The sequence below is a fragment of the Amia ocellicauda genome, chromosome 10 (assembly GCF_036373705.1).
Source record: "Amia ocellicauda isolate fAmiCal2 chromosome 10, fAmiCal2.hap1, whole genome shotgun sequence".
NCBI lineage: Eukaryota > Metazoa > Chordata > Actinopteri > Amiiformes > Amiidae > Amia > Amia ocellicauda.
The window spans coordinates 17,614,641-17,682,099 of record NC_089859.1 but is presented as its reverse complement, the minus strand read 5'-3'; the positions used below and the strand labels follow the sequence as shown (position 1 = coordinate 17,682,099).

The 67,459-nt window shown below is 43.2% G+C and overlaps 5 protein-coding genes, 1 long non-coding RNA gene and 1 pseudogene across 9 annotated transcripts; 2 read left to right on the top strand and 5 right to left on the bottom strand.

Moving 5' to 3' along the window:
- Positions 1–1,411: 1,411 nt before the first annotated feature.
- Positions 1,412–10,566, bottom strand: glod5 (glyoxalase domain containing 5). Of its 2 annotated transcripts, none has more exons than XM_066715336.1 (4): positions 10,422–10,566; positions 7,691–7,852; positions 3,219–3,374; positions 1,412–2,152 (listed from the first exon to the last, which is right to left on the bottom strand). In XM_066715336.1, exons 1-4 carry the CDS (start codon positions 10,476–10,478, stop codon positions 2,006–2,008), a joined length of 522 nt encoding a protein of 173 aa, XP_066571433.1. In that variant the 5' UTR covers positions 10,479–10,566; the 3' UTR covers positions 1,412–2,005. The 2 variants fall into 2 exon arrangements, with proteins under 2 accessions (XP_066571433.1, XP_066571434.1); XM_066715337.1 differs by having other exon boundaries at positions 7,691–7,849.
- Positions 10,567–23,816: 13,250 nt separating this feature from the next.
- LOC136760086 (uncharacterized) lies at positions 23,817–34,603 on the bottom strand. Of its 2 annotated transcripts, none has more exons than XM_066715335.1 (7): positions 34,368–34,603; positions 31,442–31,605; positions 30,974–31,118; positions 30,388–30,758; positions 27,462–27,625; positions 26,957–27,101; positions 23,817–26,741 (listed from the first exon to the last, which is right to left on the bottom strand). In XM_066715335.1, exons 1-4 carry the CDS (start codon positions 34,600–34,602, stop codon positions 30,661–30,663), a joined length of 642 nt encoding a protein of 213 aa, XP_066571432.1. In that variant the 5' UTR covers position 34,603; the 3' UTR covers positions 23,817–26,741; positions 26,957–27,101; positions 27,462–27,625; positions 30,388–30,660. The 2 variants fall into 2 exon arrangements, with proteins under 2 accessions (XP_066571432.1, XP_066571431.1); XM_066715334.1 differs by having other exon boundaries at positions 34,368–34,458.
- LOC136760085 (uncharacterized) lies at positions 33,668–35,961 on the bottom strand. The gene is made up of 3 exons (XM_066715333.1): positions 35,451–35,961; positions 34,946–35,090; positions 33,668–34,730 (listed from the first exon to the last, which is right to left on the bottom strand). Exons 1-3 carry the CDS (start codon positions 35,895–35,897, stop codon positions 34,612–34,614), a joined length of 711 nt encoding a protein of 236 aa, XP_066571430.1. The 5' UTR covers positions 35,898–35,961; the 3' UTR covers positions 33,668–34,611.
- Positions 35,962–36,439: 478 nt separating this feature from the next.
- Positions 36,440–40,263, bottom strand: LOC136760084 (uncharacterized). Its single transcript, XM_066715332.1, has 5 exons — positions 40,145–40,263; positions 39,479–39,548; positions 37,959–39,286; positions 37,491–37,635; positions 36,440–37,275 (listed from the first exon to the last, which is right to left on the bottom strand). Exons 1-5 carry the CDS (start codon positions 40,169–40,171, stop codon positions 37,157–37,159), a joined length of 1,689 nt encoding a protein of 562 aa, XP_066571429.1. The 5' UTR covers positions 40,172–40,263; the 3' UTR covers positions 36,440–37,156.
- A 1,974-nt stretch (positions 40,264–42,237) lies between these two features.
- On the top strand, positions 42,238–48,785 carry LOC136759611 (uncharacterized). Its single transcript, XR_010820069.1, has 4 exons — positions 42,238–42,324; positions 46,248–46,473; positions 46,584–46,656; positions 47,975–48,785. It is a non-coding gene; the product is annotated as an uncharacterized LOC136759611 (long non-coding RNA).
- Positions 48,786–49,456: 671 nt separating this feature from the next.
- LOC136759678 (tRNA-dihydrouridine(47) synthase [NAD(P)(+)]-like) lies at positions 49,457–55,513 on the top strand (annotated as a pseudogene).
- Positions 55,514–55,885: 372 nt separating this feature from the next.
- On the bottom strand, positions 55,886–65,473 carry apool (apolipoprotein O-like). Of its 2 annotated transcripts, none has more exons than XM_066715331.1 (9): positions 65,375–65,473; positions 63,999–64,100; positions 63,453–63,572; positions 62,940–62,994; positions 61,040–61,138; positions 58,686–58,777; positions 58,144–58,239; positions 57,330–57,576; positions 55,886–56,152 (listed from the first exon to the last, which is right to left on the bottom strand). In XM_066715331.1, the coding sequence occupies exons 1-9, from the start codon at positions 65,384–65,386 to the stop codon at positions 56,055–56,057; spliced, it is 921 nt and encodes a 306-aa protein (XP_066571428.1). In that variant the 5' UTR covers positions 65,387–65,473; the 3' UTR covers positions 55,886–56,054. The 2 variants fall into 2 exon arrangements, with proteins under 2 accessions (XP_066571428.1, XP_066571427.1); XM_066715330.1 differs by having other exon boundaries at positions 57,330–57,579; positions 65,375–65,472.
- Positions 65,474–67,459: the final 1,986 nt, after the last annotated feature.

The following is a 67,459-nucleotide window of genomic DNA, read 5'->3' as shown; positions in this document are numbered from 1 at the left end:
TTACTCTGTCCAAAGCTCTTCCTATGCACCGCTCTGGGAGCTGTTTTGAGGTAAGCTGCCGACCCTCCGCCCCCATTTTAGGTCAAGAGTTCCCTCAACTTCCAAATTTCAATTTAACCCCTGGTCACACATATGTCAGAAATTATATAGCCTACCAATAAATCATGCAAAATATAATCTCTATACAGGCAAACGTGTTAGACTGCATTAGTGTACACTGACTGTAGTTTGTTTCGAGTTATTTTATTTTAAGACAGTAATGTGTCAAACTTTAAAAAAAAATACAAAAAAATTTGAACACACAGACTTGTAGACATACATATACACACAATGTAATGTAATGCTTCTTTTCTAATTTATTGTAGTTGATTTAACTTTGCTGTAGTATATGTCAAGACCCCACACAATGCTTTTCGTTACACGACCATGAACCAAGAGCTGAGTCTCCTACTGAGTTCACTTATTCAAATGAGCTGCGACCACTGGGTCCAGTGACCAAAGCAAAAACACACAACCATACAGCCTGATGACCTGGTCATAGCATGAAAACACATCCTAGATTGATGTATCGTTTGCTTTTCTCTGTTTTTGGTAGTAAGTCCGAACCAAACCGGCACCCTGGTCAGATCCAAAAGCCCAGTAAACACAATGAAAGGAATCTAGCAGAACAGGGAAATTATTGAACGTTTACAAACACGTCCAGAATAATGGTCTTTTGTCTCCTCACCCAAATCCATGGGCTTCTGTAGCGTCTCATTCCCAAGGCTAATGCCTGTATTCCATTTTCTGTGTGAATGGGTACATGCTTGCAATTTGCTGGCATTCAAAGCTAGTGTGAATGGGGGTGCAATAGGAACGTCCATGCATTTTGCTGGCATTTCAGTGTGAATGGGGCTTATTTAAAAACTGTCAAAGTGAAGGTTATGTGTGTGCTACTCTAAAGAATGGTGGAGGTAAAGATACGTTACAAAAGCTTGTGTTTCTTAAAAGTGACAGGGTGACATATAAAGCAATACAGGGGAAAAGTAGTGTTTTTGAGTCATTTAAGTGGATATTTGTGGATGCAAAGCCGTAGTTGCAAAACTGTGCTTAAATTTTAAATTGATATAGGGACAAGTTGCCATAACAGGCAAAAAATACTGTACCGCCTCATTCTGTGGAGTTTGGACAAGAAAGGTGCTCCCCAGCAAACCAAATAATGGGCCATAGCCAACTCAGTTCTCAAAATGTGTGCCTGATGTCTTTGGCAGTTTAATGTTGTGGAAGGGGAAGGGTTCCGAAGCTTGGAGAAGGATTTAATTGACATTGGGCCCAAGTGTTGTAGAGTTTCTATTAGTGACATTCTACCTTGCTCCAGGACAGTCTCTTGACATGCAGGTCAAGTGCATAAAGACATCAAGGGCACCATCAATGAGGAACTATAAAAGCTAATTTATTGAAGTATTATAGCATGAATGATTGATAACATTTTAGAAATATATAGCTAAACTGTAATAATCATGTTGCAGGATCTGCCGGGGAAATGGCAGGTCAATAACAGGTGTAGGTCAAATACTGGTGAACAGATCAATGCAGGCAAAACAAGGCAGAGCGATCAATACATCAAACGTAGGGTTGGTTGATTGAGCAGACAGAACATCAAAGGGAATCCAGAAAACGTTGTATCGAAGAACAGGCAATGGTCAGGAAACACTAGTGGTCAGAATATTCAAAGGTAAGCAGGCTCAGTGATGTTGCAAGAGGCAGAGAAAACTTCACAATAAAGGTATGGCTGGATGGGGTTTAAATACACTGAGTTGATGGGCAGAGAAACATGAGACAGGTGAAGGTAATGATTCAATAATGAGGAAAAGACAAGGAGAACAGAATGAAAACTGGGACCGGGGTGCAATCTAGCGGTGGACTTGGGAATTAAGTAAGAGGTTAATGCTAAGTGTAGAATGAATAGGTACAGCTGGTATTGAAATTCACTATAGCATTTATAGATTTGGGGGATCCAGAGGCCTTATGCCCCATCCTTCCTTTCAGGTGGGCTGGGGTAGTTTGACACCTCGATCAGGTTACCGTCTGGGTCCCGGAAGTACAGAGAGGTGATGGGCCCCACTGCGCCCGTCCTGGCCACCGGACCCTCCTCCACTGCCACCCCACAGGCCTGCAGGCACAGACACACAGTGAGGTCACAGTACATCACAATACTGACAAAATGCAGTTTACAGATATTGAAGTTGGAGGAGGTCCAGGCAGGATTTAAAAGTGGCAATAGAAAACCATGACAAAAATATGGTATTAAAGTGCAGTTTATTTACAGTGAAGACATGGTGAGGTGAGGGTTCACAAATTGAAAAAGTAATAAATCTAAATAAAGCATTCAAGTTTTAGAAAAGTGAAGGCAAACATAAACGTAAGTGAAAAGTGAAGGCAAACATAAAAAAACATATATATGTATGTATAAGCTAAGAAAACTGCAGAAATCTCTCTGTGCTACTAGAATGTGACCTACGTTTTACCGGTCCAAGCGTAAATTATCAACAGATAAATCCTACTTAATATAATTGACTAGCATTAAATGTACTAATTATAAAGTATAAATTCAATGTATAGCATCATCAATTGTATAAACACTCACAATACAGTATCCATTTCAATGCATAAAGGTATTGAACTGCAAGCATGGTACACACACACACACACAAAAAGTAAAATGTGGTCTGCATGGCTAACAAAACATTACAATGAGTGCATGTGTGCTTTTAAACCTAGTCTGAAACTGAGTAAGGCAGTAAGGTCTGAATGCCTTTTGATGCCTACAATCACCCATGAGGGTGGAAAACAAAACTGTTAGGAACAACTACGTTATTAAAGCCATTGCATAAAATTATATTTTAATACACAGCTCCCTTCACTGTTCCAAATATCCAAGTTAGGTTGAGACGTCATTTACCAGCAAGGAGACCGTATGAGGAAATTGATCACTTTCAATGAGTTACGAAACACATGCAGAAATGTCATTTTTACTGTGTTTGATAAGAACAACATACAGTAAACAGCAGATGTATAATAAAAGAGAGGGGAGGGTAGACATAAGGGCGACCTTGATGTAATGTTTTGATGCATTTTTCACATACAGCCTCTACATACTGTACTAATAAAAAAACAAAGCAATAAATACTACACACACACAAAATTGCAGGTGGCAGCAAGATCAGGAATGCCCTCACCTGGAGGTGCTGCTCAACTGTGGCCAGTGGGGTGTCGGACACAAGGCAAAGGTCGACAGAGCCAGGTGTGGGGCACAGGGCCTTGGGGTCCCACTCCTGCCCTGCCTGGTGCAGGTTGAGCTTCTGACTGCCAAACAGCAGCGCCTTCCTGTCACCCTGCACAGCAGCACCACAGACAGAGGGATAGAGAAGTCAAGAGGGGAGACATGTCTGACTGAGACTTAGCAAAGATATTATCTCATGCAATTCTGAAATGTACACATGTGTAATCCAAAAAATGAAACCTTAATATAGACAAAACCCCAGAAGATGTACAATTTACCACAGGCTCCATACCACTGGATTATACACCAAAACACTCAACACTGAGGTCATAATACAGGAAATGTGGCCAAGGAATACATTTTCGAAAGTGGTATATGGGTTTAAGTCTAAAACACCATTTGGTTAATATACACAAAAAGCTAATTTGCACTATAACATTATAAAAAGAGAACACAGTTCTTCCACGAGTGTGTGGGTTGAGATAAGGCTAACAGAAGATCTAACAATATTTAATCCTAGGATAATAATGAATAAATTAAACCATACTAATTTGAAATTAAACAACAATAATACTATATTCTTAAATATGTGTAAAAACTTGAGTACATTGTGTGCAGTAGGTAGGATTGCAAAGAGTCTGGAAAATTTAAATGGGAAATTAAGCCCTGGAATTTTCCCCAATTTCATCAGAAAATGTTAGCTTAAAATAGTGAACTTTTTTGTGGGGAATACACAAGGCAATTCTGGGCCTTGTAGCATGTTTTGGTTAAAATATCCTCATTAAATGTGAATCCAGTAGAATTGCAACCCTCTACATCATGGGTTCCCAATGTCAGGTGATGGAGGGCCAATTTCCAGAGGTTGCATGGCATAGGGGGGTGCAGTAGAAAATGAACCATCAATTTTATTTCCTATACATTTCTGTTAGGGTACATTTATTAACATTAAATGTTGCTTTATTATTTCCCCACAAATTACATGTGCAATTTATAACAAACTGTCATAAAGTGTAAAAATATAGAAAAGCTTCAGAAAAGGGGTGGTTGAAGGTTGGCTTTGGGGGGTCATACCAAACTTTCTTGAGGACCACATTTGGCCCCCGGGCCACACTTTGGAACCCCTGCTCTACATGCACAGTGCACTCTTCCATCACATGTGCAGCTGATTCTCACACTCTTGCACACTAATGCAGTGCTATTGAGCTACACTACTGCACTGTCTGAGCCAAGGACTACATGCTTTCAGGTATATTTTGATTACATTACTGGGGTGAATATATTTTATATTTTATATGATATTTCAGTAAATTAGCAAATAGTAGTTGCTTAAATCATTAATAACTGATGTGTTCACAGTATTAAGAAATTGGTGATTTAGGGCAACCTATAACATCATGCTTTAAACTACAATCCATTAACAGAAAAATGCACACTTTCAGCTTTTCAAGCTCTCTACCTACAAAGGCATGCCAAAATCTGAAACCTACAGATATAGCTTGGAAGCCTTAAACCCCTCCACAAAAAACGAAAAATGCACAATTTCCTCTGAAATAACTTGAAACTGACAAAAGTAATTGGCATCCACCATTGTTTATTCCATATTTAACAGAAATCAGACTTTGCTTTTGATTATTTTCAATAATAAAACAAATGAAAATGGCATGGACAAAAATGATTGGACCCTCAAACTAATATTTTGTTGCACAACCTTTAGAGGCAATCACTGCAATCAAACGTTTTCTGTAGCTCTCAATGAGACTTCTGCACCTGTTAACAGGTAGTTTGGTCCACTCTTCCTGAGCAAACTGCCCCAGCCGTCTCAGGTTTGATGGGTGCCTTCTCCAGACTGCAAGTTTCAGCTCTTTCCATAGATGTTCAGTAGGATTCAGATCAGTACTCATGGAAGGCCACTTCAAAACAGTCCAATGTTTTGTTCTTATCCATTCTTGGGTGCTTTTAGCTGTGCATTTTGGGTCATTATCCTGTTGTAGGACACCTGACCTGCGACTGAGACAGAGCTTTCTGACACTGGGCAGTATGTTTTGCTCCAGAATGCCTTGATAGTCTTGTCACTATTTTTGTTTGTTTCTGTACAGACAACCTGGCTTTGTTCTATGTAGACTTCAGGAAGCGGCAGAGGGGGGATCACGACCCTATACATATCGCTGGAGCTGAAGTAGAGAGAGTCTTCAAGTAGACTTCAAGTTCCTCTGTGTGTTCATCAAAGATGACCTCACCTGGTCCAGGCAAGCAGACTCAGCGGTAAAAACTGCCCAAAAGCGCCTATACTTCCCGAGGAGACTCAAGAAGTAAGGCATGTCTGCAAAAACTTTAACCAACTTTTACAGGTGCACCATTAAGAGCATCCTCTCAGACTGCATTACTGCCTGGTACGGCAGCTGCTCCGCTGCTGACTGCAAGGCCCTCCAGAGGGTGGTGAAGTCAGCAGAGCGCATCATCGGCTGCCATCTCCCTTCTGTGCAAGGCATCTACTATACACGATGCCTTAGGAAAGCACGGAACATCATAAAAGACTATGGCCTGTTCACACTGCTGCCATCTGGTAGACGTTACCGGAGCATAAGGCTCCTCAACCAGCAACACTGATCTATTGATCACATGAACACTTCATATGCTCCAGTCACTTTCTATGTATATTCATGTACATTAGCACATTTTAATGTATTTATTTATAGGCACTATAACACTTATATTTATTCATACTGTCCATATTCCAATTTCTACATTATTTGAAGTTTTTAGTCATTATTGTTAGGTATATTTTGTATTTTCTGTTATTATTTTTGCTTTTAATTTCTACAAAGATGTTGCGTGCCATGTCACAAGAGTTTAAATGTTCAAAATGATGCATGTTATTCGGTGCACTTGATAAATAAATACTTTGACTGAGATTTCATTGTGCTCTGCACAGATTCAAGGCACCCTGTGCCAGGCGCAGCAAAGCAGCCCCGAAACATAACCGAGCCTCCTCCATGTTTCACTGTAGGTATGGGTGTTCTTTTCTTTGAAAGCTTCATTTTTTTCTCTGTGAACATAGAGCTGATGTGACTTGCCAAAAAGCTCCAGAGGACACTCTCCCAGAAGGATTGTGGCTTGTCAATATGCATTTTTGCAAATTCCAGTCTGGCTTTTTTAGGTTTTCTTTCAAAAGTGGAGTCCTCCTGGGTCTTCTTCCTTGGAGGCCATTGTCGCTCAAAAAGCAAAAGATGGTACGATCAGAAACTGACGTACTTTCACCTCAGAGTTCAGCTTGTATCTCTTTGGCAGTTATCCTTGTTCTTTTTCTGCCATTCACACTATCCTTCTGTTCAATCTGGGGTCGATTTTCTTCTTGCGGCCACGCCCAGGGAGGTTGTCTCAGTTCCATGGACCTTGAACTTAATAATATTTGCAACTGTTGTCACAGGAACATCAAGCTGCTTGGAGATGGTCTTGTAGCCTTTACCCTTACCATGCTTTTCTATTATTTTCTTTCTGATCTCCTCAGACAGCTCTCTCTCCTTTGCTTTCTCTGGTCCATGTTCAGTGTGACGCACACAATGATACCAAACGGCATAGTGACTACTTTCCTCAATTTAAATAGGCTGAATGACTGATTACAAGATTGGAGACATGTGTGATACTAATTAAATAAACTAATTAGTTTGGAATATCACTATAATCCTATTATTTATTATCTTTTCTAAGGGGTACCAACAAATGTGACCAGGTAGAATGTCTTTGTAGAATGAGCAATAATTTATCTCTTTTCACAGCTTCTTTGCTTTATTTTATGACATACCAAAGGCATGCAAGTATACATGATGCAATAGCTTTTATTTCATCACTTTTCAGGAGGAATTAAGCATTATTTTAATGAGCTGTAAGGGTACCAACAAATTTGAGCAGGTCTGTGTGTGTGTGTGTATATATATATATATATATTTTATCATTGGCAGTCATTTCTGGTAAAATATGGTCACTGCCTTCAATGTCGATTGTTAAATAATCAGCTTTATATAAACACACTTTGCTTTAGGCTACTATCATTTTACAGATTTATGTTGAAAAGGTATAACTCATAACTAAATTGTTTTTTTTTAATTATTTCTGTTAGAAGGGTTTGCAATTATATCTGCTTATGATAAGGTAAAAGGTTTATGATTCTGTCTGCATATGACATGGTAAATACAGCCTATGCAAACAACCCCTACATTTTCATTTTATTTCTGTTAATTCACATAGAAAGTTTCCACCTATGAATATTTCCAAAATTGTGCAACCCTAGCAATAGGCAGTGTGTACAGTAGGCAAGGTGTACAGTAGTGTGGGCAGTGTGTGCAGTAAGCAGGGTTTACAGTGATGTGTGCAGTAGGCAGGGTGTAAAGTGGTGTGTGCAGTACAAAGTGCAGCAGCTGAGGCCTGTACCTGGAAGGTGATGACCTCCATGCCCAGCACAGAGGAGTAGAAAGCCAGGGACTCAGGCACGCTGCGCACCGTCAGAACCAAGTGGTCCAGACTGCAGATCCGGACTGGCTTCGGGCTGGAGCTGCAGAATCGGACTGCAGGGAGTCCACTGCGCACTAGCTGCTGAGAAAAGGAAAAACATACGCATACTTTGAAGCAGGACTTTTTCTGCTTATTTTTATAAACATGGGCATCTACAAGGCAATGTAAGGAAACTTCAGGGCACCTCTGGATTAGAGGATCCTTAGTATCCCCTTCCTCCAAAGCCCAGTCCTTTTTCATCCAAGTGGTGGAAAGACCTTCCCATTGAAGTCAAGACAGCCGAGTCCCTGACCACCCTCCTCCTCCTATTACTCAAGACCCATCATTTCAGACTGTACCTGTAATTTAGTTGTTTATTCCGCTCAGCTCTCCTGTACAATTGCATTTATAATATTTTTGTCATACTTGTTTTGCATTGCTAGCACTCATGTTGTTGATTTTGATTTCCCCCATGCCCCCATCCCCTTAGCTCTCCAGCATGTATGCGTTATCTGTCGTACTTTGGTGAGCACAGGCCTGTATCGTAAAACATAAAACTTTTTCTCAGTTAGGAAGGTATATGAATTTGCCAAAATAAGGTTCTATGATTTACAAAATATATCAATATGGCAATAGGAAACCTAACTCCTGGGCCTCTTTGGGGTATATGGCTAAGACTCTGAGCCAATCAGAGGACAGGTATCTTTTGGACTCCTTACACATAGTTAAGCTTGGGTCTAGCAAGGCCCTATGCAGCCTCCATTAAAAAAAAAAAAAAAAAAAAAAGTGTATCATTGAAACTTTGTAAGGAACTGCAGAATGGGCATCACAAGAACATGGCCAATGTATTACAACACCAGGGGGACGAGGGAGCAGGTGTGCGGTTTGGGACGCGGAATGTAAGCAGCGTTTATTGAGAAGCTGCGGTAACGTCCCAGTCAGAGACAGACTGAAACGACAGACTGAGGAATGCCCATGGGCTACAATGCGGAAAACAGAAGGACGTTCTAGATCTCAACGTCCCACACAGGAATCATACGATCCTCAATACACTTTCTTTAAAATATAAAAGTGGAATGACAGCTGCTTTCTATGGAATGACAGGGCAGGAATACTGAAAACATAGCATAAATAGGATTGACGGAATATACACTCACCTAAAGGATTATTAGGAACACCTGTTCAATTTCTCATTAATGCAATTATCTAACCAATCAATCACATGGCAGTTGCTTCAATGCATTTAGGGGTGTGGTCCTGGTCAAGACAATCTCCTGAACTCCAAACTGAATGTCTGAATGGGAACGAAAGGTGATTTAAGCAATTTTGAGCGTGGCATGGTTGTTGGTGCCAGACGGGCCGGTCTGAGTATTTCACAATCTGCTCAGTTACTGGGATTTTCACACACAACCATTTCTAGGGTTTACAAAGAATGGTGTGTAAAGGGAAAAACATCCAGTATGCGGCAGTCCTGTGGGCGAAAATGCCTTGTTGATGCTAGAGGTCAGAGGAGAATGGGCCGACTGATTCAAGCTGATAGAAGAGCAACTTTGACTGAAATAACCACTCGTTACAACCGAGGTATGCAGCAAAGCATTTGTGAAGCCACAACACGTACAACCTTGAGGCGGATGGGCTACAACAGCAGAAGACCCCACCGGGTACCACTCATCTCCACTACAAATAGGAAAAAGAGGCTACAATTTGCACAAGCTCACCAAAATTGGACAGTTGAAGACTGGAAAAATGTTGCCTGGTCTGATGAGTCTCGATTTCTGTTGAGACATTCAGATGGTAGAGTCAGAATTTGGCGTAAACAGAATGAGAACATGGATCCATCATGCCTTGTTACCACTGTGCAGGCTGGTGGTGGTGGTGTAATGGTGTGGGGGATGTTTTCTTGGCACACTTTAGGCCCCTTAGTGCCAATTGGGCATCGTTTAAATGCCACGGCCTACCTGAGCATTGTTTCTGACCATGTCCATCCCTTTATGACCACCATGTACCCATCCTCTGATGGCTACTTCCAGCAGGATAATGCACCATGTCACAAAGGTCCAATCATTTCAAATTGGTTTCTTGAACATGACAATGAGTTCACTGTACTAAACTGGCCCCCACAGTCACCAGATCTCAACCCAATAGAGCATCTTTGGGATGTGGTGGATCGGGAGCTTCGTGCCCTGGATGTGCATCCCACAAATCTCCATCAACTGCAAGATGCTATCCTATCAATATGGGCCAACATTTCTAAAGAATGCTTTCAGCACCTTGTTGAATCAATGCCACGTAGAATTAAGGCAGTTCTGTTCCTTCTGTTTTCCGCATTACAGTCAGATATTCCGCTTAGTCATTGTTTTTAGTCTGTCCCGTAATCAGACAGCTCTGCTTTTTTATTACTGACAACCTACTAACTTGGACGCCTCCCACGAAGTTAAACGTTTAAACGAGACTATTAATTATTTAAAAGCTCAGTGGTATTGTGATTGATTTAATTCGATAATTTAGGTCAGTGTAAAGTAATCTGTCCCATAATATATTAACAGAAACTGACGTTACCTACTGCGGTGGTTTTTATGTTTTATTTTAGTACAGGACTGACAACTCAGCTAACACACGTTGTGTGTTAGCAGGGAAGTAACAATACAGTTGAAGCATGAAATACCTTTACCTTATAAACTCCTGTCCATCGTATCGCCAGACAACTCAAATTGCCGAAGAATGCCATTACCGTTGAAAAGCCATTGAAACAAATACTGAACTTAAAACACCAGAGAATGAATGTCAATCACAGCCAACGAACAAACACCTCATTCAGTCCCACCCTGCGCCGCCCTTTTCTACCTGTGGGGCTTAATCAGCAGCCAGCTCAATAAGTCATGTGAATACACTGTACATACTGCTACACTCGTCATGCGAATACACTGTACATACTGCTACACTCGTCATGCGAATACACTACATACTGCTACACTCGTCATGCGAATACACTGTACATACTGCTACACTCGTCATGCGAATACACTACATACTGCTACACTCGTCATGCGAATACACTGTACATACTGCTACACTCGTCATGCGAATACACTGTACATACTGCTACACTCATGTGAATACACTGTACATACTGCTACACTCATGTGAATACACTGTACATACTGCTACACTCGTCATGCGAATACACTGTACATACTGCTACACTCATGTGAATACACTGTACATACTGCTACACTCGTCATGCGAATACACTGTACATACTGCTACACTCATGTGAATACACTGTACATACTGCTACACTCGTCATGTGAATACACTGTACATACTGCTACACTCATGTGAATACACTGTACATACTGCTACACTCGTCATGTGAATACACTGTACATACTGCTACACTCATGTGAATACACTGTACATACTGCTACACTCGTCATGCGAATACACTGTACATACTGCTACACTCGTCATGCGAATACACTGTACATACTGCTACACTCATGTGAATACACTGTACATACTGCTACACTCGTCATGTGAATACACTGTACATACTGCTACACTCGTCATGCGAATACACTACATACTGCTACACTCGTCATGTGAATACACTGTACATACTGCTACACTCGTCATGCGAATACACTGTACATACTGCTACACTCGTCATGCGAATACACTGTACATACTGCTACACTCATGTGAATACACTGTACATACTGCTACACTCGTCATGTGAATACACTGTACATACTGCTACACTCGTCATGCGAATACACTGTACATACTGCTACACTCATGTGAATACACTGTACATACTGCTACACTCGTCATGTGAATACACTGTACATACTGCTACACTCATGTGAATACACTGTACATACTGCTACACTCGTCATGTGAATACACTGTACATACTGCTACACTCATGTGAATACACTGTACATACTGCTACACTCGTCATGTGAATACACTGTACATACTGCTACACTCGTCATGTGAATACACTGTACATACTGCTACACTCATGTGAATACACTGTAGATACTGCTACACTCATGTGAATACACTGTACATACTGCTACACTCATGTGAATACACTGTACATACTGCTACACTCGTCATGTGAATACACTGTACATACTGCTACACTCATGTGAATACACTGTACATACTGCTACACTCGTCATGTGAATACACTGTACATACTGCTACACTCATGTGAATACACTGTACATACTGCTACACTCGTCATGTGAATACACTGTACATACTGCTACACTCATGTGAATACACTGTACATACTGCTACACTCGTCATGCGAATACACTGTACATACTGCTACACTCGTCATGCGAATACACTGTACATACTGCTACACTCATGTGAATACACTGTACATACTGCTACACTCGTCATGCGAATACACTGTACATACTGCTACACTCATGCGAATACACTGTACATACTGCTACACTCGTCATGCGAATACACTACATACTGCTACACTCGTCATGTGAATACACTGTACATACTGCTACACTCATGTGAATACACTGTACATACTGCTACACTCGTCATGTGAATACACTGTACATACTGCTACACTCGTCATGCGAATACACTGTACATACTGCTACACTCGTCATGCGAATACACTGTACATACTGCTACACTCATGTGAATACACTGTACATACTGCTACACTCGTCATGTGAATACACTGTACATACTGCTACACTCGTCATGCGAATACACTGTACATACTGCTACACTCATGTGAATACACTGTACATACTGCTACACTCGTCATGTGAATACACTGTACATACTGCTACACTCATGTGAATACACTGTACATACTGCTACACTCGTCATGTGAATACACTGTACATACTGCTACACTCATGTGAATACACTGTACATACTGCTACACTCGTCATGTGAATACACTGTACATACTGCTACACTCGTCATGTGAATACACTGTACATACTGCTACACTCATGTGAATACACTGTAGATACTGCTACACTCATGTGAATACACTGTACATACTGCTACACTCATGTGAATACACTGTACATACTGCTACACTCGTCATGTGAATACACTGTACATACTGCTACACTCATGTGAATACACTGTACATACTGCTACACTCGTCATGTGAATACACTGTACATACTGCTACACTCGTCATGTGAATACACTGTACATACTGCTACACTCGTCATGTGAATACACTGTACATACTGCTACACTCGTCATGCGAATACACTGTACATACTGCTACACTCGTCATGTGAATACACTGTACATACTGCTACACTCATGTGAATACACTGTACATACTGCTACACTCGTCATGCGAATACACTGTACATACTGCTACACTCGTCATGCGAATACACTGTACATACTGCTACACTCGTCATGTGAATACACTGTACATACTGCTACATTCATGTGAATACACTGTACATACTGCTACACTCGTCATGTGAATACACTGTACATACTGCTACACTCATGTGAATACACTGTACATACTGCTACACTCGTCATGTGAATACACTGTACATACTGCTACACTCATGTGAATACACTGTACATACTGCTACACTCATGTGAATACACTGTACATACTGCTACACTCGTCATGTGAATACACTGTACATACTGCTACACTCATGTGAATACACTGTACATACTGCTACACTCGTCATGCGAATACACTGTACATACTGCTACACTCGTCATGCGAATACACTGTACATACTGCTACACTCGTCATGCGAATACACTGTACATACTGCTACACTCGTCATGCGAATACACTGTACATACTGCTACACTCATGTGAATACACTGTACATACTGCTACACTCGTCATGCGAATACACTGTACATACTGCTACACTCGTCATGCGAATACACTACATACTGCTACACTCGAGTGACTGTGGACCTGAAGGGAATAATGGCTCAATTGCAACCAACTTTCAGAGTTGCGTACTAACCCTGCGTCCAGTCCTGTGGGAATTACGGTAGAAACTTGAACATTTTAGGGATAAAGCCTTTGAATGGCCATATCTGGCGACTTTTGAGAACACAATCCTGACAAAATGCACCTTTATATAAGTAAATATTAGGTCAAAAAGTGTTACAGTTGAACAGATATGTTCTTTTTTGCTTTAGAGAAATGTCCCCTGCTGTGGCATCACCAGAATAGATCACATTCAGGTTAATTCTGTCTATAGCCTTCGAGGGAAGCGGGCGTGGGGCAGAGACAAGCATTCAAAACTACCTTAAAAGCACTGCAATGCTTTATTCACAAAGTGGAAGAAAAATACACGAAAAGACTAAAAGAGTTTGCAAAACAACAAAAAATAAAATTAAAGAAATAATTACTAAGAATGAATTTAACTTTAAACATGTTATTTTCTCACATTTAAATAATCTTTAAATAATCTGACTGTCCTCATTCCAAGTGTACTTGGTGTTACTCCTTGCAGCTTGCAGCAGTGCCTTGTCTTTCAAAACAGTGCTGCTGAATGTTAAAGTTCAAGGTGACAAGTAGCTCTTTATTGTGTATAATATATTTACACTGGATTCCAATATACATTTAATGTGTGCTTTGAGAGAAATACACATGTAAAATACATGTATGTATTATTATGTATTTCCTTGCCAGATGTGCACTTACAAATGCACGGAACATATGGAAATTGTGTTATAATGTATACATACACCACTAAAACATGCATGTTCTTTTACTGATGAGCTGACGAACTCTGAAATATTATATTTCTGTTATACTTTGCCATATGTACCATGAAATCCATAAGATCATGCCCTTGAGGCGATCCACTCCTCCTGACTAGGTGGCGCTCCATGCAGTGTCTCTGGCTCTGGCTGATGCACGTCTTCGTCACACAGCGCTCGGTTATTGTTTTGCAGCCGCGGCTGCTCCAGCGCAGTCCCTCTTGAGCAGCTGCGCGGCTGTGCAGACCTTGCAGCCGGTGGATGCGTGACCCGGTGACGTCTGTTCCGGCTGCGTTCATGCAGACGCCGACCATGGACAGTTTGTTCCCAGAGTCTGCGCAGACGTAGGACACAGAGGCTTTGTTCACGACACGCATACTTTGCCGAGTCTGCACAGAATCTGCGACAAACCTGTCCATGTTAGCCTTCTGCCGGAAAAGACGTCACCAGGCTAACAGGCTAAAAAGTCTGCACAGTCGTGCAGTCTATTTAAAAGACAATGATTGGTTACAGTATTTGTATACAATTCAATAAACAATTAACCTTAATGCAGAGTCAGGGTAAAATGACTTTGGTATATTTCTGTACCATTCTTAGTTTGGTAAGAATCTACAGATCAAAATGTTTTAGCAAACTAATAATTTATGTAGCTCCAAGAAAGGGATAAATACAAACGTATGATTTGCTTTATATACAGGACTGAATTAACAACATGAAACAATTCATAATACAAATAATATTAATAAAATAATAAAAGTACATTTTCCCACTACACAGTCCACTTAGGGTGTACCACTATTATTATTTTACTAGACTTAAATGCGGCTTTTGACACACCAAATATTGATACACCACTTAGAAAACCTTATTGGCCTTTCCCACCATGTTCTGTCCTGATTTAAATCATATCTGTCAAACAGACTCCAATATGTTCAGATTAATGAAAACCACACACATTTAAATGAGGTTAAGTATGGCGTAACACAGGGCTCAGTTCTTGGACCTATACTTTTTTCATTGATCATGCATTGATATCATTTGATGCCATAATATTAACTTTCATAGTTACACAGATGACACAGATGACAATCCTAACAATATCATAGACCTAGAAACACTGATCTGCTGTCTGTCTGAGGTTAAAGCTTTGGATGACAAGTAATTTTCTTATACTTAATTCTGATAAAACAGAAGTCCAAATTTTAGGGGACAAAAATCTAACTGTTCATTATACACTCACAAAACTGAGTAATTATAACTTTAATTTCACCTCTAAGGAGATGGCATGAAACCCGGGTGTCATCTGTGACCATAATCTATCCTGTGAATAATCTATGTGAATCACACTTTCAGAATATGTCGAGATCTTCCTTCCTAAAACAAAAAAACATGAACACATCACTCTAGTATTAGCTTCTCTTCACTGGCTCCCTGTGCGCTACAGCATAGATTTCATAGTTCTCTTATTAGCATTTAAAGCACTAAAGGGACTGGCACCTCCCTACTTAAAATATCTACTTATCAAATACACTCCAGGTCAGCCATTGACATCCCAGGAAGCTGGTTACTTTGTGGTCCCTAAAATACACAAGAAAACCGCAGCTGGTGGAGCATTTAGTTATTTAGGGCCTTTTTTAAAACTATTTTATTCTTTCTGCTTTACATGGTTGGAGACAGTGTAATAAATACAATTTTCTGTTAATAAATATTAGGAAGAGCTAAACGTGTATAGACAACATTTTATTCAGACGAGCATTACGTAAATATTTGCTATTTATTATCATCATCATCATCAAGATATGTGCTATTAGATATGTCTTTTAAACAGCACAACTTGACCCCCTTAATCTTACTACAGATTTGCAAAGAACACTTTTTGCCGTATTATTTTTAATTTACTTAGCAGATGTCCTTAACCAGGACAAGTTACAGATTAAACAAAATACATGCTTCTATGGAGGACCTATGTAACGCTGCAACCTGAACTGGTTGACAAACTTTTGCAAGGTGCGTCAAATGCTGGGCGATCAAGCACTGCAGGCGGCTTGCCCAAAGGCTCCATGAGGCTCTGCTGTGCTTGCCATGGATGGGACTGGGCTTAAATCAAGTGTCTGGACTTTGTGACAGTTCTGGTATAGCCTTCCCATTACACTTTTGACAATATACCCTAACATTCTGTTAGCCTTTTTTATTGCTTCCCCACATTGTTTGGATGGAGAAAGTGAGGAGTCCACATATACTCCTAGATCTTTCTCATGCGTTACTTCATCTAGTTCTATTCCTCCCATAGTGTAATTATAGTGGACATTTTTGTTACCTGCATGTAATACCTTGCACTTGTCCACATTGAATTTAATCTGCCAGGTGTCCCACAACTGAATATCGTCTAAGTCCCTTTGAATAACCTGTGCTGCCGAGATTGTATCATTAATATAGATTTGAAAAAGCAAAGGCCCTAGTACTGATCCCTGTGGAACTCCACTAACAACCTCACTCCAGTTAGAAGTGACTCCTCTAATCGACACCCTGTTTCCTATACGTCAACCAGTTCATAATCCATCTACTTACATTACCCTGAATGCCTACAGCTTCCAATTTGAGGATCAGTCTTTGGTGTGGAACCTTATCAAAAGCTTTCTGAAAATATAAGTAAAGCTCTGGAAAAAATTAAGAGACCACTGCAAATGTTTCTTAAATCAGCATTTCTACATGTATGGTAGCCATTCCATTCATATTTTTATTTGGAATTTGGGAGAAATGTTCTCAGTAGTTTATAGAATAAAACAAAAATGTTCATTTTACCCAAACACATACCTATAAATAGTAAAACCAGAGAAACTGATAATTTTGCAGTGGTCTCAATTTTTCCAGAGCTATATATCATATCATATGCTTTCACGTGATCTACAGCTGCAGTTCCATGTTCAAAGGACTCTAATAGATTAGTAAGACATGATCTGCCTCATCTAAACCCAAAATTATTTTCACAGCACATCTATAGATGTGATGGACTGGCATCTTTTTCAAGGTGAAAGGTTCCTCAAAGCTGACTAGAGGCTAAACTTGTCTCATTAACTCAATTCTGAGTTATGAAATCCAAAGAAGTGCACATGTGTATAAGAATTGCAGAGCACTCAAACAAAGATTGAAGGTGACGTCAAAACAGAGAGCAACTTTTGTCAGCCTTAATGAGCAAGACCTTCTCATGGAAAGTTTTGAGGAAAATAAAGACATTTTCACAGCTATATGCAACACTGCTGCTGCCAAGTCAAGAGAGGAAAAAAATCACTTCATTTTAAATATATAATTTTTATTACACAGGCTATATACACTCACCTAAAGGATTATTAGGAACACCATACTAATACTGTGTTTGACCCCCTTTCGCCTTCAGAACTGCCTTAATTCTACGTGGCATTGATTCAACAAGGTGCTGAAAGCATTCTTTAGAAATGTTGGCCCATATTGATAGGATAGCATCTTGCAGTTGATGGAGATTTGTGGGATGCACATCCAGGGCACGAAGCTCCCGTTCCACCACATCCCAAAGATGCTCTATTGGGTTGAGATCTGGTGACTGTGGGGGCCAGTTTAGTACAGTGAACTCATTGTCATGTTCAAGAAACCAATTTGAAATGATTGGACCTTTGTGACATGGTGCATTATCCTGCTGGATGTAGCCATCAGAGAATGGGTACATGGTGGTCATAAAGGGATGGACATGGTCAGAAACAATGCTCAGGTAGGCCGTGGCATTTAAACGATGCCCAATTGGCACTAAGGGGCCTAAAGTGTGCCAAGAAAACATCCCCCACACCATTACAACACCACCACCAGCCTGCACAGTGGTAACAAGGCATGATGGATCCATGTTCTCATTCTGTTTACGCCAAATTCTGACTCTACCATCTGAATGTCTCAACAGAAATCGAGACTCATCAGACCAGGCAACATTTTTCCAGTCTTCAACTGTCCAATTTTGGTGAGCTTGTGCAAATTGTAGCCTCTTTTTCCTATTTGTAGTGGAGATGAGTGGTACCCGGTGGGGTCTTCTGCTGTTGTAGTCCATCCGCCTCAAGGTTGTACGTGTTGTGGCTTCACAAATGCTTTGCTGCATACCTCGGTTGTAACGAGTGGTTATTTCAGTCAAAGTTGCTCTTCTATCAGCTTGAATCAGTCGGCCCATTCTCCTCTGACCTCTAGCATCAACAAGGCATTTTCGCCCACAGGACTGCCGCATACTGGATGTTTTTCCCTTTTCACACCATTCTTTGTAAACCCTAGAAGTGGTTGTGCGTGAAAATCCCAGTAACTGAGCAGATTGTGAAATACTCAGACCGGCCCGTCTGGCACCAACAACCATGCCACGCTCAAAATTGCTTAAATCACCTTTCTTTCCCATTCAGACATTCAGTTTGGAGTTCAGGAGATTGTCTTGACCAGGACCACACCCCTAAATGCATTGAAGCAACTGCCATGTGATTGGTTGATTAGATAATTGCATTAATGAGAAATTGAACAGGTGTTCCTAATAATCCTTTAGGTGAGTGTAGGTCAGCAAAAACTTTGCATACCAGCAGGCAAGTACAGCGCATGTCTTGGAGGACATGTATTGGTGCACGGGGCTGTAGCACTGAGCTGAGCTTAATGATTGGTTATTTCAAATTGGGGAGAAAAACAGGAAGAATTGGAGGAGGAATAAACTGGGTTGAAAAAAAACAGAAATGATACATACCCAAGGATGAATTCCCTAGTGGGATATGGAGGGGTACTGCTGTAGCATTTGTCTCCCAATTAGCTGACAATCGGCTGAAGTCATTGTTTCGTAAACAAGATAATGATGAGTAGCCTCATCAATCATTCAATTCCAAATGCTGGAAGCCATGTTGTTTCAAAGGTTTGCCTTTACAATTTGCGAAAAAGAGTAGTGCTAGAGGAGGATGAAACTGAGGTGGATGAGGACGATGTGCTGCAATACTGTGAGGGAAAAGTATTACAGATACTTCAGGAGCATGAGACGTGGATGCATAGCCAGTCAACAGCCCCATTGACTCAGTCAGCACAAGACACTGGAGCACAGGCCCAGCAGGAGATGGTTCCAGGACCCAGTGTTGAGGATAGATTTCCTGACAATGCACCTTTTGCAAATATAAGTGGTATTTAAAGTACTTGTTGTCTTTTCTTTTTTTAATAAATGAATTCTAAGCAGGGTCTCAGAAAGAGATTTAATACTGTATTTCTGCTAGTGATATGTAACCAATTTGTTTCAAGTATTTATTTTTATTTTTTACCTAGTGTGGTTTGCGTAGTGATTCCTGATCATACAGACATGTTAGATCCGCTTTTATAGTATTTGGAATAAAGTAAATCTAAATGCAGTGATTTCTGACCTGTGACCTACATTAAACTTTTTTTTTTTTAACACTTTTATTCCAGACGTATCTGCAGGAAAAGCACTATTGCCTACTTTTTCGCAAATTGTAAAGGCAAACCTTTGAAACAACATGGCTTCCAGCATTTGGAATTGAATGATTGATGAGGCTACTCATCATTATCTTGTTTACGAAACAATGACTTCAGCCGATTGTCAGCTAATTGGGAGACAAATGCTACAGCAGTACCCCTCCATATCCCACTAGGGAATTCATCCTTGGGTATGTATCATTTCTGTTTTTTTTCAACCCAGTTTATTCCTCCTCCAATTCTTCCTGTTTTTCTCCCCAATTTGAAATAACCAATCATTAAGCTCAGCTCAGTGCTACAGCCCCGTGCACCAATACATGTCCTCCAAGACATGCGCTGTCAGCCATCTGACTTATTTTCACACATCAAGCTCGGAGCTTAGGCAGGGAACCCAAAGCATCAATTGGATGACTGGCACTGGTCTACCCACCCCCAGCCTGCAGGTGCCTGGTCAGCCACAGTGGGGTGCTGAAGCGACGTGAGCCAAGGAAATTAATGCTGACTCTGCCCTCCCAAACTTGGGCAGGTCAATTATATGGCGTGCCTGTGGACTCCCGTCCCCAGCCTTGGGTCTGAACCACAGTTGTAAAGCGCACCCTGGACTCCAAGAGGAGTGCCTTTAATGGATACGCCAGTCAGGAGCCCCGTTTGGTTGTTTTTTAATTCACGCATACACTAAAAGTTTTGCTTTCCAGTTATGTAATATTTTGTACCTTTCATTTGTACACATTTTATTACATGACTTTGATTAAAACCCTTTTGCTTTTCTTTTTAGTCTCACTTCTGTAAATGTCTGAGTCAAAGGATGAGACATATCCGCCACAAAGACAAAAAACAAAATTCAGACGGATCAAAAAATGGACCCCCTCCTCCAATCCTATGAGGTTGGACCTGCAGTGTCTCTGTTATTGCCCGTGGAAGACTACAACAGACACCTGGAAGAGCTGAAAAAAGAGTGTCAGAAAGTGAAGCCAAATGGTGGCCATGTAAAGATGCTGTTAAAAGAGACTCATAACAACTGCCGGATGTGGCTGTCCTCCACTCCTCATGGAAAATTAAGCCCAATACTGTAGAAATACCCTTGTTTTGAGGAAGGGGATTACGTAAATTAGATTTTTTAAAGTTTGTGTTATGTTGAAGGTGAAGGAGGTTGCATGTCAAATAAACTATTGGTATATATTCAATTAAGTATCTTAAGTTATAGATTCCAATCATGAAAAATGCATTTGACCTGTTCTCAAGAATGTCTTTGTTTTGTAGGTTTTCTATGACTTCCTCCTTGCTACAAACCGACATGATGCAGGAGACATTTTCGGAAAACTGGAGGATGTGTTGATGACTGTGGAGAGCATGATGGCGAATCCAGTGCAAGTAATATATGCTTAAGTTAACTGCTTTTGTGTAGCATACATTTTAGCAAAATTGTGTGAGTATATATGGTTACTATTGCATAAGTGTGGGGGAAAACTACTAATATTTGCATTATTATTGCATAAATTGTTATAGAATATTAAAAGAATACATTTGTTTTAGGGAGAGCTGAAGGATATAGCTGTTCTGCAGTACTTGGAACAGGAGACAGGATTCTATAAGGGAAGAGGCGAAAAGACAACTCCTGTTATTGAGAAGAAAGAGGTATTCATATATGATTACTTCTTGCTCTCATACTGGAAAGTATAATGTGCAGTTATTGTTTTAAATACATTCTACTTTTAGTTTTTTTCAGCTATATTTGTTTAGAACATTTTGGCTTACCTCTTGAATGTGTTTTATAAATGTATTTCTTAGTGTAAGAATGAAAACTTGCTTGTAATCAATGTAATTATTCAGACAGACCTTTGCTTATACTTTCAACAGGACATTGACTGATGCATGGAAGCTCTTGTGTAGTCCAGAGAAGGGGAACAATTATGAATAAAAAGCAGTAATTCCATAATGGTGTTTAGTAAATTCAATTTTACAGTGTGCTAATCAACTGAATGACCTATAGTTTTGTTTTGTTAAAGATGGTTTGCCCAATTCTTTCTTTTTTTGTAATTTTAGGATATACCGAGCACTGAAGTTGATAGACACCTAGAGTCCAAAGCTGGGAGTGCACCTAAGCTGATCCTGTTTACTTGAGGAGACACCTTGGAGGAAGCCGTTGTTGTTGGCGACCAGTGCAGAATCTACATCGAGGCAAGTAGAGTAAGTGATGCAGTTGTGATTTTGTTGGCTGCGTATTACTTGTCTGATCTTAGCTATCCTAAAATGTATTGCAGCAGACCATTTTAAATGACCCATTTCTGGATGTGAAGTCAAGCAATTTCATCAAATTTATGAAACTCTTTAATGAAAAAAGGTCGCTGTAACAGTGAGGCAGCAAGCATGAGACACCGTGACACTAGTGTAAAGGATGATCACGCCGCAGGTGCGTTTTACTTATTCATTTATTCGTTTGCGTTTAGTATTTTGCGTAGGTAAAGGACTGGAATTTTTCAATGTTTAGTTTCCTTCTAACCACTTACCTTTAAATCATAATCAAACGTTGCTAAGCCACATCTGCATCCTAATTGAACATTGTTAAATTATTGGCGACAAGAAAATCACAATTACAAAACTGAAAGCTTAATCAGGCAAGTGCAAGAAGGAAATGCTATGCTATGCTAAGTTCAAGGGTGAGTGATTAATGTCTGGTTCGCTCTTATGTTCAAATAATAAATAAGGTGAAATAGAATCACCAGCTCTATCAAACATTAAGGTAAAAATACACAATTTTATTTGTTAACAGCTTTTTTTTTTTTTCAAGATTACTCAAAATATGGTTAAAAGAACATGTGATCATATAAATCTACGTACAATGCCTTCAGTACTGTGGGGAAAGAAATTTTGATGATGTATTGCTTGTAAAAAAACACATGTGTTCTGCATCCAGGACATAAGGACTAATAAAATGTTAAGATTGAATAAGAAAAAAAAAAAAAAAAGTCCCATGTTTTTATTTAAAGAATCTGAAGAAACTGCACAATTAGATGACTGAAAGGGGATATGAGTGTTAAAATAACCTGTTTTCAATAGTTTGTTAAAAGTATGAATGATATGTTGCAATGTGAATTGTATTTGTTTTATCACAGACAAATCCAGAATTGAATATCAATAGCATGTTCTGCAGCTGAACACCTACGTCAAATTAAACACCCAAAAGTGTTCAAAAACTGTTGCTATAAGGCTATAAGTACATACATGTATTTACATTTTAAACACAGAATCCTGTTTTTATTAAAAACACTAGAGTTCTTTAACTGAACATCAACAGCGTTTAATTTATGAACACCAAAAAGTGTTCAAAAAGTGTTGCAAAAATGTGTTCTAAAAAGTGTTCTGGATTTTTTACAGTGGTTAATTTGAAATTGTGACAATTAAGAAGTTGTGATAATGTCGGGCAACAATAATAATATGAGAGTTCACAGGTCTTCTGTTATTATGCCATTCCATTACGTCTTCTCATAATGCATTTTTACATAGATATTTATTTAACAAAGTTGTGGTGTTAGATAAGTATTCATCTTCGTGAATTTAAGGGGAAACGATTTGCCATAGAGACGTGAAGAGAACCATGTGCGGTTTCTTTACATTGTGTCTTTGCTGGCGTTTGCGCAACTGCACAAAATAGACATGGTATTGACCGATGGAAAGGATGTTACTGTCTTTCATCATCCCTAGAGATGATGTATTTTTCACCCAATCCAAAGGACCTCTCTCAGCCCTGGCACTCTCGGCTGATAAGGCAGGTGTCCGATTATGTGCAGATGCGAGAGAGAAACAGACTTTTACATTGCAGCTTATAAACAACAACTTTTAATGACAACATTCATTTTAATGACTTTTAAGGGCCTTAAGAAAACACTTTGAAATGTAATGACGTGCAGAAACCCAGAGAAGGGAGTAGCAGTGAAGAGGAAGAGGAGGATGAAGAGCAACAGTGTGTCACCATATAACACCCCTTCTCATGCGTTAGTTTAGTGTGTTGATACAGATGCCCATTAGCTGCCATGTTATTGCATATGGGATTAATTTGAAAATCCCGCACACTGTCTCTACTAGTAAGTGTTATAATTCAATAGAATGCAGTGTTTTGGTCAAAGACCTTATGACACTCACAAGTAGAAACTGTGTGTGGGAGCATGTTTTATCTTTCCAGATACTTCTCCCTCATATGCAACCGTCTAAGAGTCTATACAGGTGTGGGATTTGCTTTTGTTATTGTGATTGATTCATTACCTAAATAAATGTCATGTTTTAACATGTTCACAACACATTTATGCACCCTCATGCATTTCTGGTGTTGTTTCCCTTTGCCTCGTAAAAATACTAAGTGGCTGGTAAGTTTTTTCCTTCTACCAGACACAGTGGCTAGTGGCCAAAAAAGGTAATTTTATCCCCCGATATGTACATTGTGACAGCCCCTATGTCTGTCACGGCACGGCTGCTGCGGACGTCCGCTGATGAGGTGCTCATGTGCCGCAGCTGTGTTGTCCGCTCCCTCGCTAACAGGCTGCGGACTCACGGCTGCGGGCAATGAGCACCGAGGAGACTGTGACGTCAGCAGCAGCTGTGCCCTGTTTATTTAATCCCTCTCCCTTCCCGACGGAGGCAGCTAACCAGAGGGAAGACGAACTGAGACCTACAACCCTAACTGCCCGGAGCCCCTTATTTTGTGGGGACGTTTTTGTCTTGTTTTGCATTGCTTATTTTACCCCCTTGTGTTTGTCCCCTGTGAACCCCAATAAAGCCCGGACACCAACGGAACACGCTCGGGACTGGGACAAGTTATTGCCGCCCCTACTGTTCGCTGTATGCGAGGTGCCCCAGGCGTCCACCGGCTTCTCTCCCTTCGAGCTGCTGTACGGGAGGCGGCTGAGGGGCATCCTCGACTTAATAAAGGAGGACTGGGAGGCGACCGCCCCCTCCCGGACCTCTATGGTACAGCACGTCCTGGACCTGAGAGATCGCCTATCGGCACTGGGGAAACTTGCACAGTCGCATCTCTTACAGGCCCAGGAGCGACAACAGCGCTTGTACAACAGGGGAGCCCAGTTACGATCGTTCACCCCGGGGGACAAGGTACTGGTGTTACTCCCAACTTCAACATCTAAACTGCTGGCTAAGTGGCAGGGACCCTTGTGGTCACACGCCGCTTAGTGGATGTTGATTATGAGGTGTGTCGCCCAGATCGTCGGAGGGAAAAGCAGGTCTACCACCTGAACATGCTGAAGAAGTGGCGAGAGGAGGAAGCATTGGGTGCTTCTAGTTCCTCCCACAATAAAGAGTCTGAAGCCGCTGTTTCTGAGGTTCGCATTGAACCCAATTTAACAAACACCCAGAAACCGCAGGTTCGCTCTTTATTGCGCCGCTTCCAGCATGTCTTTTCTCACCGACCCGGGCTCACACCTCTCATTGAACACCATATTCACACAGCACCGGACACCTGCGTGCGTGTCAAACCCTATCGCACCCCCTATTACAAAAAGCAGGCTGTCAACGAAGAGGTGCAGAAGATGTTGGAGCTGGGAGTCATTGAAAAGTCACAATCGGAGTGGTGTAGCCCTATAGTCTTGGTGCCAAAACCTGACGGCAGCACTAGATTCTGCATTGATTATAGGAAGCTCAATGCAGTGTCTAGGTTTGATGCCTATCCGATGCCCTGTGTGGACGAGTTGCTGGATTGGCTGGGCGCTGCTCTCTTTTTCATAACACTGGACTTAACAAAGGGATATTGGCAGATCCCCCTCAGTCCAGCGTCCCGAGAGAAAATCGCTTTCTCCACTCCTCGGGGTTTGTACCAGTTCCGCACTATGCCTTTTGGGCTGCACGGAGTCCCGGCCACTTTCCAAAGGCTGATGGACTGTGTACTCCGGCCCCACCAACGATACGCCTCTGCGTACTTTGACGATGTGGTGATTTTCAGTAAGGACTGGAATAGCCACCTCATCCACGTCGCAGCTGTGCTCCGGTCCCTTCAGCAGGCGGGGCTCACGGCAAACACGGGCAAGTGCGCAGTTTCGGTTTCTGCCGGATTTTGCCACCTTGGCTTACCCCCTGACCGAACTGATGCGAAAAGGTGCTCCAGATATGGTCCAGTGGACGTTTAAAGTGCTTTACTGTACTTACCAGTTAACCAATTAGAACCTTAGGTACACATTATGTGCACGGAGTGATGTGAGGAAAATGCATTTCGTGCAGAAAATGTAAAAGTTATGTTTGTATTAGTGGATTATTAAATGAACAATAAGTGCAATTCATGTTGTGCATGAAATGAAAAGCCTCTTTCATCGCTTCGTCTATGAAATGAATTACGCCTTGTTCATTTCTTGTAGTGAAATGTGTGTAACATGCATGGAATTATGTACCCATACAAACTGGCGTGACATGCGATTCAGCCCTGGCACCTCGAACACGGCCGTTTCCTCCACAGAATCCGATTTCCTCCTGGCATTGTCCTAATGTTTGCTGCTGTTTTCTGTGGGATGTGTGTTTTTCTGGTGCTGTTGGCGTTTTCCTAAGTTGCGCCTCTCTCTCTCTCTCTCTCTCTCTCTCTCTCTCTCCTGGTTGCTGCGACGTCCCGTTCGTGATTTGCTCTCCCTCCCCAGCTTCCATACCGGAGGTTCACATGGGCGTCACCTTCACGACGCACAGCCGGGAGAGTCCGAGATCCGTGAGCAGAAGCGGCGGAAGGTTTTCCACATGGAGAGCTTGGCCCGGCCCGGCGCCTCGGTTGCCTCTGAAACACAGAGCGAGACTTGTGTCACTGTTTCTGTCCCCCTCCATCACCTCCCCCACACTGTCCCGTCTTGTGGATCCCATTAAAAGCTTGTGTTGCAGGAAACGACAGGAACAGTTTCTACACCTGTGCAACACATTTCCAAGTGGCCCTGATGACCCACTGGAGAGAAATGGCTGGTTTCCCACTGAAGGGCTCATCTCCTAAGAACATACCTGCTGGGGGATCATCAAGTGTAGGCTCATCCCCTTCAGCCTGGCTTGCAGCTATTGGCTGTGTCATAGGCTCTGTCCCCCCTGGCTGGGCTGATGCTTTTGGGCGTACTGTTCGCCCTGTCACTCCGCGCTGTGGCAGCAGGTCCTGTGTGGAGACAGTGCAAAGTATCTCAGTACAAACGGACAGACAGAGCTCCACCGATGAGGTCATTGTGCATCAAGTGTGGCCGTGTGACACCCGGGGGGAGGAGCCAAAGCACAGAGCATCATCACTGCAGCATCGGCAGCCAGACTAACACACAGCACTCACAACAACACAGAAATCAGTTGTGTATCTGCCTGCTGCTTCCCACCGAGATACTGAAGTTGACACTGGAGACAATCAATCCGAGCTGAAGCTGCCCCTGCTCTTAGTCACTCCCACTGAAAGGATAACAATCCATCCTTCGGCTCAAACACTGAAATGGCCTGCAGCTTCAGGGCCGGCTGCCCAGACTGTACTCACCGCAGTGCCCGGCACAGCCAGGCTGCTCATCCCGGACGTCCCGGGCAGGCTGGCGGGCATGTGCTCCTCTTCCTCCTCGCTGTCGCTCGGCTGCTGGAGTGTGACGGCGGGGGGACACAGATTTGTCTGCCCCACTGACAGACCCTTCTGTCTGACCTGTGGCGCTGCAAGCAGAATGCGGAGTGGGGTTTCAGCGAGTTCGGCAATTCTTGGGGTTTGCTGGGTATTATCGCCGGTTTCTGCCGGATTTTGCCACCTTGGCTTACCCCCTGACCGGACTGACGCGAAAAGGTGCTCCAGATATGGTCCAGTGGACGGAGCAGTGCCAGGTGGCTTTCCAGGCTATTAAGGACCGCCTCTGCCAACACCCTGTCTTAAAGTGCCCTGACTTCTCTCTTCCCTTTATTCTCCAGACCGACGCCTCGGAAGTTGGAGTGGGCGCAGTCCTGTCCCAGAGTGTTGGAGGTCAGGAACACCCAATCCTCTATCTCAGCAAAAAATTATCGCCCCAGGAGCGTAAATATAGCACCATTGAAAAGGAGTGTCTCGCTATAAAGTGGGCTGTGGAGACACTCCGCTACTACCTCCTGGGGCACCCCTTCACCCTGGAGATGGACCACGCCCCCTTGCAGTGGCTGCACTGCATGAAGGACTCGAATCACTGCATCACCCACTGGTACTTCGCCCTGCAGGACTTCAACTTCCGAGTCCGTCACCCTCCCTCCCATCTCTCTCCCGGTTCGCCTGTCGGGCGGTCCTTTTCTGGGGGGGTCATTTTATCCCCCGATATGTACATTGTGACAGCCCCGCTGTCTGTCAAGGCACGGCTGCTGCGGACGTCCGCTGATGAGGTGCTCATGTGCCGCAGCTGTGTTGTCCGCTCCCTCGCTAACAGGCTGCGGACTCAAGGCTGCAGGCAATGAGCACCGAGGAGACTGTGACGTCAGCAGCAGCTGTGCCCTGTTTATTTAATCCCTCTCCCTTCCCGACGGAGGCAGCTAACCAGAGGGAAGAAGAACTGAGACCTACAACCCTAAGTGCCTGGAGCCCCCTATTTTGTGTGGACGTTTGCTTATTTTACCCCCTTGTGTTTGTCCCGTGAACCCCAATAAAGCCCGGACACCAACAGAACCCCGAGACTCTCTCCCTCCTTGTGTGTGGCTTTCACATACATATACACCAATCAGCCATAACATTATGACCACCTGCCTAAAATTGTGTAGGTCCCCTTTTTGCCCCCAAAACAGCCCTGACCCGTCGAGGCATGGACTCCAGAAGACCTCTGAAGGTGTGCTGTGGTATCTGGCACCAAGACGTCAGCAGCAGATCCTTTAAGTCCTGTAAGTTGCGAGGTGGGGCCTCCATGGATCGGACTTGTTTGGCCAGCACATCCCACAGATGCTCGATTGGATTGAGATCTGGGGAATTTGGAGGCCAAGTCAACACCTTGAACTCGTGATTCATCAGACCAGGCCACCTTCTTCCATTGCTCCGTGGTCCAGTTCTGATGCTCACGTGCCCATTGTAGGCTCTTTCGGCAGTGGACAGGGGTCAGCATGGGCACCCTGACTGGTCTGTGGCTACGCAGCCCCATACGCAACAAACTGCGATGCACTGTGTGTTCTGACACCTTTCTATCAGAACCAGCATTAACTTTTTCAGCAATCTGAGCTACAGTAGCTCGTCTGTTGGATCGGACCACACGGGCCAGCCTTCGCTCCCCACGTGCATCAATGAGCCTTAAAGTAATACAAAAATGACTACAAAAGATTTAGAAGCCAGTAGTTTTTCGAGATTTACCATTATACTGTATAAATCTCAAAAAACTCACTTCTAAAACTTTTGTAGTCATTTTTGTATTACTTTAGTATAAATACGTGTTAATTTGGATTCATATGTTGTTTTCTGACTTTATGTGAACGAAAAGACACAAATCTGCCTGTTTTCTCATTGGAAAGAGTTAAATTTCAAATTATCACTGTCCTGGTCACAAAAGCAAAGTTTGTGGGGAATAATAGCCATTTTTTTAGACTTTTGAGGCATAAGCAATTAGGAAATAACACTTACTATCCAGGAACAAAAAATAAATACAAATTTGTTACACGGTATAATCCACTAATACAAACATAACTTTTACATTTTCTGCACGAAATGTATTTTCCTCACATCACTCTGTGCACATAATGTGTACCTGGGTCTTCATCCCGTCCACAGAAGGCAAAGTAGCTGACATTTTACTGTTCATCCTCAAAAATGCTCAACACTAGATCAGTATTTGGCAGGACACAATACCCAGTGTGGGCACGAGACGGGCATTTCACGGGGAGAGTCTGAAATGCTTAATGTGCTTTAATCACAACCATCCCTTTTCAAAGTTTGTTCATCTACATCTGGGCACTTCCTGGCTACCAAGAAAAGAGAGGCATTGAAGTAACATTAACAATATAATAATTTCGTTAAGCCCTGATACTGATTGTGAATATCACTCAGTGTAGAAAACAATCAATGTGGCTCTCGGCACATGAAATGTCACGTTTATATCCACACTTCACATCCAGGCTGATACACGCAACACTGGGGATGTTTACAGTGCCATTAAATGCAAACACATCTTGTTCAGCCCTATCGTGGCCAAGCGTGTGTTGCGCTTAACGTTGAGTGCGTTTAAAGTGCTTTACTGTACTTACCAGTTAACCAATTAGAACCTTAGGTACACATTATGTGCACGGAGTGATGTGAGGAAAATACATTTCGTGCAGAAAATGTAAAAGTTATGTTTGTATTAGTGGATTATTAAATGAACAATAAGTGCAATTCATGTTGTGCATGAAATGAAAAGCCTCTTTCATCGCTTCGTCTATGAAATGAATTACGCCTTGTTCATTTCTTGTAGTGAAATGTGTGTAACATGCATGGAATTATGTACCCATACAAACTGGCGTGACATGCGATTCAGCCCTGGCACCTCGAACACGGCCGTTTCCTCCACAGAATCCGATTTCCTCCTGGCATTGTCCTAATGTTTGCTGCTGTTTTCTGTGGGATGTGTGTTTTTCTGGTGCTGTTGGCGTTTTCCTAAGTTGCGCCTCTCTCTCTCTCTCTCTCTCTCTCTCTCTCTCTCCTGGTTGCTGCGACGTCCCGTTCGTGATTTGCTCTCCCTCCCCAGCTTCCATACCGGAGGTTCACATGGGCGTCACCTTCACGACGCACAGCCGGGAGAGTCCGAGATCCGTGAGCAGAAGCGGCGGAAGGTTTTCCACATGGAGAGCTTGGCCCGGCCCGGCGCCTCGGTTGCCTCTGAAACACAGAGCGAGACTTGTGTCACTGTTTCTGTCCCCCTCCATCACCTCCCCCACACTGTCCCGTCTTGTGGATCCCATTAAAAGCTTGTGTTGCAGGAAACGACAGGAACAGTTTCTACACCTGTGCAACACATTTCCAAGTGGCCCTGATGACCCACTGGAGAGAAATGGCTGGTTTCCCACTGAAGGGCTCATCTCCTAAGAACATACCTGCTGGGGGATCATCAAGTGTAGGCTCATCCCCTTCAGCCTGGCTTGCAGCTATTGGCTGTGTCATAGGCTCTGTCCCTCCTGGCTGGGCTGATGCTTTTGGGCGTACTGTTCGCCCTGTCACTCCGCGCTGTGGCAGCAGGTCCTGTGTGGAGACAGTGCAAAGTATCTCAGTACAAACGGACAGACAGAGCTCCACCGATGAGGTCATTGTGCATCAAGTGTGGCCGTGTGACACCCGGGGGGAGGAGCTAAAGCACAGAGCATCATCACTGCAGCATCGGCAGCCAGACTAACACACAGCACTCACAACAACACAGAAATCAGTTGTGTATCTGCCTGCTGCTTCCCACCGAGATACTGAAGTTGACACTGGAGACAATCAATCCGAGCTGAAGCTGCCCATCCTTCGGCTCAAACACTGAAATGGCCTGCAGCTTCAGGGCCGGCTGCCCAGACTGTACTCACCGCAGTGCCCGGCACAGCCAGGCTGCTCATCCCGGACGTCCCGGGCAGGCTGGCGGGCATGTGCTCCTCTTCCTCCTCGCTGTCGCTCGGCTGCTGGAGTGTGACGGCGGGGGGACACAGATTTGTCTGCCCCACTGACAGACCCTTCTGTCTGACCTGTGGCGCTGCAAGCAGAATGCGGAGTAGGGTTTCAGCGAGTTCGGCAATTCTTGGGGTTTGCTGGGTATTATCGCCGGTTTCTGCCGGATTTTGCCACCTTGGCTTACCCCCTGACCGAACTGACGCGAAAAGGTGCTCCAGATATGGTCCAGTGGACGGAGCAGTGCCAGGTGGCTTTCCAGGCTATTAAGGACCGCCTCTGCCAACACCCTGTCTTAAAGTGCCCTGACTTCTCTCTTCCCTTTATTCTCCAGACCGACGCCTCGGAAGTTGGAGTGGGCGCAGTCCTGTCCCAGAGTGTTGGAGGTCAGGAACACCCAATCCTCTATCTCAGCAAAAAATTATCGCCCCAGGAGCGTAAATATAGCACCATTGAAAAGGAGTGTCTCGCTATAAAGTGGGCTGTGGAGACACTCCGCTACTACCTCCTGGGGCACCCCTTCACCCTGGAGACGGACCACGCCCCCTTGCAGTGGCTGCACTGCATGAAGGACTCGAATCACCGCATCACCCACTGGTACTTCGCCCTGCAGGACTTCAACTTCCGAGTCCGTCACCCTCCCTCCCTTCTCTCTCCCGGTTCGCCTGTCGGGCGGTCCTTTTCTGGGGGGGTCATTTTATCCCCCGATATGTACATTGTGACAGCCCCGCTGTCTATCAAGGCACGGCTGCTGCGGACGTCCGCTGATGAGGTGCTCATGTGCCGCAGCTGTGTTGTCCGCTCCCTCGCTAACAGGCTGCGGACTCACGGCTGCAGGCAATGAGCACCGAGGAGACTGTGACGTCAGCAGCAGCTGTGCCCTGTTTATTTAATCCCTCTCCCTTCCCGACGGAGGCAGCTAACCAGAGGGAAGAAGAACTGAGACCTACAACCCTAAGTGCCTGAAGCCCCCTATTTTGTGTGGACGTTTGCTTATTTTACCCCCTTGTGTTTGTCCCGTGAACCCCAATAAAGCCCGGACACCAACAGAACCCCGAGACTCTCTCCCTCCTTGTGTGTGGCTTTCACATACATATACACCAATCAGCCATAACATTATGACCACCTGCCTAAAATTGTGTAGGTCCCCTTTTTGCCCCCAAAACAGCCCTGACCCGTCGAGGCATGGACTCCAGTAGACCTCTGAAGGTGTGCTGTGGTATCTGGCACCAAGACGTCAGCAGCAGATCCTTTAAGTCCTGTAAGTTGCGAGGTGGGGCCTCCATGGATCGGACTTGTTTGGCCAGCACATCCCACAGATGCTCGATTGGATTGAGATCTGGGGAATTTGGAGGCCAAGTCAACACCTTGAACTCGTGATTCATCAGACCAGGCCACCTTCTTCCATTGCTCCGTGGTCCAGTTCTGATGCTCACGTGCCCATTGTAGGCTCTTTCGGCAGTGGACAGGGGTCAGCATGGGCACCCTGACTGGTCTGCGGCTACGCAGCCCCATACGCAACAAACTGCGATGCACTGTGTGTTCTGACACCTTTCTATCAGAACCAGCATTAACTTTTTCAGCAATCTGAGCTACAGTAGCTCGTCTGTTGGATCGGACCACACGGGCCAGCCTTCGCTCCCCACGTGCATCAATGAGCCTTAAAGTAATACAAAAATGACTACAAAAGATTTAGAAGCCAGTAGTTTTTCGAGATTTACCATTATACTGTATAAATCTCAAAAAACTCACTTCTAAAACTTTTGTAGTCATTTTTGTATTACTTTAGTATAAATACGTGTTAATTTGGATTCATATGTTGTTTTCTGACTTTATGTGAACGAAAAGACACAAATCTGCCTGTTTTCTCATTGGAAAGAGTTAAATTTCAAATTATCACTGTCCTGGTCACAAAAGCAAAGTTTGTGGGGAATAATAGCCATTTTTTTAGACTTTTGAGGCATAAGCAATTAGGAAATAACACTTACTATCCAGGAACAAAAAATAAATACAAATTTGTTACACGGTATAATCCACTAATACAAACATAACTTTTACATTTTCTGCACGAAATGTATTTTCCTCACATCACTCTGTGCACATGATGTGTACCTGGGTCTTCATCCCGTCCACAGAAGGCAAAGTAGCTGACATTTTACTGTTCGTCCTCAAAAATGCTCAACACTAGATCAGTATTTGGCAGGACACAATACCCAGTGTGGGCACGAGACGGGCATTTCACGGGGAGAGTCTGAAATGCTTAATGTGCTTTAATCACAACCATCCCTTTTCAAAGTTTGTTCATCTACATCTGGGCACTTCCTGGCTACCAAGAAAAGAGAGGCATTGAAGTAACATTAACAATATAATAATTTCGTTAAGCCCTGATACTGATTGTGAATATCACTCAGTGTAGAAAACAATCAATGTGGCTCTCGGCACATGAAATGTCACGTTTATATCCACACTTCACATCCAGGCTGATACACGCAACACTGGGGATGTTTACAGTGCCATTAAATGCAAACACATCTTGTTCAGCCCTATCGTGGCCAAGCGTGTGTTGCGCTTAACGTTGAGTGCGTTTAAAGTGCTTTACTGTACTTACCAGTTAACCAATTAGAACCTTAGGTACACATTATGTGCACGGAGTGATGTGAGGAAAATACATTTCGTGCAGAAAATGTAAAAGTTATGTTTGTATTAGTGGATTATTAAATGAACAATAAGTGCAATTCATGTTGTGCATGAAATGAAAAGCCTCTTTCATCGCTTCGTCTATGAAATGAATTACGCCTTGTTCATTTCTTGTAGTGAAATGTGTGTAACATGCATGGAATTATGTACCCATACAAACTGGCGTGACATGCGATTCAGCCCTGGCACCTCGAACACGGCCGTTTCCTCCACAGAATCCGATTTCCTCCTGGCATTGTCCTAATGTTTGCTGCTGTTTTCTGTGGGATGTGTGTTTTTCTGGTGCTGTTGGCGTTTTCCTAAGTTGCGCCTCTCTCTCTCTCTCTCTCTCTCCTGGTTGCTGCGACGTCCCGTTCGTGATTTGCTCTCCCTCCCCAGCTTCCATACCGGAGGTTCACATGGGCGTCACCTTCACGACGCACAGCCGGGAGAGTCGGGGCGAGATCCGTGAGCAGAAGCGGCGGAAGGTTTTCCACATGGAGAGCTTGGCCCGGCCCGGCGCCTCGGTTGCCTCTGAAACACAGAGCGAGACTTGTGTCACTGTTTCTGTCCCCCTCCATCACCTCCCCCACACTGTCCCGTCTTGTGGATCCCATTAAAAGCTTGTGTTGCAGGAAACGACAGGAACAGTTTCTACACCTGTGCAACACATTTCCAAGTGGCCCTGATGACCCACTGGAGAGAAATGGCTGGTTTCCCACTGAAGGGCTCATCTCCTAAGAACATACCTGCTGGGGGATCATCAAGTGTAGGCTCATCCCCTTCAGCCTGGCTTGCAGCTATTGGCTGTGTCATAGGCTCTGTCCCTCCTGGCTGGGCTGATGCTTTTGGGCGTACTGTTCGCCCTGTCACTCCGCGCTGTGGCAGCAGGTCCTGTGTGGAGACAGTGCAAAGTATCTCAGTACAAACGGACAGACAGAGCTCCACCGATGAGGTCATTGTGCATCAAGTGTGGCCGTGTGACACCCGGGGGGAGGAGCTAAAGCACAGAGCATCATCACTGCAGCATCGGCAGCCAGACTAACACACAGCACTCACAACAACACAGAAATCAGTTGTGTATCTGCCTGCTGCTTCCCACCGAGATACTGAAGTTGACACTGGAGACAATCAATCCGAGCTGAAGCTGCCCCTGCTCTTATTCATTCCCACTGAAAGGATAACAATCCATCCTTCGGCTCAAACACTGAAATGGCCTGCAGCTTCAGGGCCGGCTGCCCAGACTGTACTCACCGCAGTGCCCGGCACAGCCAGGCTGCTCATCCCGGACGTCCCGGGCAGGCTGGCGGGCATGTGCTCCTCTTCCTCCTCGCTGTCGCTCGGCTGCTGGAGTGTGACGGCGGGGGGACACAGATTTGTCTGCCCCACTGACAGACCCTTCTGTCTGACCTGTGGCGCTGCAAGCAGAATGCGGAGTGGGGTTTCAGCGAGGGACAGCAGCGTCTCGGCCACCGTGTCGGCCACGATCTGCTGCCGGCCCGGGTCCTGGCAAAGGGCGTCCACGTCCAAGGAGTTCCGGTTCAGAGCGCGCTGAACTGCCAAACGTACCGGCCGTTCAACCACCCTCTGGTTTTTGAAATCCTCGCCCGGTATGCTCCGCAGCCACAAGAAAAACTTCTCCCTGTCCGGCGACCTCTCGAGCACTTGGATCGCCTGGACCATCAGCTTGACCCCAAGCATCAACCGCCTGCAGAAGATTGCCCGCTCCCACTCTTGGCAGACAGGGATGAGATGCCACAACAGGTCCTGCAGGACATTCAAGATGTACGTCTCGTACTCAAAGTGACTCTGGAACGAAGCCGGGTGGACAGCGGCTACGTGCCAGTCCGTCAGCTGTTCCAGTGATGGGAGAATGTCTTGATTGCCGAAGCAGTCTATGTGCCGGACTGAAGATTTTCCGGGGGCCTGGCTGAGGACCTCGCTGATGAGACTCTGACAGATCCGCCCGGAAAGAGCCTCATCTTTCTTCTCCAGTCAGAGCAGCAGGTCCACATTGGTGTTGCCCTCCAACTGCTCTCTGTAGATGTGGCGTGCAATCCTGCTGATGGTTCGGTCCTCTCCCCTTGGCCTGTCGCCCTCCCTGTGGACCACCCGCAGGCCCGGAGAGGTGGACAACATACACATCACCTCCTCCACCAGAGGACGGGCCAGCAGGCTCAGACAAGAAGCCCCTCTCTCAGCCAGGTATGGGCTGATGTGCAGCAGCAGCCGGGTCACGATGTCCTTCAGTGTGTCCAGGTACATAACGCAGCCTGGGCCACGCGCGGCCTGCGACTCCAGCCTGATGGCTTCCAAGGAGAAGGGTACGATGTCCTCGAGCACATACTGGACACTAAAGGCAGTAACGGGGCTCCTCTGGTCCGGGTCGCCAAAGGAGGACTGGGAGCTGTGGCTGTGGCTGTGTGTTGCGCTTAATGTTGAGTGCGTTTAAAGTGCTTTACTGTACTTACCAGTTAACCAATTAGAACCTTAGGTACACATTATGTGCACGGAGTGATGTGAGGAAAATACATTTCGTGCAGAAAATGTAAAAGTTATGTTTGTATTAGTGGATTATTAAATGAACAATAAGTGCAATTCATGTTGTGCATGAAATGAAAAGCCTCTTTCATCGCTTCGTCTATGAAATGAATTACGCCTTGTTCATTTCTTGTAGTGAAATGTGTGTAACATGCATGGAATTATGTACCCATACAAACTGGCGTGACATGCGATTCAGCCCTGGCACCTCGAACACGGCCGTTTCCTCCACAGAATCCGATTTCCTCCTGGCATTGTCCTAATGTTTGCTGCTGTTTTCTGTGGGATGTGTGTTTTTCTGGTGCTGTTGGCGTTTTCCTAAGTTGCGCCTCTCTCTCTCTCTCTCTCTCTCTCTCTCCTGGTTGCTGCGACGTCCCGTTCGTGATTTGCTCTCCCTCCCCAGCTTCCATACCGGAGGTTCACATGGGCGTCACCTTCACGACGCACAGCCGGGAGAGTCGGGGCGAGATCCGTGAGCAGAAGCGGCGGAAGGTTTTCCACATGGAGAGCTTGGCCCGGCCCGGCGCCTCGGTTGCCTCTGAAACACAGAGCGAGACTTGTGTCACTGTTTCTGTCCCCCTCCATCACCTCCCCCACACTGTCCCGTCTTGTGGATCCCATTAAAAGCTTGTGTTGCAGGAAACGACAGGAACAGTTTCTACACCTGTGCAACACATTTCCAAGTGGCCCTGATGACCCACTGGAGAGAAATGGCTGGTTTCCCACTGAAGGGCTCATCTCCTAAGAACATACCTGCTGGGGGATCATCAAGTGTAGGCTCATCCCCTTCAGCCTGGCTTGCAGCTATTGGCTGTGTCATAGGCTCTGTCCCTCCTGGCTGGGCTGATGCTTTTGGGCGTACTGTTCGCCCTGTCACTCCGCGCTGTGGCAGCAGGTCCTGTGTAGAGACAGTGCAAAGTATCTCAGTACAAACGGACAGACAGAGCTCCACCGATGAGGTCATTGTGCATCAAGTGTGGCCGTGTGACACCCGGGGGGAGGAGCTAAAGCACAGAGCATCATCACTGCAGCATCGGCAGCCAGACTAACACACAGCACTCACAACAACACAGAAATCAGTTGTGTATCTGCCTGCTGCTTCCCACCGAGATACTGAAGTTGACACTGGAGACAATCAATCCGAGCTGAAGCTGCCCATCCTTCGGCTCAAACACTGAAATGGCCTGCAGCTTCAGGGCCGGCTGCCCAGACTGTACTCACCGCAGTGCCCGGCACAGCCAGGCTGCTCATCCCGGACGTCCCGGGCAGGCTGGCGGGCATGTGCTCCTCTTCCTCCTCGCTGTCGCTCGGCTGCTGGAGTGTGACGGCGGGGGGACACAGATTTGTCTGCCCCACTGACAGACCCTTCTGTCTGACCTGTGGCGCTGCAAGCAGAATGCGGAGTGGGGTTTCAGCGAGGGACAGCAGCGTCTCGGCCACCGTGTCGGCCACGATCTGCTGCCGGCCCGGGTCCTGGCAAAGGGCGTCCACGTCCAAGGAGTTCCGGTTCAGAGCGCGCTGAACTGCCAAACGTACCGGCCGTTCAACCACCCTCTGGTTTTTGAAATCCTCGCCCGGTATGCTCCGCAGCCACAAGAAAAACTTCTCCCTGTCCGGCGACCTCTCGAGCACTTGGATCGCCTGGACCATCAGCTTGACCCCAAGCATCAACCGCCTGCAGAAGATATCCCTGTCTGCCAAGAGTGGGAGCGGGCAGAGATGCCACAACAGGTCCTGCAGGACATTCAAGATGTACGTCTCGTACTCAAAGTGACTTTGGAACGAAGCCGGGTGGACAGCGGCTACGTGCCAGTCCGTCAGCTGTTCCAGTGATGGGAGAATGTCTTGATTGCCGAAGCAGTCTATGTGCCGGACTGAAGATTTTCCGGGGGCCTGGCTGAGGACCTCTCTGATGAGACTCTGACAGATCCGCCCGGAAAGAGCCTCATCTTTCTTCTCCAGTCGGAGCAGCAGGTCCACATTGGTGGTGCCCTCCAACTGCTCTCTGTAGATGTGGCGTGCAATCCTGCTGATGGTTCGGTCCTCTACCCTTGGCCTGTCGCCCTCCCTGTGGACCACCCACAGGCCCGGAGAGGTGGACAACATACACATCACCTCCTCCACCAGAGGACGGGCCAGCAGGCTCAGACAAGAAGCCCCTCTCTCAGCCAGGTAGGGGCTGATGTGCAGCAGCAGCCGGGTCACGATGTCCTTCAGTGTGTCCAGGTACATAACGCAGCCTGGGCCACGCGCGGCCTGCGACTCCAGCCTGATGGCTTCCAAGGAGAAGGGTACGATGTCCTCGAGCACATACTGGACACTAAAGGCAGTAACGGGGCTCCTCTGGTCCGGGTCGCCAAAGGAGGACTGGGAGCTGTGGCTGCGGTGAGGAGTCTGGTCTCCGCCGTCGCGTTTTGGCAGCTCCAAGGAGGTGTGAGGCACACTCCTGCTCGGGCCCTCCTCTGACAGCACGACGGGGGAGACCGTAGCATCGTCCTCCCGCTCTGCCTCGGCGCTCCGCTCGTCTTCCCCAGCAGTCGAGTCGGTCTCTGTAGCGAAAGAGAGGAGAAACACAGTGGCTTTAGAAGGCAGACGGCGGTGAGAAAAGTCAGAGAGGGCGTCTCCCTTCTCGGAACCCCATGTAATATGTGTCTCAACAGTGCAGTCGAGTCTGATGGGGTTCGAGGGGGATTATTCCTGCGAGTGTGGGGGTGTCACATTCCCCTGACTGCAAGCCTTACTTATTTTGGCGAGAATCCAACCGGTGGCCTTTTGCAGACTCTCCTGAAGCTTTTTCTTCACAGAGGGTCTCTGCAGGAGACAGAGGAAAAACAGATGAAGTCAGTAAAGGGGCGCTTGCCCAGCTGTGCTCAGAGATGACAGCAGGAGGAGAGTAACACACACAGCTCACTAGCACAGCGCAGTGACACACACACACCGAGACAGCACACAGATAAACCCACAAACTGACACACACTCAGTGTACACACAAATCAAAATGCACCTGGACAGTGCATTACAAACCACAGCTCAGTCTGGTCTCACTAGAAATACATGCAGAGCAAGACAGCTCTGCGGTCGTCCGCGCTGCTTTTAGCGGCAGAGCCCTTGCGAAATACTCCGATTGGGAATGAGAAAAAACGAAACTCAGCCATCTTCCTGGGTCAAGTAGCGAGAGGGAAGAAATACAAGCATGCGCTAATACATACCCAATTACTAACATCAGCTTCATGATACGATAAATGATACTGCGATTTGGAAATGTTATGCAAACAGGACCTCAGCCAGCCAGTAAGATCATTGTGAAATGGAAGTAAAACAGGCCTAAAACGTTTTATATGTTGACATTTTGGATAGGATTCATGCTGGCATTAACAGCCGTCCTTTTCGCATTTCCGTGCACTCACCTTTCGCTCTGTGTTTCTCGATGCCATGTTTTAAAGGCGGATGGCAGAATACGCGTCTTACTGCGACAACACGAATAAAGACAATGACAGTCAGTCTGTCCGCTTCCACCAGCGAAACCGTTCTGACGTCACAATCGGGGCGTGGTTACATGCACGCCTCATTTAAATCCCCTCACACAGTCCCAGCAGCCCCTGCGCCACGCATGCGCATATTCTTATCTCTTCTGCTGTGCTGTAGTGTAGATAGAGGACCCTCGCTGGGTAAACTATGTTACTGCTGTGGTATTTGTAGCAGCACGAAATCACATTGCTACACACAAATGCGCAGAATAAGCATTACTGTTATTATAGGTAGGATGTTAATACAATGGTTCTAAACCCCCGTGTATTAATAATGATGCTGATTATTAGGCTTATACTGACCATACAGCCGAAATAGCGCCCACACTAGTAAAGCCATCTGATACAGTGGAACATCATTTTATTTTTCATTGCCTCGGGAAATCTGGTTTTGGACACTTTCGGGAAAGCTATTACGAGTCTATATGCGAACAGTAATAGAGCTGTCAAACTAAACTCGGGTATATAGGTTTGATCTGCAGAGGGGCATCAGGCAGGGTTGCCCCATCTCACCTCTCTCTTCCTTGCCACTCAGATTATTTCCAGCTGTATCAGTGAGTACTCTGAAAGGGAGAGAGAGAACAATAAGTCAGCTGTCCGACGACACCACACTTTTTTTGAGAGACGCCTCAGGTTCCCCAAGCACAGGGGTTTTCAAGCCGGTCCTGGAGTAACCCCTGCCCTGCTGGTTTTTGGTCCAACTGAGGTCTTAATTGCTTAATTGAACCCTTAATTGACCTGACAAAGCAATACACCATTCAATTCAGTAATTAAGACCTAGGTCGGAACAAAAAGCAGCAGGACAGGGGGTACTCCAGGACCGGTTTGAAAACCACTGCACTAGCACTTCATGGTATTGACAGTAACATGAATCAGTGTTTCCCGGCCCTGATGCTGGAGGATCCCCTACCCTGCTGGTTTATGTTCTTACCGAGCTGTCAATTACTTAATTGAACCCTTAATTGAACTAATAATTTCCTAAATCAGAGCCTTTTAATTATTGTAAACAGTAGAGGGGTTACGTTATGTATAGAATTGTATAAATAGCTTATTAAATAGCCAACTCTTATTACACAATTTAAAAAGTCACTGTAAAAAATGAAATTACCATTTGTCCAGCATACTGTGCTTTTTGAGTCACATATATTAGGAGTTGTGAATAACTGTGAATCTACATAAAAAAAAACATGTTAGTCCAACAACATTCTCCAAAATTTCACCGCTAACATGTTTAACAAAGTTTTCTGGACAAACATTTTAATGTTGAACAGCAATGGTAAGATTTAAATAGTTTGCGCATGCGTGATGAGCCAGAAATTCGTCTCCATTTTGTGCTTCAGCTGCTCGTTTGATCGGTTCCGTGTTGGAGTTCGCTTTACGGCTTTAGGCCAGTATTAATATTACTTTTAATTTTATGCATGCAATGAATTGCATTTTTCTGAGCTGACGGTGTGTTATTAGATATAGGAATTATTGTGTAAGGTTAAAAATGCAAATTGTTAAACAGCGAATAATTCATGTATAGTTTTTTTTTCTTAACTCATATGTTGGCATAATTATAATTATACATTAAAATACATATCATGGAAGCACCGTTGCCATCAACAAACATGTTTTAGGTAGGCTAAATGCACAAAAAATGGCTTGTGGCCTAACATTTTTTATGTTTGTGTCACTGGTCAGAGAAAGATTAGCTCATTAAAGTTCTCTAGACAGATTATCGTAGATTAGATCATTTATTTAAGCATTTCAATTAAGTGACCAGGATCCCTGCGCGAATTCAGTATATTATCCCACTTATATTACGCGATAATACTTGCAATTATTAAGTAAATAAATAAATAATTGTACCCATGATAAAGTTTCAATACAATAGCCAAGATAAACGAAACTGGAATTAGCGAGTAATATGTCTGTTTACCATACAATTATTTAAGTCGTTTATTGTTATTGTTATTTTGTGTCTGTAGGTGGCGCTGATGAGCTGATTGAGTGTCTGTTCTGCGCGTTTTGAGACAGAAAGAAGACGCGGAGAGTCGCGGGAAACATTTAACTGTGAGGTAGAATGTGTAATGTGTAGATGTGTAATGTGTAGAATGTGTAGATGTGTAGATGTGTAAATGTGTAATGTGTAGACGTGTGATGTGTAATGTGTAATGTGTAAATGTGTAGACGTGTGATGTGTTAATGTGTAGATGTGTGATGTGTAGATGTGTAATGTGTAGATGTGTAATGTGTAGACGTGTGATGTGTTAATGTGTGATGTGTAATGTGTTAATGTGTAGATGTGTAAATGTGTAATGTGTAGACGTGTGATGTGTAATGTGTAATGTGTAAATGTGTAGACGTGTGATGTGTTAATGTGTAGATGTGTGATGTGTAGATGTGTGATGTGTAGATGTGTAATGTGTAGATGTGTAATGTGTAGAATGTGTAGATGTGTAGATGTGTAATGTGTAGAATGTGTAGATGTGTAATGTGTAGAATGTGTAATGTGTAGATGTGTAATGTGTAGAATGTGTAGATGTGTAATGTGTAGATGTGTAAATGTGTAGACGTGTGATGTGTAGATGTGTAATGTGTAGACGTGTGATGTGTTAATGTGTGATGTGTAATGTGTTAATGTGTAGATGTGTGATGTGTAGATGTGTAATGTGTAGACGTGTGATGTGTTAATGTGTGATGTGTAATGTGTTAATGTGTAGATGTGTGATGTGTAGATGTGTAATGTGTGATGTGTAGATGTGTAATGTGTAATGTGTAGATGTGTAAATGTGTAGAATGTGTAATGTGTAGACGTGTGATGTGTAATGTGTAAATGTGTAGACGTGTGATGTGTTAATGTGTAGATGTGTGATGTGTAGATGTGTGATGTGTAGATGTGTAATGTGTAGATGTGTAGACGTGTGATGTGTTAATGTGTGATGTGTAATGTGTTAATGTGTAGATGTGTGATGTGTAGATGTGTAATGTGTGATGTGTAGATGTGTAATGTGTAATGTGTAGACGTGTGATGTGTAATGTGTAGATGTGTAGATGTGTGATGTGTTAATGTGTAGATGTGTAGATGTGTAGACGTGTGATGTGTAATGTGTAGATGTGTAGATGTGTAATGTGTAGATGTGTAATGTGTAGATGTGTAGACGTGTGATGTGTTAATGTGTAGATGTGTAATGTGTAGACGTGTGATGTGTTAATGTGTAGATGTGTAGATGTGTAAATATGTAGATGTGTAATGTGTAGATGTGTAGACGTGTGATGTGTAAATGTGTAGAATGTGTAATGTGTAGACGTGTGATGTGTTAATGTGTAGATGTGTAGATGTGTAGATGTGTAATGTGTAGATGTGTAAATATGTAGATGTGTAATGTGTAGATGTGTAAATATGTAGATGTGTAATGTGTAGATGTGTAGACGTGATGTGTAATGTGTAGATGTGTAATGTGTAGATGTGTAAATGTGTAGACGTGTGATGTGTTAATGTGTAGATGTGTGATGTGTAGATGTGTAATGTGTAGATGTGTAGACGTGTGATGTGTTAATGTGTGATGTGTAATGTGTTAATGTGTAGATGTGTGATGTGTAGATGTGTAATGTGTGATGTGTAGATGTGTAATGTGTAATGTGTAGACGTGTGATGTGTAATGTGTAGATGTGTAGATGTGTAATGTGTAGATGTGTAGACGTGTGATGTGTAATGTGTAGATGTGTAATGTGTAGATGTGTAGACGTGTGATGTGTAATGTGTAGATGTGTAGATGTGTAATGTGTAGATGTGTAATGTGTAGATGTGTAGACGTGTGATGTGTTAATGTGTAGATGTGTAATGTGTAGACGTGTGATGTGTTAATGTGTAATGTGTAGATGTGTAGACGTGTGATGTGTAAATGTGTAGAATGTGTAATGTGTAGACGTGTGATGTGTTAATGTGTAGATGTGTAGATGTGTAGATGTGTAATGTGTAGATGTGTAAATATGTAGATGTGTAATGTGTAGATGTGTAGACGTGATGTGTAATGTGTAGATGTGTAATGTGTAGATGTGTAAATGTGTAGACGTGTGATGTGTTAATGTGTAGATGTGTAATGTGTAGATGTGTAGATGTGTAGACGTGTAATGTGTAGATGTGTAATGTGTAGACGTGTGATGTGTAAATGTGTAGAATGTGTAATGTGTAGACGTGTGATGTGTTAATGTGTAGATGTGTAGATGTGTAGATGTGTAATGTGTAGATGTGTAAATATGTAGATGTGTAATGTGTAGATGTGTAGACGTGTGATGTGTTAATGTGTAGATGTGTAGATGTGTAGATGTGTAATGTGTAGATGTGTAATGTGTAGATGTGTAGACGTGTGATGTGTTAATGTGTAGATGTGTAGATGTGTAGATGTGTAATGTGTAGATGTGTAAATATGTAGATGTGTAATGTGTAGATGTGTAGACGTGTGATGTGTAATGTGTAGATGTGTAAATGTGTAAATGTGTAGACGTGTGATGTGTTAATGTGTAGATGTGTAATGTGTAGACGTGTAATGTGTAGATGTGTAATGTGTAGATGTGTAATGTGTAGACGTGTGATGTGTAAATGTGTAGAATGTGTAATGTGTAGACGTGTGATGTGTTAATGTGTAGATGTGTAATGTGTAGATGTGTAATGTGTAGATGTGTAGACGTGTGATGTGTTAATGTGTAGATGTGTAGATGTGTAATGTGTAGATGTGTAAATATGTAGATGTGTAATGTGTAGATGTGTAGACGTGTGATGTGTAATGTGTAGATGTGTAATGTGTAGATGTGTAGATGTGTAATGTGTAGATGTGTAAATGTGTAAATGTGTAGACGTGTAATGTGTAGATGTGTAGATGTGTAGACGTGTAATGTGTAGATGTGTAATGTGTAGACGTGTGATGTGTAAATGTGTAGAATGTGTAATGTGTAGACGTGTGATGTGTTAATGTGTAAATGTGTAGATGTGTAATGTGTAGATGTGTAATGTGTAGATGTGTAGATGTGTAATGTGTAGATGTGTAATGTGTAGATGTGTAATGTGTAAATGTGTAGATGTGTAATGTGTAATGTGTAGACGTGTAATGTGTAAATGTGTAGATGTGTAATGTGTAATGTGTAGACGTGTAATGTGTAATGTGTAGATGTGTAATGTGTAAATGTGTAGATGTGTAATGTGTAGATGTGTGATGTGTAATTTGTAATGTGTATACGTGTAATGTGTAGATGTGTGATGTGTAGATGTGTAATGTGTAAATGTGTAGACGTGTGATGTGTTAATGTGTAGACGTGTGATGTGTAATTTGTAATGTGTAGACGTGTAATGTGTAGATGTGTGATGTGTAATGTGTAAATGTGTAGACGTGTGATGTGTTAATGTGTAGACGTGTAATGTGTGATATGTGTAATGTGTAATGTGTAAATGTGTAAATATGTAATGTGTAGATGTGTAATGTGTAAATGTGTAGACGTGTGATGTGTTAATGTGTAAATGTGTAGATGTGTAGACGTGTAATGTGTAAATGTGTAAATGTATAATGTGTAGACGTGTAATGTGTAGATGTGTAATGTGTAGATGTGTAAATGTGTAAATGTGTAGATGTGTAATGTGTAAATGTGTAGATGTGTAATGTGTAAATGTGTAATCCTCACATACACAGTGTGTGGATGGATAAAATATTATGTAAATGTATGTTAGCCGTTTCTATGTGCGGTTTCATCGTTACAATTTCACATGTAGGCATATGAATGTAAATATGTATATGTGTGTATAGAACAGATAATTCTTAAAAAAATATTCAGAGATTTCATAGAGATGTAGATCATATGATTTTAAATATGGGGACATAAAGATAAAATATGTTCTAAAAGTGTAGAATATGGCTCTTAAATGCATTACATTTTAACTTTATTTTTTATAATAAAGGTTGGGATTTTTACAATATAAGGTTCTAACTGATAATTTTCTATTTTCCAGGATGATCTAAGGACTTAATGCAGTGTTTCAAGTTTCATCAATACAATTGAAGTGTTTGTTATGAACAGATTTGTGAGGAATTTTTTCAAATCGCCAACAAAGACCTTCTGGGAGTCTTCATGGCAGCCTGTGCATGTACACACCTAAGCTCCTGAAACTTTACAGAGCCAGAAAAGGAGCTTTCAGTCAGGTCATGGTTGCGCTCCTAGAAAGACTTGATGAAAGGGTAAGTTTAATTTCAGTGTTTTGATGGTTTTATCTATGTTACTTTGGCTGATAATAAATACAGTTTTCATACTTTGGCTATTTGGTTGTTTCTTTTGTATGTTTTTCAAGACAACAGACATTGTTAATCACAGGAGGACTGCTGCTTTGAGAGAACCCAACCGAGCTATTCAAGAAGTGTAAAGTATGTATCAAAGACTTCAAAAGGCTTAGTAGTGGTGTTTAGTAGTGAGTTTAGCAGTGGTCTCAAACTCAATTCCTGCAGGGCCACAGCTCTGCAGAGTTTAGCTCCACACCTGCTTGGCAGTTTCTAGTAATCCTGAAGACCTTGATTAGCTGGATCAGGTGTGTTTGATTAGGGTTGGAGCAAAACTGTGCAGAGCTGTGGCCCTCCAGGAACTGAGTTTGAGACCACTGGCTTAAAGGGTTAGTTAATCCAAAAATTAAAATTCTGTCAAAAATTATTCACCCATATGTAATTTTAAACATGTAAGACTTTTGTTCATCTTCGGAACACAAATGAAGATATCTGTAATGAAATCTGAGAGATTTCTGTCCCTCTATTGACAGCCTACACAACTACCACTTTCAAGCCCAAGAAAGGTAATAAAAACAGTAAAAAGTAGCCCATGCGACTCCAGTGGTTTAACCTCAATTTTGTGTAGTGACACAAATTCTGTATGTGCAAAACAAAACAAAAATGATGTCTTTATTCACAAAAAATAAATCTCAAAAAAATGCATGTTGTGTTAATGCAAGAGTAGATGTTCTCACCCATCCTGGAAGCACAATTTTTAGAAAACAAACCAAGACCTAAAGCAACATCAATGTAGAATTTAATAAACAAAGCTTGCATACAGCATCCCTCTTCCCCTGCGTCATGGTGATCTTGTGGTGATATTTTGCAAATAATGCCGTCATTTTTGTTTTTGTTTTTTACACACACAGCACTCGCATTGCTTATCAAATTGAGGTTAAAGCACTGGAGTCACATGGGTTACTTTAATGATGTCTTTACTACCTTTCTGGGCCTTGAAAGTGGTAGTTGCATTGGCTGTCAATGGAGGTACCGAAAGCTCTCAGATTTCATTTAAAATATCTTCATTTCTGTTTTGAAGATGAACTAAAGTATTACAGGTTTGGATCGACATGAGGGTGAGTAAATTATGACAGAATTAAATGTTTTGGGTGAACTAACCATTTAAAGCAGGGATGTCCAAACCTGTTCCTGTTGGGCCAATGTCCTGCAGAGTATAGCTCCAACCTACCTGGAAGTTTCTAGTAATCCTGTGGACCTTGATTATCTGGTTCAGATATGTTTAATTGGAGTTAAAGCTAAACTCAGCAGCACAGTGACCCATAGAGCAGGATTGGACACCCCTAGTTTAAACCGTTTCCAGATTTGGTGTTTTCTGCACTTTTTTTTTTCTTTTTTTTGAGAATAAAACATTAACAACTTGAATTTTAAACTAAAATATATTGCTATTGTGTTTGTGTCACAGGAAACTGAAGATGGGATAAAAGGGGTCTCTGTTGGCATTCTCTATGTGTTGGAAGATAACACCCAAACAACACCACCAATGATCCAGAACATTGCTGTTGTACTGGAGGTGGTTGTTGTTCTGCAAGATCTCCCTGATCCCTCTACTGCTCTGGCATACCTGTTTGGCCTACTCTATGCTCTCAACTTTTCCTTTCCTAAAAACCTCAGGTACACTTTTGATACGATTCAGAATGTGTTCATGGAGCTAGGGTCTGGGTGCACCCAACGTGTGCTTTCTCGGAACAGTGTGGTGGCATACCTTGTCACCAACAAAGACAAAGTACAGTTTGGAGTGTGGATGCACCTTCCATGTCCTTTTAAAAACAAATGGTTGTTGGAGAGGCATAATTGTACCAGTGTTTCCAGTTGTTTAAATGTTTTGAAAAGGTTAAGATTTTACATTGTTAAGACACTAAACATACTGCATTTTATTGTTGGTTACAAACACGTTTCTTTCTTGTGTTGAACACCAAAAAAGATATTTTGAAGAATTGGTAACCAGACAGTTGACGACCATTGATGTCCATAGTATTTTTTTTCCTACTATGTAAGTCAATGGCTGTCTGGATACCAACATTCTTCAAAATATATTTTTTGTGTTCAACACAAGAAAGAAACTCATACAGATTTGGAACAACATGAGGGTGTGTAAATGATGACAGAATTTTCATTTTTGGGTGAACTATCCCTTAAAGAGTTATATAACATTTCACTACATTCTTAATACAATTGTTACAATTTGCATGTGCTTTAATAATAAAATATCAACAAACGGATGCCGTCTGTAAAGGAATGTGACATATCTGTGGTTAATTATACCCCTGTTAAGGACAAAGTAACATATTTATGCATCACTGTCTGCAGGAGGCAACAGGATAGGTTTTCTCCCCATTTCATCCCTATCAAAGGAAGCAGAACCAATGGCTGCAAAGGGGTTTGTCTCTGAGGGGTAGAGTCTTGCTTATTAAAGCAGAGGGCATCTCTAGACTTTCATATGCAGGACGATCACTTCATGTTGAGTGTAAAAGGCTGAAAAATATAGACCAGATGCTTTTCAATTTTATTTGGAAAAAATCGGATCCATTATAGAAAACTCATGAATACTTATGAGAGAGGTGGCCCTCCTTTGCTCTACGGCTTGCTGTCCAGAGGGGTCAGATGAGTATTGGACTGTCGAGGGACTACAGATCTGTGTCTGAAGTCACACTTCATGAAGTCTTGAAGGAAACATTTACATCTACATCTTCATGGGCCCATTTCACCAATTTGCTTCTATATTGGTTGTTGAAATAACACATTATTATTATTGTAGTTTATTGGTTAAAAAACCAACACAAAATCTCACACTCTACTGTCAAAACAAAGAGTCTTCTGGAACTTGAATGTCTTCTTTAATTGAACTGGTTTGTGGTCTATCAAACTCATACCGTGTACCCCATGCAATCTCAGTGCAATTGGAACTGATTGCTCGCGTTGAATCGTGCAGCACGGACATATACAGCTGTTGCACCAGAACCCACGTGTTTTGGGGTTTCTCTAAACCGCGGAGCCAAAATAGCAGAACCAGACAACAGGTTAGTTTTCGCTTTACGGTGAATTCATTCAGTTACCGCTTAATGGGATGTTGTATCTGTGTTATATATAAAACATGAATAAAACCAAACCCATGAAACCCGACAACGTATCTGTAAGGCTTGCACGGGTTTGCTTTACGACGCATTGAGCAGGTTGGTCCCTGAATTAGCAGGGCAGTGCGTGCGGCAGTGGAGGTGTTAGGACGGACCCGTTGACCTCAGTGCTGCTGCCATAACAGATGTTGTCACAGAAAGCTGTCTGCATGGGCATTGTACTGAACTTTCAGGTTTATATCTGTATACTGGTCCGTGCTAACGTGTACCTACGGGTGGGATATTGTTTTAACTTGAAAACCGTTGGGAATTTAGGTTTTCTTGCACCTCATAGGACGCACACGAAGCACGTGACCGTACTGTCCCGGGACAGGGCATCAGCACGTGACTCGCACCCGCGCTGCTGTGCAGCCTTCAGTGCACATGAAAGCACAGCATCTTTGACTCCATCCTGTATGTTCTGCTAAACAAACTATTGCCACGTATGTTGAATTTTCTTCCTTTTGTAATGAAGGGGATAATGGAAGAGAACAGAAGCAGCCGACCTCCAGCTGAAGCAAAAGCCAGAGTGAATGATGACAAAGGAGTCGCTGCTATTAAGACTCAGTAAGCCGCTAACAGTTGCATGATACTTTACGATATTCTTGTCATGGCTTTGTTTGCATCTGTTGCAATTTGAATGCTCCCGGATCTGTTGTCCCGTGCAGGTACCTCACGACCAAAGAGCAGTTCCACGAATCCTTAGATGCGAGGAGGGAGAACGTGGGGAAGACTGCCGAAGGAAGCGAAGCCCAAGGAGAGGCGCAAGAGTCCAGAGAGGATGTGACCGAGGAGCCTCAGGCAAAGAAGATCAAATTGGCAGATGAGGGGAAGGAAGGAGGGAAGAGACGGCATAAGAGAGCACGAGGGCAGTTTAAGAGCAGGCCTCATATGAAGCCAAACAGCTATGATAACCGGAGGCTGTGCCCCTCTATTGTGCAGGTGTGTGTACCGATGTTGCGCAGATCACAGCCGCTGTGTCCTGTATCTGTCTATATATATCCATCTCCATGTCTGTGTATTTACTCGGCATCCTTTTAATAGCAACGCATTCCCTACTTGCTTTCTCAGACAACATCTTTCAACCAAGGAGAGAAGAGCCTCTAATTTGAAGTATACACTTCACCAAGCAGCAGTTGTGGTTTGGCGTTCCCACAATTAAAGGGTTTAATCAAAATATGACTAAGGAACTGAAGTGAGATGTTTTATCTAATGTAGGTCATCGTTTGTGTTTCAGTTCTGCAGATTAGTCTAGTAGTAGTAATGTAAACTTGTCATATTAAAAATATATATAAAATGTTCCTCTTTTTATGTGTTTTAGGAGAATGCAAGCAAGTGCTTCTTCGGAGAGAAATGCAAGTTCTTCCACGACATCCCGGAGTACCTGGCGCTGAAGCTTCGACACGAGTGGGAAGTGCTGCTACGGCCTGACTTGCCGCTTCTCCAAGGTGCACATCGGCGAGGGCTTCAAGAACCTGGTGAACGAGGAGCTGCTGAAGAAGATGGAGGGCCGAGTGACGGTTAAGAACTGCCTGGACAAGGACCTGCAGCAGCGCCTGCGGAAGAGACAGGTGTCCTTCAGCGCCTCGGAGGACTTCCTCGGGACGATCAAGAAAGGGAGCCATCAAGGAAACGCGGCCAAGAAGAACGGCACGAACGGGGCCACGCCTGGCAGCCTCCCCACAGCAGTGGGGGAGAACTCGGCACCGTACGCCGCGCCGGCCTCTGGGGGGTGTCGAGGGGCCGACCGGGGTCCAGGAGGTGGGAAACAAGCGACAACCAGACGACGCCCAGGAGGGCTCCTCTGAAGACACTGGGGCGCGCTGATGGACGCTGACGTTGTGAAGCTGTGACCTTGTGAGAAGAAACTAGTAAGTTGTGTTGGTGTCATAAAGACCGAGGGCCCTTAATCAGTCAAGCTTAGATGGTTTTCCCCCCAATCAAAGGCACAGACGAGGGGATTTACAGCGGCGCAGAAAAGTTACTTGACATTTCTCTGTGTGAAAGAAATGGGTTTTACTGGGGCAATTCAAGGCAACCTGTAGCCGAAAATAACTTAATTTTACCCTTTATATCAGATGTGATACACTGTAATTAAAAGCTGGGCCATTATGAGCCGTTACAATGTCATGTGTAGCTGATATAATGGGTAACTTGGTTTGCTTGTACCATATAGGGTCCCTCCAAGGCTAAAGTTTTAGATTTTTTTAAAGTTACTAAATCAAGCTCTCCTTATTGCAAGTGAAGTATTAATTATGTCACTTTTCTTATTTTCAGGTGGATTTCACCGATAAGCTCTACCTTGCTCCCTTAACCACCGTAAGTAAAACAAAAATCTATGGAAAGTCTCCTGGAAACAAATTAATCTTAATGTTGAAACTCACTCGTCAAAACTGGCTCAGCGGAGGAATCCCGTAGTATTCGACAGGCTTTGACTGTAGGCCTCCTGTCACATGTGTGTTTTGTGGGGTCTGTGTTTCTCCACATGTCTCTCATTGTGTCCCTCCGTCCGGGTGCATCTGCAGTGAGTGAATCTCCCTTTCCGTCGGATATGCAAGCGGCTTGGGGCTGACATCACGTGTGGAGAGATGGCCATGTGCACGAACCTGCTGCAGGCCAGGCCTCGGAGTGGGCGCTCCTCAAGAGACACGAGTCCGAGGACCTGTTCGGTGTGCAGGTCAGTTGACGTCGCGAGTATCGTTTCCACGATGGCCGTTTAACTTGCGGGAATGTGTGGGCCGAGTCGAAGGTTGGCCAAACGTCTAGATCTGGTGTAGGCCCTCGTGTGGCTGTGAAAAGGACTGCATTGGCCGGACCAGAGAACATTTGTTCGATCTTTTTACAATGGTGAAAGTCGAATGTAGATGTTCTTTTTAAATGTATTACTTTCTTAACCTATTACATTTACCCCAGTTGCTTCCGTGTTCAGATGTATCTGTTAATAACGCTGGAATTATTATAGCCAGAAGCATGGCATGCATATATCACTGGAAACTAGAGACTTGGGGCTTTCAAATGATACTAAGATTGTTAAGATCTGATGTTGCTGAAGAGATATTGTCTTGCAAAGTAATGGACAAATTTGCTCAGTTTGATAATTGCTGTTTTTAATACATACAAACTGAAGGAGTTATGATCATTTAATTTGTATCCGATTATCATCCAGTTTGTCTTAAGTTGTATTTCGAGTAGTACTTTAAGGGACAATTGTAAGAAAAATAAGTTTATATTGACATTTCTTTTTCATAACATATTCATAGGGATATTCATAGTTCATAATTCATAATGATGCTGTTTATCATGGGATGACGATGACAGGTGTTAGTGTTGCAATATAAGTGTGTCTAATCATGATTAACAATGCAGAATCTGATTCTGTAGTTTGTATGCATTAATTTGAGTGGCCCCACATACTTGTGGTCCTTAAAATGGAGAAATGGCCCTCATGTGAGTATTCTGCAGTACAAATTTTCTCTAAACTTTTCTGCATAGGCAATTTTTTTCAAATGCACGTTATTCATCCATTTCTTATGGTATTTTCATCCAACTTTCAATACAAGTTTCAATATGAGTGGTATATCAAGATTTCCCATAGACTTTAATGGAGAAAAAATGCATTTTGTTTTTGTGAAAACACTTGGTAGTGCTGTAATACAGTCTGTCTAATCATGATCAGCGATGCAGAATATTATAGTACAGGTTGTCTAGTTTCATTTGATAGGTGTCACACACATGTATTCCGTATAATGTCCATATTAAACACTTGTGCATCTAAGAAGTCCAACCAGGCGAAAATGAAACGGAGTGTAAAGTGTTAACGAGGGACACATGTAGAGGATGTGTTTTGCTCTGGTTTACCAGCTGGAAGGGAGCTTTCCGGACACCGACCAAATGTGCCGAGCTGCTGACCGACAACATCGAAGTGGATTTTGTCGATATCGATTCGGGATGCCCCATCGATCTCGTGTACAACAAGGTAAGACACGGGTTCGCTGTGGCTTAAACCCTTGGTGTGTTTGGACGCCTCCCTAAAGCAGCTGAATGAGACTTCGGACACGGGGACCTGTGTGTCCCAGATAATCGACTGCTTGTAGTCGGATGTGGTTATTTTCGGTGCGAGCGAAGCGGGACGTGTTTGGACTGACCTCTCTCTGTCTTTAGGGCGGCGGCTGTGTGCTGATGACTCGGTGAGCAGATCGTACGAGGGATGAACTCAGTGAGTCGGACTGCTGTTGAAATGTAAAAACCTCTGCTTTACCATGTTGTGCTGTATAGGCAGTAAAGGACGTTAAAGGACATTAATGGTGTGATGTGGGGAGGTTAGTGGCTTCAGGTCGCACAGGAAAGGAGAGAGAAAGTGTTGACCCAGAACTGTGCAGCGGACGTCCTCACCTCACTGACAAGTTTAACCTCTATTTGGATTCGAGGAACAGAGAGCGGTATCGTCACTTCACGGCTCTGAGGTTTGTTCTGCTCAGTGTCCCGTGGTGAGGGGCGTCCGGTCTCTGTACACGCGTGGTCCCAGTGACCCGTCCCCTGTTCCCCTCGCAGGGGTGCCCTGATCAAGCCCTGGATCTTCACGCAGATCAAGGAGTGGTGCCACTGGGACATCTCGTCCACAGGGTTGGCCAACCCCTCTGTTTTTTGTTCCAACTGAGCTCTCAATTACTTAATTGAACATGAATTGAAGTAACAATCTGTTTAAATTTTACTTTTTAAATTGTTATATTAAAAGAGTTGGTTCTTTAATAATGTCTTTATACAATTCTATACTAAACTTAAAATCCCTAATGTTTAAAATAATTAAATGGCTCTGATTTAGGAAATTATAAGTTCAGTTAAGTAATTGAGAGCTCAGTTGGATAGGGGGTACTCTAGGACCAGGGCTGGGGTCCCTTGATGTAAAGAGGATCATACTACTGGTAGCACAGCTCTACACAGAGTACTGTCAATGCTCTAGTGATAAATCCTAATAAATCAACTAGATAAATAATTCCTTGCCGACCAAACCTGTAACGCTCAAATAAATAATCATCTGTATGATTTAAAGAATCTTTAATCTCTAAAAATTGTTTCTCGCCGAAAAGCTTGCATCTGCTAGGAACGTGCATCATTGTTAGGGGTGTGTCAGCTGTAATTTCTTTGGGCAGGATTACATATATTCAGATTCTTAGCCAGCTAACTTCAAGTTAACCTGCCAGGGAGCAGGTCTGAGATGTTGGACATGTTGCTCTGGTAACATAGCTGGCTGAACTTCGGAGAATGAAAAATCCTGTGTTTATGCCAAGTTATCCTGAAACTTAGCCGGATAACCTACTTATCCACGTACAAAGAACGGACCCCTGGTCTTCACAATAGCTGCAATATTGGTTGTTTGCATCTCATAAGTATGAATCTCTGTCCTCTATAAAGCATGTGACTGTCAGGTGTGAGACTTCTGAAATGTTGCAGAATGACCATTTTTCAAATCCCTTAATTTTTGTAAGCATGTCTTTATGTAGTGATGTAGCCCTGGATAAGGGCATCTGCTAAGAAAAATAAATAAAAATAATAATAATACTCTCTAAGCATTTTGATATTTCCAAAATTTCCCTTCCTACCATCCAATTTACAGCAAAGATTAATATACTGCCCAGCCCTTGCCAACTCTGCTACTTGCCTTATTGGAAACATTGGCTGCCCTCACTGGGACGAATAGCACCACTCTGACCAGAGTTAAAAAAAATAATAATGAGAAACAAATTGGAAGGAAATTTCACTTATGAAGCCCACTGTATATTTGCGTGTATACACGTATAGATAAAATGTGTGCGTATGTACATATAATACATGTTTGTGTTTGTTCCATATTGAGTAGGCCATGGCATAATAATATATGTATAATGTACACATTTCTGTGCAGTACTCTCCAAATCACGCTGCAATACCCACAGTTGCTATACTGTTTTATAGAAACTGACCCAGTCTCTCTGAGCTAGTGGAGCTAACAACAGCATACCAATTAAACCCCATAAAGATTCAGGGCTGGAGCAATCACAACTGTGGGAAACAAACAGTTATGTTCTCATACACAAATACACATTATATGCAAATATATGCAAACATCTAAATTAAACCTTAATGAAGATCGTTATTTTTCTCCAAAGTGATTAATTTGGGATGTACAATACACATAGATACATTAATACAAATAGTCATAAAGCTTGCATAGTTCTCAAATATATTTTTTCCAAATTGAAAAATCTGTTAAAGAAATATAGAAAGGGGTGTTTCACAGGAGTTCAGATGATGTTGGGAGGTGAAGGGAAAGGCTGGGGTGTGTGTGAGTGACCCTGTCGCAGTACATCGCCTCCATCATGCCCCATGTGGTGCTCAGCTTCGTGTGCTGTACATGTCCGCGTCCTCTGGATTGCCCTGTCCATGGTCCAGCAGTTTGGGGTCAGGGGTGAATCGTGGCTTTGCCGAGATGTCTACAGAGAGAGGTGGAGAAAGAGGATAGTGAGAGGGGACGGTGGGCTGAGGAGGGCTGAGACAGTAGTGTTCCTGCTTTTCTAATCGCTAACCTGGCCCCCAGTGCAGGCCCTCAGTTTGCTTAAAATCTGGTTTGTCTGAAACATCTCTCCGCACAAAGCTGCGAAAAGAACTGGACAGATTCTTGGGCAGCATTAGGCACAGCTTAGCCGTACGGAGAAATGCTCATGCTGCAGTGAGCAGATTAATGCCGTTTCCACTGGCGGACGTGTACGGACAGACTTCGTTTTCATAGATGTGTGATTGACTTTAGACGGACAGGGAATAGAAACGTATCAGAATCTACCTCAGCTACATTATGAAGTGCCGTGTGGGATTACAGTTTACAGTGGGATCACAAACAAGTTACAGTTTCATTAGCAGCATGGATTGAGGTCCACAAAGAAACCATTACTGCTTACAGTTAATATTCGAGTGTATTAAAAAGTTGACAAATATGGATTTTACAGGACCCCAGTGCAGCACTGTGACAAGTTAAAAAAATAAACTAAAGGACCTTAATTTCATCGGTAGCAGCTGAATTTATTAACAACTGGATGGTGTTTCAGGCCATCATTGTGAAAGGTGTGCAGGTCTGTTGTACAACAGCCCCGCAGAGACCATCAGTATGAAGGTGAACACAAGTTAACATGTATCCATTTACAAGTTATAAATAAATAAATACCCTGCTAACACACAATGTTGCAGCAATATAATTTACGTTGTGGCAATGTGTTAGCTGCATAAACACCATGACTGAAACGTGCACACTTTAGTTAAATTAGAACCTGCTATATTGTAGCTGCTGTTACTGTATGATTAATCGAGAAACGTGTATTTTGTTTCAGCTATAACTTGCCCTGGTTAAGGGGCGTCTGTAAAGTAAATTAAAAATAATAGGGCAAAAACTGTTGTTTGCAGTTACAAATCTGTAGTAAGTTAAGGGAGTCAAGTTGTGGCATTTAAAATACATCTACAATCACATAGATGATGATGATAATAATAGGCTACTAAATAGCGAATATGTATTGTTATTGTTGCATGTGGATAAAAAAAAAGTTGTTATTTCTGAATAAAATGTTGTCTATACACATTTAGCTCTTTCTAATATTTTTATTGTCAGGAGGACGAGCGTACCTGTGGGGGTCTCGGGGGCAGGTGCTGGGGCAGCCATCTGCTTCAGCTCTGGGGGCTCAGCAGCAATGGGCTCTGGGGAGGCGGGGTCCACTGCAGGGGGTGAGGGGGGCATCTCCTCTAGCATGGAGAGCTCCAGTGGAGGGGGGGCAGCAGCAGCAGCAGGGGCTGCCTCAGGAGGTGGGGGCACCTGTGATGTAGCCTCCTCCGGGCCAGAGATAGTGTGAGAGGGTGAGATTTCTGGCACCGGCTGCTGTGGGGAACACACACAGAAGGTGTAAAAGTGGTGGCAGGTCAGTGTAGGAACTCTGGTCTCCACACAAACTGTTAATCAAACACCTGTGTGACACTTACAGTCTGCATCCAATTCAGGTCAATACGCCCTGCTACAAAAAAGCCATCCTTGCAAAGACTGCTAAATGTATTATTTTAAACCAAAACATTAATTGAGAAAATTATTTTGCCAAAGGGTTGCACTACAAGCTTGTGCAAGATGTGTGACCAATAATCAGATGCACCTAGCAAGCGGTGGCACAGGAAGGAACTGTCAGATTACACTACTGATGCTTGAGACTCAGGGGCTGAGCCCAATGGGGATAAAGCAGGCAGGGCAAGTTTTTACAGAACGAATCAAGAACCATTTATATAAAAAAATTATAATAAAAAAAAAAAATCAGAGCTTAGGAGTGGCAAATAAATCAATAAACACACAAATATATAAAAGACTCCCCTTGCTCCTGATGCCTGTGTGCCTAGCATTGTGCAGGCTCAGCTAAGGCTGTGCTTTAGTCACAACAGAGTGTCGTGTCCTCAGTACCTGTGGGCTGGGTGCTTTGGCACTGATCTGTTTCCATAGCGAGCCGAGAGTGCCACTGGACCACTGACTGGCTGCGTACGCCTTCTTCCCCGTCACCTAGGAAACACAGCACAGCGCATCACCGCTTGGCTCCGGCGGTCAGAGCACACTGAGCACTCATAGGCAGAGACAGCAGCCTCCACACAAACACCTCGATAAAGACAGATACAGGCAGACAGAGACACAGATTGAAAGAGAGAAACAGGGACACAGTCTTTAAAAAAACCAAAAACAAAACTGAAATATTCCTTGTAGAACCACCATCAACGATGAGGTCAAACTGTCAGGCAACATTATTTTTCAACAGATGTTGTGTGTGCCAACAGAAAACAAAAAACAAAAACAATTACAAAACTGAAAAGCAATGCTACATGAAAGTGCAATCTGAGGCCTATCTGGAGGCTCTCCAGAGGAGGAGCAGCAGCAGGGTGGAGACCGCATAGCCAGAGCACAACTGGGAGAGGGCAGCGTGAAGCGGTGGGGCCTTGAAGGGGGCACTTTACCTTTAAAACGGTCACAGCTTGAACAGGGTAGCATACAGACACCCCCACAGCTGCCAAACCCATGGGGAGCACCAGTTTCTTAAAGCGTGACCCTGAGGAGGACAGAGGAGAGCAACGTCAAGGTTCATTTTCCCACCTGCCGATATCAAGTCTCAGACACAACCACATCATCATAAATTCAGTAACCGATTCACTGTGCGTTTTTAACCAATGGGCAACAGATCCACAAAAACACTTTCCACAAGGAAACAAGGGAGGCTATTATTGCAACGAGCTGCATGAAACTCTTTCAGTGTTTAGTAACACAAGTGCTGAACACAGTGGCTTCTCCCTCAGCTTGCTGATGTACTTTTTGCAGCAGGCAAGTGGGAAGTGGGGGTGCTGCAGGTGCGACCGCACGCCCATATGCTGTGTGGGAAATGTGCAGGTTCAGCCCCAATTTATTAACATTTTCTTTAAATATTTTATGAATGACCATTTACACTTACTGCAAGAAAGTAATTGTTCAACCTAAAATCAATTACTGTTGTGGTTTGCTTTTTGGAATGTAGTTTTTCAACCAATTAGCGTTTCACTACAATGCTGGGGGTGGCATTTATTCCTTATTCAACCAATCGCTGACAGTATCAACACCAAGCGCTGTTGTGAGAGGGTATTTCAGTATGAATTGCGCTGTGATAACTGCTTTGTTGGATGGCATTACAAGTAAATAATTGTAGCTAATTTACAGAAACCCATTTAAAATGGTGGAGAAGAAAAGATTAAACTGTTAAACTATCAACAATGTGTCAATAAAACAACCATAAAACTTCCTGTGTGTTTTTATTTTATTTGAGCACTACTTAACTGAACTTCCCAAACCACCTTTGTTGACAAACGGACGACACAATCTTTAACAGTGTAATAGGTATACCATAATTGTTATGAATGCAGTCCCTGTACAATAGTACATTGATTTTAAATCGACCATATTGAAGCGTCCTGGTCGTCCAGGTAATAACGAGGTCGAGACCACATTATTTTTTAAACTTGAGAGGAGACGCCTTTTCTCTATATGGTTTCGAGGAAGAGAGCTTGTGCACTTTCAAATAATGAAGCTGGGACACTTTTTGACAATATAATCAAATTAATGTATTGATTTATTTGTATTATTATTATGTATTTATTTAGCAGACACCCTTATTAAGGCCATTGTTGATTGCTGCATTTTGAATCTGATTTGGGTAAATGTTTTAAATAGTTGAATAGAACAATCAGCACAGCTTGCATTCTAATTGTCTGCAAGTGTCAAATAAAACTTCAAAGTAGGGGAAGAGTTCTAAAAATAAAATAAATAAACAATGCGTTTATTATGGTGGCAATCGTGCGGATGACGCATTACCCTCCACTGCCACAACAGATTGATAGGCAGTGTCTACAATTTCAGTTGACCATGCTGGGTGATTTAGCCAGGGAGAACGGATCTAAAGGATGCAGCTGATTAGGCTGATTTTTTTTTTTTTTTTTTTTTTTTTTTTTAACACTCTACAGCCACAAAGCTGACAGCTGCTAAAAGAGGTTGACAGTCTGACCAAACTGTGTCTTGCATTGCCAGTGTTTGTTTCAGGGTCAGAATGATTTTTTTCTGCCCTGAGACACCTTATAAATTGGCTACGCAGCACAATGAGACAAAAAATACCTATTATCCCCTTTTAATACGGGTGAAATCACAACAACAGCATTTCTCTTAAATGTATCTGTGTTGGGGAAAAAAAAATCCACCACCAAGGCTTGATTTTTCTGTGTTTTGTTACATTGTACAATACAATGTAACAAAATGCAGAAACTCCAAGACTTCTGGTGCATTCTCTTATAGCAGTTTTTGTTTTAATTCGTTTTTTCCAGAATTAAATGTAATGAAGTGGTTTCGTACTGTGCAGAAGTTAATTATTCCACATCGAATACCCTTTATTTGCCTGTATACTACCTCGTATTCTACAGATGAAACAGATTGTTGTACAGAAGATACCACACAGCTGCTGTATTCCCTTATTGTTTTAAAAGGTAATCTGTGTTTGACATCAGCGTTTTTTTGGGATATTGTTTCTATACCCGTTTAATTTATGCTTGTTTTTAATGTTACATAAAAAGAGCATTTATTGACTCAGGTTTTTATTTTTCTTTATTTCGTGCCGGGGTTTTATTTATTATAAAACTCACTTGATTTGGTCTGTGCATATTAAAAATAAAATAAAAATAAAAATCTAATTTTCAGGAATTCCCAGTTTGAAATTTATTCCCACGTTCCCCTTTGAGACCTGAGGAGGATCGAAAGGGGGAAACCAAGAATATTGACAGACAAGATGTCCACATACCTGTTCTTGCCAGGACCAGGCCAGTCAGCCCGCACACGGTAATCAGGCTTACCCGGGGCAGAAACCCTGGGGGCGGGTCCTTCAGGTACATATAGGAATCTGAGTTTGGAGACAGAAGGGGAAGGAGCAGTGGTGGAGGTACACCACAGAGTTAGCCAGGTAACTTTCAGGATAACTTGACAGAAGTCTGGCTTTATCTGTTCCTCAAAACAAGCTTAAAGTCCAGCTGAGTAAGGTACCATAAGAGATAGCCTGACTTAAATGATCAGATTAACTGAATCTGGCTGATTAGCATGAATTAGTTAAACGAGGTATGAGGAACAAGGCACAGGACTCTGCAGCCACAGCAAACATTTGTACCAGCTAAAACTCGACTACACAGCAGCTCGATCCATGTCAGGTTTAATGGGGTCTTATGTGATCCCAAACTGCAGGCGCTGCCTAATATTGCACTTGTAATTTTAGTCAGGAATAAACTGACAGATTCAAGGTAAAAACAGATAATAAAAACAGATAAATAGTTGCTTTACTGCTTGGTCCGATAATCTGGGCTGTGTATCTAAAACCTGACAATAGACCAAGACATGGTACCCCACAAGTCAAAGCCCAAGATAAAAACATACAGTACAAATACACACAGACTTAAGGCTGATTTATGCGTCTGCGTACATGTGCGGGCCTCAAACGCAGACGTTCGCATAGGTGTCTGCCAACATACTCGCACGTAACGTTGACGTGTCTACTGAAATTGAAACCCGTTTTCTATGGCGCACCAAGATTCTATGGATGTAAATCAACACATACTGTTAATGACATATTATTTGATTATTACAGAAACTACATGCACACACACACACACACAAATACAAATTGCTTCCTGTATGTGTAGATCTATATTGTCTTGCTATAGTTGGCTAGAGACTTAATACTAGAACATACATACACACATCTCTGGGCATGTGAATTTATCCTTCATATCCATTCTTATGTTACTAAATATTTGAATTAAATGTATATATGGCATTTCAGCTGTTAAAACTCCTCAAAATTAATGATCTATAAATATGTTCTTCTCCAACTGCCAGACCCGCAGTTTATGTGATAGGCTACAGCCTACTGAATATAATAAATATAGCCAATAATATGGGCTTTGTAATCAAATTAGTAATTGTGAAAGATTTATAATCATGTTGATTGGTGAAACGTAATTGTCTACACATCATATATTCATTATTATTTATTGTATTAGTTTTACACTTGATATAGCTCGTCTGATCGGCTCAGCAAGTTTCTAACTTGCCTTTGGAATTCAATCTTCAACATGTTGCAAACCTGGGTCTCTGGATCAATGCCTTGATCAGTCACTGTTTGATCATGAATGCTAATTGTTCATTCCACAGAAAGTAAAGTACCTTTTACCTTTCGTCCAAAATTGCCAAATACGTGGGCATTTTGTGGGATAAAATGTGAATTATGTTCACACAATGTAAATTATATTAACGAAATGTGTAGTTCGAGGGACAAAATACTCATTATGTGGACAAATGCGTTTCGTGGATGAAGAGATGCATTTTAAATACTTTCGTATGTCACTGCGTCGTTTCTCTGACTTGCTACAGCGCCTACAGACAGACATCGTACACCAGTCGCCCCAGCACTGAACGCTTGGCCGTGGCTGTCAGAATCTCCTGCTCAACCAATCAGCGCTGGTTTGACGCATAGGACCGCAGAGACATGTGACGCGCTGTTGAGATTTTGGAGGAGTGCGCGTCGGCTCCTCTGCGGGCTACGCTTACCCAGAGACCCCTTCTCTACGTCGCTATGCAGAGACGCATACCTACGCAGAAGTATAAATCGGCCTTTACAAACACTCGCACTCACTGTCTCACAGCCTGCTCACCTTGCCCGAAGTCAACAACAGTTATCACTCCATTCTTGACTGAAGCACAGGCACCCTGGGACAAGCCAGAGAGAGACAGAAAAGTCAAATAATGACAAGCGGCCCTCCTGTCTCCTCCTCCAGCTAAGAGGACATAAAACCGACCTTGAATAGGAATTTTTACTGCTCCTCCCATTCTTAGCACCACTGTTCACAGCTGATCAGGTTTGTATCTGTGCACGTCTGATATTGTGAGAACCAGATGTCATGGGGAATATTGTCATCCACTAGGCCTTAACCCAGGAACGATCACACAGCAAAGAACACAGATCTCCACGAGTCAACACTGTTCAGTATGGCCTGGTGACCTGTCATGGTCCCAAAGCTCCTCCAGCATCTCTCTGCCCTCAATCTCAATGCCAACGTGTCACTAACATGGACAGATGGCAAAGGACAGTTTGGCCTTCCCCACAGACACCCCTGGATAGTGACTGCTCAGGCAAGGGGGCAGAGGGCAATATCCAGACACCGTACCTTGACTGTCTGGACATAGGGCCGCAGCCCTGTCCTGACACTGCCCAACCCCGTCTGCAGACGCCCGGGGCTCTCCTCCTCAAACTGCAGCTTCTGCACGGGTGCAGAGTAAACAGACAGCTGCAGACACAACACATTTGAATTAATAATCATAATATTTGTATACATCGACATGTTCATAACAACACTCATGTTGTAAACAGCTCCAAGTCAATTAATTTACAAAGGGCACTAAAAAATAACAATTGATGGATTTATTGAACAATAACAGTACAGCAAATAAATATAATTATTCAAATTAGCATTTCTCAGCTCTGATCCTAAAGTTTTCCTGCAATATCTGGTTGTGCCAGCTGGTCTCTTAGTGGGCATACCTGTAAACATAACTGTACAAACGGATCCTCTTCAGCAATTAAGCTCAATTAAGACATTTAAAGCCCAGCTGAAACAAACCGAAGACAAAGGCAGGAGTCCCATAAGACCTGGTGGATCAGAATCGTCCACCCCTGACATCACTGTAAACTACCCCCCCAATATCCTCCATACCTGCTGTGTGTAGACCAGCCCCTCTGAGCTCCTCGACTCCCCGCCGGCGTACACTCGGAGAGACGCCAGCCCCAGAGCCGCAGGGACCGCCAGGGCCACAGCCTGCATCATTAACAACAATTATCATCATCAACATCACGATCATCCAGATAAAACACCACCACCGACTAACAGATGATCATCTGCATTGCAGGAATTGGAGTGGAGTCACCTCGACATGCATCAATAACTATTTATTCCAATAATGTACGGCACGAATTCGTGCAGGGGGCGCCCAGTCTCTTCTGTGATTGGGCTCTACCACCATCTGCCGTTAAGACTGCGGAATGGCTGTCGTTGTTTTACTAAATGACACATCTGATCGGTTAATACGGTTTATATGAAAGCCACTGCACGCAAGAAACAACATCGCTGCAAAAGGGATCTCTATCCTGTCCGTATCTGCTGGGTTCCTGAACACACACTGACCCCTGACCCCTGACCCCAGGGCTGGACCGCTTCAAACCTGACCACCGCGAAGTGCACACTACTAATCTGTACCCACGGCGTTTTGAATTATTGTTAGAAGCCACTTTCTACTATTTATATCATTACAAATCCGTAATTTGCAATTCTAGAGTAGGTCAAAGTGTTGTTTGGGCCTAATTTAACAGAACTCCCTTATTGGATTATATCAGTTATCTTCATCTCCAAAAACGTTGCACATCTTTTCAATTACAATCTAATGCTGTATACGTTAAAATAATTTTTAAAAAATCCCCCCGCTGTCCGGAGCTAAGGAGGAGATTTTTTTTTAAATAACACACACAAAGCAAAACGTTGTATGCTTTAATTTAAACCAGCAACAACCAAAATGCCATGTTTCGTCGGTCCAGGCATTTATTTGCATCCATATTTTTGTATTCATTCCTTGCATATAATAAAAGGCATATTTGTAATTAGGCTACTACTTGGCTATATAAAACGGAATGTTACGAAACTAATGAAAAAATACCAAGTGTTAACATGTAACATTTATACACCGAGAAAGCGGAAAAAGTAATCATACAATCACGAAAGATTCAGATTTTGAGATTGTTTACGTAGCAAAATATATGGCAGCTAATATAATAAGTTACAAATAAACGTGTTTACACAATAATAATAATAATAATAATAATAATAATAATAATAAACAGTAATGTAGGCTATAGTTCAAATACTAACTCAAACAGCGTTATCTAGTGCGAGCCTGCGTGTAACCGGCGATCCCTGGAGGTCAGTCAGTCAGCAGAACGACAGCGGTGATTTAGCACGAAACCGTACGCTGGATAAGAGCTTGTTTCGACGGCCGTGGGATCGAGCCGATACCTCCCTCCTGCCCGGACTGCTCTCACCTTGCCAGCCATGTCGCTCTCTCTCACTACACTGACACTACCGGTCGGCTCGGAGGACAGAAAACCAGCTGGCAACGTTCGTGTTCAAAACGCGTTTCGTTGGGAGAGCTGCGTAGAGGGGACGGAGCAGCACTTGAGTAGTAGAAAGCTTTTTGCAGCAAACAAAAATCGCACTAACACTTTAAGTTATTATTTTAAGAACTTAATAAATTCATTAAATTAACTTAAAAAACACGATTGATGATCTAAATATGTAAGGTTTATTTATTTAGAAAAACCGCAGCTATAACCGTATATCTCCGTATAGAGCCGTTCAATACAGTACAGCAGTGATCTCTAGCCCTCATCCAGGAGCTCTGCAGTGCAGTACGCGCACAAATAAACACACAAACACACACACACACACACACACACACACACAGGAACCTGCACAAATAAACACACACACACACACACACACACACACACAGGAACCTGCACAAATAAACACACACACACACACACACACACACAGGAACCTGCACAAATAAACACACACACACACACACACACACACACACAGGAACCTGCACAAATAAACACACACACACACACACACACACAGGAACCTGCACAAATAAACACACACACACACACACACACACAGGAACCTGCACAAATAAACACACACACACACACACACACACAGGAACCTGCACAAATAAACACACACACACACACACACAGGAACCTGCACAAATAAACACACACACACACACACACAGGAACCTGCACAAATAAACACACACACACACACACACACACACACACACACAGGAACCTGCACAAATAAACACACACACACACACACACACACACACAGGAACCTGCACAAATAAACACACACACACACACACAGGAACCTGCACAAATAAACACACACACACACACACACACACACACACACACAGGAACCTGCACAAATAAACACACACACACACACACACACACACACAGGAACCTGCACAAATAAACACACACACACACACACACAGGAACCTGCACAAATAAACACACACACACAGGAACCTGCACAAATAAACACACACACACACACACACAGGAACCTGCACAAATAAACACACACACACACACACACACACACACACACACAGGAACCTGCACAAATAAACACACACACACACACACACAGGAACCTGCACAAATAAACACACACACACACACACACACACAGGAACCTGCACAAATAAACACACACACACACACACACACACACACACACACACACACAGGAACCTGCACAAATAAACACACACACACACACACACACAGGAACCTGCACAAATAAACACACACACACACACACACACAGGAACCTGCACAAATAAACACACACACACACACACACACACAGGAACCTGCACAAATAAACACACACACACACACACACACACAGGAACCTGCACAAATAAACACACACACACACACACACACACACACACACAGGAACCTGCACAAATAAACACACACACACACACACACACACACAGGAACCTGCACAAATAAACACACACACACACACACAGGAACCTGCACAAATAAACACACACACACACACACACAGGAACCTGCACAAATAAACACACACACACACACACAGGAACCTGCACAAATAAACACACACACACACACACAGGAACCTGCACAAATAAACACACACACACACACACACACACACACACACAGGAACCTGCACAAATAAACACACACACACACACACACACACACACACACACACACACACACACAGGAACCTGCACAAATAAACACACACACACACAGGAACCTGCACAAATAAACACACACACACACACACACACACACACACAGGAACCTGCACAAATAAACACACACACACACACACACAGGAACCTGCACAAATAAACACACACACACACACACACACACAGGAACCTGCACAAATAAACACACACACACACACACACACACACACAGGAACCTGCACAAATAAACACACACACACACACACACACACACACACACACAGGAACCTGCACAAATAAA

Coding starts and splice junctions, on each gene's coding strand:
- glod5 (XM_066715336.1), bottom strand. CDS start 10,478: ATGGCATTCTTCGGCAATTTGAGTTGTCTGGCGATACGATGGACAGGA. Junction 7,853..10,421: donor GATGGACAGGAGTTTATAAG/GTAAAGGTATTT, acceptor TCCTTTTCTCAG/CAGCTAGTGCGCAGTGGACT. Junction 2,153..3,218: donor CAGTTGAGCAGCACCTCCAG/GTGAGGGCATTC, acceptor CTGTGCCTGCAG/GCCTGTGGGGTGGCAGTGGA.
- LOC136760086 (XM_066715334.1), bottom strand. CDS start 30,634: ATGGAAGCTGGGGAGGGAGAGCAAATCACGAACGGGACGTCGCAGCAA. Junction 27,626..30,387: donor TGTCACGCCAGTTTGTATGG/GTACATAATTCC, acceptor TTCTGCTTGCAG/CGCCACAGGTCAGACAGAAG. Junction 26,742..26,956: donor ACTTGATGATCCCCCAGCAG/GTATGTTCTTAG, acceptor TCTGTGTTTCAG/AGGCAACCGAGGCGCCGGGC.
- LOC136760085 (XM_066715333.1), bottom strand. CDS start 35,897: ATGCTTGGGGTCAAGCTGATGGTCCAGGCGATCCAAGTGCTCGAGAGG. Junction 35,091..35,450: donor TGGCTGTGCCGGGCACTGCG/GTGAGTACAGTC, acceptor GTCTCCACACAG/GACCTGCTGCCACAGCGCGG. Junction 34,731..34,945: donor ACTTGATGATCCCCCAGCAG/GTATGTTCTTAG, acceptor TCTGTGTTTCAG/AGGCAACCGAGGCGCCGGGC.
- LOC136760084 (XM_066715332.1), bottom strand. CDS start 40,171: ATGGCATCGAGAAACACAGAGCGAAAG. Junction 39,287..39,478: donor TTGGATTCTCGCCAAAATAA/GTAAGGCTTGCA, acceptor CTTTCGCTACAG/AGACCGACTCGACTGCTGGG. Junction 37,276..37,490: donor ACTTGATGATCCCCCAGCAG/GTATGTTCTTAG, acceptor TCTGTGTTTCAG/AGGCAACCGAGGCGCCGGGC.
- apool (XM_066715330.1), bottom strand. Junction 62,995..63,452: donor CCTATGTCCAGACAGTCAAG/GTACGGTGTCTG, acceptor GGCTTGTCCCAG/GGTGCCTGTGCTTCAGTCAA. Junction 61,139..62,939: donor TGTTGTTGACTTCGGGCAAG/GTGAGCAGGCTG, acceptor CTCCAAACTCAG/ATTCCTATATGTACCTGAAG.